Genomic DNA, 68,973 nt, shown 5'->3' on the forward strand with positions numbered 1-68,973 from the left:
CCCCAACATCAGGTGCCACCACCAAAGATTCCTGCGTGTAGCCCATAGAACCCCAAAAGCAACGGGACGAGTTCTGGTCACGTACTCCCTCAAAATGACATCCTGGCCTTCTTCTGGAACTCCCTCCCCTCTCAGACTCTCAAGGTTTCCTCCAGCGTGTCGGTTCCCACAGAGCAGACCTTTGGTCTGAGACCTGACAGTCCAGATGCCACGCATGCTGCCGCGTGGCGGCGGTGTCGCGGCTTGGGACAAGAGGAGGCCCCACGGTGCGGGCTGGGGCGCCAGGCACCGCGCGGGCGCTGAGGGTGGGGGTGACCCCCACCCCGGGCCGCCGCCGCGCTCCCAGAAAGGGGACAGAACAAGAGGCAAAAAAAAAAAAAAAAAAAAAAAAAAAAGCAGCAGCCTGTGGCACCCGGTATTCCCAGGCGGTCTCCCATCCAAGTACTAACCAGGCCCGACCCTGCTTAGCTTCCGAGACCAGACGAGATCGGGGGCGTTCAGGGTGGTGTGGCCCTAGACGGCGGCGGAGGGCGCCCCTGCCCCGCTCAAGAAGCCGAGCCTCTCTGGGCTTCCCCGCCGCCGCCTCCCGCCCCAGGCCCCGCGCCGGGCCGGGCCGGTTGAGTTCTCCGGCCGGCCGGGTCCCGCGGGCTCCCAGGGACGGGGGTGATGGGCGGGGCGGGGCGGGGCGGGGCAGGGCGGGGGGCTGTCTCTCTCTACACACACACACACACACTCACACTCACTCACACTCACACAAGATGCGCCTCCACGGCTGGACTCGCCAAGGTGGAGCCCTCCCAGCCCCCCTCGTCTCCTCGCCCGGCCTCCTTCACCTACCCGCTGCCCACCCCCAGCGCGTGGCTGCCTGCCGCTGACTGCGCACGCGCGGGACGCTGGCCCTTTGACCCCAGCCAGGGGCCCCCCTCCCCCACAACCCCTTTCAGCTGCGCCCCCCTCCTCGCCCTGTGGGTGGGCTGCCGCCTATTCCCCCGGGCCAGGGCTGGGGCACAGCCAGTGTATGGGGCGTCTCTCTCTGGGGATGTGTCCCATGGGTGGGGTGGGGTGGCGTGGTTTGGGGGGCGCTGAAGAAATCAGTCCCCTCCATCTCCTACCTCTGGAAAACGCCCAAGCCCGTGGAGAACTGCCGGCACCGCTTCGTGGGGGCCGGGCCCTCCTCCGTGTCCTCCGGTGGCCCAGTCCAAGGGGCCTGGGCCTGGCCGGGGCTGCATTGGACCCCGACCACCCTGGCGTGTGGACTCGCTAAAAATCGGCCATTAGATATTGGATTCCAGCTTCCTGGAGGTCATTTCACTAATGAGTGCACCGGAAAGAGTTTCCTAATCCATCTGTGAGGGTGGCAACTGAAAGAGAATTTTAAAGCTGACAGAATAGGCGAGGGAAGGCATAGGAGATTTCCACACCCAGCAAGGAAGCCTTTCCCGAAATGGAAGAAAGAAACGAGCAAACAGAGACACCGGTAGCCCGCCCGGAAAAGAGTCTGCCCCTGAGAGAAAGCACCCTGACCAGGTTCACCCGTGGGTGGGTGGCGAGCTAGCGGCATTCAGAAGAGCGAGGCCCGCAGTCTGTGCGGAAGACACCTGCGCTCGGGTGTGTGTGGCGGCGCGATTCACAAGCAGCTCTAGATGTTAAACCAAGGAGAAGCCAGGGAGTTCCCAACGCCCCAGGTGTCCTCAGCCCACGACTGGCTGCTGTGGGAATGCGAAGCCCGGCTCCTTGTCTCAGAGCGGGGTTCCCAGGAGGATCAGGCTGAAGCTGGGACTTGGCCTCAAAGTGTCCCCTCGCATGGCCACCCCCTTCCCCTTCCTGCTCCTCTACTCCTGGTGCCCCTCCATCCAGGGGCCAGACCTTAAAGAGTCACCGCAAGAGAATCCTGGTCCCAAAGGAGCCTTCTGGGGGACCGGTGCTGAGAGAGGTTGTGGGCATGGCCCGCTGGGGCTCTGCCCGACCCAGGGCTGAGAGATGCCACCTCCCAGCTCTGGGTCCCTGCAGGAAGTGTTGGCAAGCACAGGGCCGGTCCTCCAAAGGCCCAGGTGCAGGGAGCCCAGGCCAAGCAGCCTGTGGAAGAAGCCACTTGCCGTGCCACCCCGGGAACAGGACTGCAGGCCCCGGCCCTTCCCACCTCCTCCTCCTCCTCCTCCTCCTCCTCCTCCACCCCCCCGCCCCCCCCCACAGGGCACAGGGCTCAGAGACACCTCAGACTCTTGCTACCCAAAGTGCAAAGGGCATCAGTTGCTCCTCCAACCCCCCTCCCCCCGCCCAGCAGACCACGTTGTCCAGCCAGCCCCCGGGCCTCCCTGGGGTGCCCAGCACAAAAGTGCAGACACCCACCGGACCCTCAATCTCAGTTTTCGGATGTTTTTGCCACTCTAAGGACCCGCAGGCCAGCTGGGCCTTCGGGCAGGACAGAGAGCCCCGGAATCCGACGTGGAGAGCTGCGTGTACGTCCCCATCAGGAGGCGGTCCCCACCTCCGCGGCTCTCCCCTTGCGGGGAGCGGCAGCCCAGCCGGCAGCCGCAGGGCCTCAGGGAAGACACCAGGCTGGGCCCCCGCGGCACAGCGGGGGCACGTCCCCCGCACTCACGCGACTTAGGGACGGCTGCTGGAGACTGCTGCGGCCACCCTGCTGCCGGGTTTCTGGAGGGCTTCCTGGAAGCAGCGTCCACACCAAGCCCTTGGAAGGCCCAGGCGACGGAGGAGCCGGTCAGGCAGGGGCCGAGGACGGTGAGAGGCCGGGCGGGCGGGAAGGAGCATGTCAGGCAGGGGCAGAGGACGGTGACCGGCCGGGCGGGGAGGAGCCGGTCAGGCGGGGGCCCAGGACAGTGACGGGCCTGGCCGGGGAGGAGTGCGTCAGGCAGGGGCAGAGGAGACGGGCTGGGTAAGGGTTAGGGTTACAGTTAGGGCACAATTCACAATCGCAAAGACGTGGAAGCGACCCGAGTGCCCATCCATCCAGGAGTGCATCAATAAAATGTGGCGCGTGGACACCACGGAGTGCCATTCGGCTGTGAGGAGCAGCGGTGAGAGGGCGCCTCTCGTGTTCTCCTGGCCAGAGCTGGAACCCGTTCCAGTAAGCCAAGTATCCCAAGAATGGACACACGAGCACCACGTGAGCGCGCTCACCAGCAAATTGGTACGAACGGATGGACACCTAAGTGGACGGAGAGGAATCACCTTCATCGGGTGGGTGTCGGGCGGGTGGGGGGAGGGGAGGGGCATACACATCCATTAGGCATGGGGTGGGTGCGCACCGACTGGGGGATGGGCGCACTTGAAGCTCTGACCCGAGGGGGGAGGCTTGGAGAGGGCAAGGCACCCGACCTTAACATTGGTACCCCCACAATACGCTGGAACAACATGAGAGGTGTATGAATAAGAACACAGGGGGGGCCGGGCACGGTGGCTCACGCCTGTAATCCTAGCTCTCTGGGAGGCCGAGGCGGGCGGATTGCTCCAGGTCAGGAGTTCGAAACCAGCCTGAGCAAGAGCGAGACCCCGTCTCTACTAAAAATAGAAAGAAATTAATTGGCCAACTAATATATATAGAAAAACACAGCCGGGCGTGGTGGTGCATGCCTGTAGTCCCAACTACTCGGGAGGCTGAGGCAGCAGGATTGCTTGAGCCCGGAGATTGAGGTTGCTGTGAGCTAGGCTGACGCCATGGCACTCACTCTAGCCTGGGCAGCAAAACGAGACTCTGTCTCAAAAAAAAAAAAAAAAAAAAAGAACACAGGGGGGAGGGCGGCACGGGCAACACATGTCACCTGAATACTTGTACTCCCATCATCTGCTTGAAAAGAGAGAGAAAAGAAAATGCAATCATAGAGGTAAGAGACACTTTTTAAAAATAATGAATCCGAAGAGAAAAGTAAAAGGAGGCCTGTGGAGCAGGTCTGGGTGTGACTCCGGATCCCCCAACATCAGGTGCCACCACCAAAGATTCCTGCGTGTAGCCCATAGAACCCCAAAAGCAACGGGACGAGTTCTGGTCACGTACTCCCTCAAAATGACATCCTGGCCTTCTTCTGGAACTCCCTCCCCTCTCAGACTCTCAAGGTTTCCTCCAGCGTGTCGGTTCCCACAGAGCAGACCTTTGGTCTGAGACCTGACAGTCCAGATGCCACGCATGCTGCCGCGTGGCGGCGGTGTCGCGGCTTGGGACAAGAGGAGGCCCCACGGTGCGGGCTGGGGCGCCAGGCACCGCGCGGGCGCTGAGGGTGGGGGTGACCCCCACCCCGGGCCGCCGCCGCGCTCCCAGAAAGGGGACAGAACAAGAGGCAAAAAAAAAAAAAAAAAAAAAAAAAAAAGCAGCAGCCTGTGGCACCCGGTATTCCCAGGCGGTCTCCCATCCAAGTACTAACCAGGCCCGACCCTGCTTAGCTTCCGAGACCAGACGAGATCGGGGGCGTTCAGGGTGGTGTGGCCCTAGACGGCGGCGGAGGGCGCCCCTGCCCCGCTCAAGAAGCCGAGCCTCTCTGGGCTTCCCCGCCGCCGCCTCCCGCCCCAGGCCCCGCGCCGGGCCGGGCCGGTTGAGTTCTCCGGCCGGCCGGGTCCCGCGGGCTCCCAGGGACGGGGGTGATGGGCGGGGCGGGGCGGGGCGGGGCAGGGCGGGGGGCTGTCTCTCTCTACACACACACACACACACTCACACTCACTCACACTCACACAAGATGCGCCTCCACGGCTGGACTCGCCAAGGTGGAGCCCTCCCAGCCCCCCTCGTCTCCTCGCCCGGCCTCCTTCACCTACCCGCTGCCCACCCCCAGCGCGTGGCTGCCTGCCGCTGACTGCGCACGCGCGGGACGCTGGCCCTTTGACCCCAGCCAGGGGCCGCCCTCCCCCACAACCCCTTTCAGCTGCGCCCCCCTCCTCGCCCTGTGGGTGGGCTGCCGCCTATTCCCCCGGGCCAGGGCTGGGGCACAGCCAGTGTATGGGGCGTCTCTCTCTGGGGATGTGTCCCATGGGTGGGGTGGGGTGGCGTGGTTTGGGGGGCGCTGAAGAAATCAGTCCCCTCCATCTCCTACCTCTGGAAAACGCCCAAGCCCGTGGAGAACTGCCGGCACCGCTTCGTGGGGGCCGGGCCCTCCTCCGTGTCCTCCGGTGGCCCAGTCCAAGGGGCCTGGGCCTGGCCGGGGCTGCATTGGACCCCGACCACCCTGGCGTGTGGACTCGCTAAAAATCGGCCATTAGATATTGGATTCCAGCTTCCTGGAGGTCATTTCACTAATGAGTGCACCGGAAAGAGTTTCCTAATCCATCTGTGAGGGTGGCAACTGAAAGAGAATTTTAAAGCTGACAGAATAGGCGAGGGAAGGCATAGGAGATTTCCACACCCAGCAAGGAAGCCTTTCCCGAAATGGAAGAAAGAAACGAGCAAACAGAGACACCGGTAGCCCGCCCGGAAAAGAGTCTGCCCCTGAGAGAAAGCACCCTGACCAGGTTCACCCGTGGGTGGGTGGCGAGCTAGCGGCATTCAGAAGAGCGAGGCCCGCAGTCTGTGCGGAAGACACCTGCGCTCGGGTGTGTGTGGCGGCGCGATTCACAAGCAGCTCTAGATGTTAAACCAAGGAGAAGCCAGGGAGTTCCCAACGCCCCAGGTGTCCTCAGCCCACGACTGGCTGCTGTGGGAATGCGAAGCCCGGCTCCTTGTCTCAGAGCGGGGTTCCCAGGAGGATCAGGCTGAAGCTGGGACTTGGCCTCAAAGTGTCCCCTCGCATGGCCACCCCCTTCCCCTTCCTGCTCCTCTACTCCTGGTGCCCCTCCATCCAGGGGCCAGACCTTAAAGAGTCACCGCAAGAGAATCCTGGTCCCAAAGGAGCCTTCTGGGGGACCGGTGCTGAGAGAGGTTGTGGGCATGGCCCGCTGGGGCTCTGCCCGACCCAGGGCTGAGAGATGCCACCTCCCAGCTCTGGGTCCCTGCAGGAAGTGTTGGCAAGCACAGGGCCGGTCCTCCAAAGGCCCAGGTGCAGGGAGCCCAGGCCAAGCAGCCTGTGGAAGAAGCCACTTGCCGTGCCACCCCGGGAACAGGACTGCAGGCCCCGGCCCTTCCCACCTCCTCCTCCTCCTCCTCCTCCTCCTCCTCCACCCCCCCGCCCCCCCCCACAGGGCACAGGGCTCAGAGACACCTCAGACTCTTGCTACCCAAAGTGCAAAGGGCATCAGTTGCTCCTCCAACCCCCCTCCCCCCGCCCAGCAGACCACGTTGTCCAGCCAGCCCCCGGGCCTCCCTGGGGTGCCCAGCACAAAAGTGCAGACACCCACCGGACCCTCAATCTCAGTTTTCGGATGTTTTTGCCACTCTAAGGACCCGCAGGCCAGCTGGGCCTTCGGGCAGGACAGAGAGCCCCGGAATCCGACGTGGAGAGCTGCGTGTACGTCCCCATCAGGAGGCGGTCCCCACCTCCGCGGCTCTCCCCTTGCGGGGAGCGGCAGCCCAGCCGGCAGCCGCAGGGCCTCAGGGAAGACACCAGGCTGGGCCCCCGCGGCACAGCGGGGGCACGTCCCCCGCACTCACGCGACTTAGGGACGGCTGCTGGAGACTGCTGCGGCCACCCTGCTGCCGGGTTTCTGGAGGGCTTCCTGGAAGCAGCGTCCACACCAAGCCCTTGGAAGGCCCAGGCGACGGAGGAGCCGGTCAGGCAGGGGCCGAGGACGGTGAGAGGCCGGGCGGGCGGGAAGGAGCATGTCAGGCAGGGGCAGAGGACGGTGACCGGCCGGGCGGGGAGGAGCCGGTCAGGCGGGGGCCCAGGACAGTGACGGGCCTGGCCGGGGAGGAGTGCGTCAGGCAGGGGCAGAGGAGACGGGCTGGGTAAGGGTTAGGGTTACAGTTAGGGCACAATTCACAATCGCAAAGACGTGGAAGCGACCCGAGTGCCCATCCATCCAGGAGTGCATCAATAAAATGTGGCGCGTGGACACCACGGAGTGCCATTCGGCTGTGAGGAGCAGCGGTGAGAGGGCGCCTCTCGTGTTCTCCTGGCCAGAGCTGGAACCCGTTCCAGTAGGCCAAGTATCCCAAGAATGGACACACGAGCACCACGTGAGCGCGCTCACCAGCAAATTGGTACGAACGGATGGACACCTAAGTGGACGGAGAGGAATCACCTTCATCGGGTGGGTGTCGGGCGGGTGGGGGGAGGGGAGGGGCATACACATCCATTAGGCATGGGGTGGGTGCGCACCGACTGGGGGATGGGCGCACTTGAAGCTCTGACCCGAGGGGGGAGGCTTGGAGAGGGCAAGGCACCCGACCTTAACATTGGTACCCCCACAATACGCTGGAACAACATGAGAGGTGTATGAATAAGAACACAGGGGGGGCCGGGCGCGGTGGCTCACGCCTGTAATCCTAGCTCTCTGGGAGGCCGAGGCGGGCGGATTGCTCCAGGTCAGGAGTTCGAAACCAGCCTGAGCAAGAGCGAGACCCCGTCTCTACTAAAAATAGAAAGAAATTAATTGGCCAACTAATATATATAGAAAAACACAGCCGGGCGTGGTGGTGCATGCCTGTAGTCCCAACTACTCGGGAGGCTGAGGCAGCAGGATTGCTTGAGCCCGGAGATTGAGGTTGCTGTGAGCTAGGCTGACGCCATGGCACTCACTCTAGCCTGGGCAGCAAAACGAGACTCTGTCTCAAAAAAAAAAAAAAAAAAAAAGAACACAGGGGGGAGGGCGGCACGGGCAACACATGTCACCTGAATACTTGTACTCCCATCATCTGCTTGAAAAGAGAGAGAAAAGAAAATGCAATCATAGAGGTAAGAGACACTTTTTAAAAATAATGAATCCGAAGAGAAAAGTAAAAGGAGGCCTGTGGAGCAGGTCTGGGTGTGACTCCGGATCCCCCAACATCAGGTGCCACCACCAAAGATTCCTGCGTGTAGCCCATAGAACCCCAAAAGCAACGGGACGAGTTCTGGTCACGTACTCCCTCAAAATGACATCCTGGCCTTCTTCTGGAACTCCCTCCCCTCTCAGACTCTCAAGGTTTCCTCCAGCGTGTCGGTTCCCACAGAGCAGACCTTTGGTCTGAGACCTGACAGTCCAGATGCCACGCATGCTGCCGCGTGGCGGCGGTGTCGCGGCTTGGGACAAGAGGAGGCCCCACGGTGCGGGCTGGGGCGCCAGGCACCGCGCGGGCGCTGAGGGTGGGGGTGACCCCCACCCCGGGCCGCCGCCGCGCTCCCAGAAAGGGGACAGAACAAGAGGCAAAAAAAAAAAAAAAAAAAAAAAAAAAAAGCAGCAGCCTGTGGCACCCGGTATTCCCAGGCGGTCTCCCATCCAAGTACTAACCAGGCCCGACCCTGCTTAGCTTCCGAGACCAGACGAGATCGGGGGCGTTCAGGGTGGTGTGGCCCTAGACGGCGGCGGAGGGCGCCCCTGCCCCGCTCAAGAAGCCGAGCCTCTCTGGGCTTCCCCGCCGCCGCCTCCCGCCCCAGGCCCCGCGCCGGGCCGGGCCGGTTGAGTTCTCCGGCCGGCCGGGTCCCGCGGGCTCCCAGGGACGGGGGTGATGGGCGGGGCGGGGCGGGGCGGGGCAGGGCGGGGGGCTGTCTCTCTCTACACACACACACACACACTCACACTCACTCACACTCACACAAGATGCGCCTCCACGGCTGGACTCGCCAAGGTGGAGCCCTCCCAGCCCCCCTCGTCTCCTCGCCCGGCCTCCTTCACCTACCCGCTGCCCACCCCCAGCGCGTGGCTGCCTGCCGCTGACTGCGCACGCGCGGGACGCTGGCCCTTTGACCCCAGCCAGGGGCCGCCCTCCCCCACAACCCCTTTCAGCTGCGCCCCCCTCCTCGCCCTGTGGGTGGGCTGCCGCCTATTCCCCCGGGCCAGGGCTGGGGCACAGCCAGTGTATGGGGCGTCTCTCTCTGGGGATGTGTCCCATGGGTGGGGTGGGGTGGCGTGGTTTGGGGGGCGCTGAAGAAATCAGTCCCCTCCATCTCCTACCTCTGGAAAACGCCCAAGCCCGTGGAGAACTGCCGGCACCGCTTCGTGGGGGCCGGGCCCTCCTCCGTGTCCTCCGGTGGCCCAGTCCAAGGGGCCTGGGCCTGGCCGGGGCTGCATTGGACCCCGACCACCCTGGCGTGTGGACTCGCTAAAAATCGGCCATTAGATATTGGATTCCAGCTTCCTGGAGGTCATTTCACTAATGAGTGCACCGGAAAGAGTTTCCTAATCCATCTGTGAGGGTGGCAACTGAAAGAGAATTTTAAAGCTGACAGAATAGGCGAGGGAAGGCATAGGAGATTTCCACACCCAGCAAGGAAGCCTTTCCCGAAATGGAAGAAAGAAACGAGCAAACAGAGACACCGGTAGCCCGCCCGGAAAAGAGTCTGCCCCTTAGAGAAAGCACCCTGACCAGGTTCACCCGTGGGTGGGTGGCGAGCTAGCGGCATTCAGAAGAGCGAGGCCCGCAGTCTGTGCGGAAGACACCTGCGCTCGGGTGTGTGTGGCGGCGCGATTCACAAGCAGCTCTAGATGTTAAACCAAGGAGAAGCCAGGGAGTTCCCAACGCCCCAGGTGTCCTCAGCCCACGACTGGCTGCTGTGGGAATGCGAAGCCCGGCTCCTTGTCTCAGAGCGGGGTTCCCAGGAGGATCAGGCTGAAGCTGGGACTTGGCCTCAAAGTGTCCCCTCGCATGGCCACCCCCTTCCCCTTCCTGCTCCTCTACTCCTGGTGCCCCTCCATCCAGGGGCCAGACCTTAAAGAGTCACCGCAAGAGAATCCTGGTCCCAAAGGAGCCTTCTGGGGGACCGGTGCTGAGAGAGGTTGTGGGCATGGCCCGCTGGGGCTCTGCCCGACCCAGGGCTGAGAGATGCCACCTCCCAGCTCTGGGTCCCTGCAGGAAGTGTTGGCAAGCACAGGGCCGGTCCTCCAAAGGCCCAGGTGCAGGGAGCCCAGGCCAAGCAGCCTGTGGAAGAAGCCACTTGCCGTGCCACCCCGGGAACAGGACTGCAGGCCCCGGCCCTTCCCACCTCCTCCTCCTCCTCCTCCTCCTCCTCCTCCACCCCCCCGCCCCCCCCCACAGGGCACAGGGCTCAGAGACACCTCAGACTCTTGCTACCCAAAGTGCAAAGGGCATCAGTTGCTCCTCCAACCCCCCTCCCCCCGCCCAGCAGACCACGTTGTCCAGCCAGCCCCCGGGCCTCCCTGGGGTGCCCAGCACAAAAGTGCAGACACCCACCGGACCCTCAATCTCAGTTTTCGGATGTTTTTGCCACTCTAAGGACCCGCAGGCCAGCTGGGCCTTCGGGCAGGACAGAGAGCCCCGGAATCCGACGTGGAGAGCTGCGTGTACGTCCCCATCAGGAGGCGGTCCCCACCTCCGCGGCTCTCCCCTTGCGGGGAGCGGCAGCCCAGCCGGCAGCCGCAGGGCCTCAGGGAAGACACCAGGCTGGGCCCCCGCGGCACAGCGGGGGCACGTCCCCCGCACTCACGCGACTTAGGGACGGCTGCTGGAGACTGCTGCGGCCACCCTGCTGCCGGGTTTCTGGAGGGCTTCCTGGAAGCAGCGTCCACACCAAGCCCTTGGAAGGCCCAGGCGACGGAGGAGCCGGTCAGGCAGGGGCCGAGGACGGTGAGAGGCCGGGCGGGCGGGAAGGAGCATGTCAGGCAGGGGCAGAGGACGGTGACCGGCCGGGCGGGGAGGAGCCGGTCAGGCGGGGGCCCAGGACAGTGACGGGCCTGGCCGGGGAGGAGTGCGTCAGGCAGGGGCAGAGGAGACGGGCTGGGTAAGGGTTAGGGTTACAGTTAGGGCACAATTCACAATCGCAAAGACGTGGAAGCGACCCGAGTGCCCATCCATCCAGGAGTGCATCAATAAAATGTGGCGCGTGGACACCACGGAGTGCCATTCGGCTGTGAGGAGCAGCGGTGAGAGGGCGCCTCTCGTGTTCTCCTGGCCAGAGCTGGAACCCGTTCCAGTAAGCCAAGTATCCCAAGAATGGACACACGAGCACCACGTGAGCGCGCTCACCAGCAAATTGGTACGAACGGATGGACACCTAAGTGGACGGAGAGGAATCACCTTCATCGGGTGGGTGTCGGGCGGGTGGGGGGAGGGGAGGGGCATACACATCCATTAGGCATGGGGTGGGTGCGCACCGACTGGGGGATGGGCGCACTTGAAGCTCTGACCCGAGGGGGGAGGCTTGGAGAGGGCAAGGCACCCGACCTTAACATTGGTACCCCCACAATACGCTGGAACAACATGAGAGGTGTATGAATAAGAACACAGGGGGGGCCGGGCGCGGTGGCTCACGCCTGTAATCCTAGCTCTCTGGGAGGCCGAGGCGGGCGGATTGCTCCAGGTCAGGAGTTCGAAACCAGCCTGAGCAAGAGCGAGACCCCGTCTCTACTAAAAATAGAAAGAAATTAATTGGCCAACTAATATATATAGAAAAACACAGCCGGGCGTGGTGGTGCATGCCTGTAGTCCCAACTACTCGGGAGGCTGAGGCAGCAGGATTGCTTGAGCCCGGAGATTGAGGTTGCTGTGAGCTAGGCTGACGCCATGGCACTCACTCTAGCCTGGGCAGCAAAACGAGACTCTGTCTCAAAAAAAAAAAAAAAAAAAAAAGAACACAGGGGGGAGGGCGGCACGGGCAACACATGTCACCTGAATACTTGTACTCCCATCATCTGCTTGAAAAGAGAGAGAAAAGAAAATGCAATCATAGAGGTAAGAGACACTTTTTAAAAATAATGAATCCGAAGAGAAAAGTAAAAGGAGGCCTGTGGAGCAGGTCTGGGTGTGACTCCGGATCCCCCAACATCAGGTGCCACCACCAAAGATTCCTGCGTGTAGCCCATAGAACCCCAAAAGCAACGGGACGAGTTCTGGTCACGTACTCCCTCAAAATGACATCCTGGCCTTCTTCTGGAACTCCCTCCCCTCTCAGACTCTCAAGGTTTCCTCCAGCGTGTCGGTTCCCACAGAGCAGACCTTTGGTCTGAGACCTGACAGTCCAGATGCCACGCATGCTGCCGCGTGGCGGCGGTGTCGCGGCTTGGGACAAGAGGAGGCCCCACGGTGCGGGCTGGGGCGCCAGGCACCGCGCGGGCGCTGAGGGTGGGGGTGACCCCCACCCCGGGCCGCCGCCGCGCTCCCAGAAAGGGGACAGAACAAGAGGCAAAAAAAAAAAAAAAAAAAAAAAAAAAAGCAGCAGCCTGTGGCACCCGGTATTCCCAGGCGGTCTCCCATCCAAGTACTAACCAGGCCCGACCCTGCTTAGCTTCCGAGACCAGACGAGATCGGGGGCGTTCAGGGTGGTGTGGCCCTAGACGGCGGCGGAGGGCGCCCCTGCCCCGCTCAAGAAGCCGAGCCTCTCTGGGCTTCCCCGCCGCCGCCTCCCGCCCCAGGCCCCGCGCCGGGCCGGGCCGGTTGAGTTCTCCGGCCGGCCGGGTCCCGCGGGCTCCCAGGGACGGGGGTGATGGGCGGGGCGGGGCGGGGCGGGGCAGGGCGGGGGGCTGTCTCTCTCTACACACACACACACACACTCACACTCACTCACACTCACACAAGATGCGCCTCCACGGCTGGACTCGCCAAGGTGGAGCCCTCCCAGCCCCCCTCGTCTCCTCGCCCGGCCTCCTTCACCTACCCGCTGCCCACCCCCAGCGCGTGGCTGCCTGCCGCTGACTGCGCACGCGCGGGACGCTGGCCCTTTGACCCCAGCCAGGGGCCGCCCTCCCCCACAACCCCTTTCAGCTGCGCCCCCCTCCTCGCCCTGTGGGTGGGCTGCCGCCTATTCCCCCGGGCCAGGGCTGGGGCACAGCCAGTGTATGGGGCGTCTCTCTCTGGGGATGTGTCCCATGGGTGGGGTGGGGTGGCGTGGTTTGGGGGGCGCTGAAGAAATCAGTCCCCTCCATCTCCTACCTCTGGAAAACGCCCAAGCCCGTGGAGAACTGCCGGCACCGCTTCGTGGGGGCCGGGCCCTCCTCCGTGTCCTCCGGTGGCCCAGTCCAAGGGGCCTGGGCCTGGCCGGGGCTGCATTGGACCCCGACCACCCTGGCGTGTGGACTCGCTAAAAATCGGCCATTAGATATTGGATTCCAGCTTCCTGGAGGTCATTTCACTAATGAGTGCACCGGAAAGAGTTTCCTAATCCATCTGTGAGGGTGGCAACTGAAAGAGAATTTTAAAGCTGACAGAATAGGCGAGGGAAGGCATAGGAGATTTCCACACCCAGCAAGGAAGCCTTTCCCGAAATGGAAGAAAGAAACGAGCAAACAGAGACACCGGTAGCCCGCCCGGAAAAGAGTCTGCCCCTTAGAGAAAGCACCCTGACCAGGTTCACCCGTGGGTGGGTGGCGAGCTAGCGGCATTCAGAAGAGCGAGGCCCGCAGTCTGTGCGGAAGACACCTGCGCTCGGGTGTGTGTGGCGGCGCGATTCACAAGCAGCTCTAGATGTTAAACCAAGGAGAAGCCAGGGAGTTCCCAACGCCCCAGGTGTCCTCAGCCCACGACTGGCTGCTGTGGGAATGCGAAGCCCGGCTCCTTGTCTCAGAGCGGGGTTCCCAGGAGGATCAGGCTGAAGCTGGGACTTGGCCTCAAAGTGTCCCCTCGCATGGCCACCCCCTTCCCCTTCCTGCTCCTCTACTCCTGGTGCCCCTCCATCCAGGGGCCAGACCTTAAAGAGTCACCGCAAGAGAATCCTGGTCCCAAAGGAGCCTTCTGGGGGACCGGTGCTGAGAGAGGTTGTGGGCATGGCCCGCTGGGGCTCTGCCCGACCCAGGGCTGAGAGATGCCACCTCCCAGCTCTGGGTCCCTGCAGGAAGTGTTGGCAAGCACAGGGCCGGTCCTCCAAAGGCCCAGGTGCAGGGAGCCCAGGCCAAGCAGCCTGTGGAAGAAGCCACTTGCCGTGCCACCCCGGGAACAGGACTGCAGGCCCCGGCCCTTCCCACCTCCTCCTCCTCCTCCTCCTCCTCCTCCTCCACCCCCCCGCCCCCCCCCACAGGGCACAGGGCTCAGAGACACCTCAGACTCTTGCTACCCAAAGTGCAAAGGGCATCAGTTGCTCCTCCAACCCCCCTCCCCCCGCCCAGCAGACCACGTTGTCCAGCCAGCCCCCGGGCCTCCCTGGGGTGCCCAGCACAAAAGTGCAGACACCCACCGGACCCTCAATCTCAGTTTTCGGATGTTTTTGCCACTCTAAGGACCCGCAGGCCAGCTGGGCCTTCGGGCAGGACAGAGAGCCCCGGAATCCGACGTGGAGAGCTGCGTGTACGTCCCCATCAGGAGGCGGTCCCCACCTCCGCGGCTCTCCCCTTGCGGGGAGCGGCAGCCCAGCCGGCAGCCGCAGGGCCTCAGGGAAGACACCAGGCTGGGCCCCCGCGGCACAGCGGGGGCACGTCCCCCGCACTCACGCGACTTAGGGACGGCTGCTGGAGACTGCTGCGGCCACCCTGCTGCCGGGTTTCTGGAGGGCTTCCTGGAAGCAGCGTCCACACCAAGCCCTTGGAAGGCCCAGGCGACGGAGGAGCCGGTCAGGCAGGGGCCGAGGACGGTGAGAGGCCGGGCGGGCGGGAAGGAGCATGTCAGGCAGGGGCAGAGGACGGTGACCGGCCGGGCGGGGAGGAGCCGGTCAGGCGGGGGCCCAGGACAGTGACGGGCCTGGCCGGGGAGGAGTGCGTCAGGCAGGGGCAGAGGAGACGGGCTGGGTAAGGGTTAGGGTTACAGTTAGGGCACAATTCACAATCGCAAAGACGTGGAAGCGACCCGAGTGCCCATCCATCCAGGAGTGCATCAATAAAATGTGGCGCGTGGACACCACGGAGTGCCATTCGGCTGTGAGGAGCAGCGGTGAGAGGGCGCCTCTCGTGTTCTCCTGGCCAGAGCTGGAACCCGTTCCAGTAGGCCAAGTATCCCAAGAATGGACACACGAGCACCACGTGAGCGCGCTCACCAGCAAATTGGTACGAACGGATGGACACCTAAGTGGACGGAGAGGAATCACCTTCATCGGGTGGGTGTCGGGCGGGTGGGGGGAGGGGAGGGGCATACACATCCATTAGGCATGGGGTGGGTGCGCACCGACTGGGGGATGGGCGCACTTGAAGCTCTGACCCGAGGGGGGAGGCTTGGAGAGGGCAAGGCACCCGACCTTAACATTGGTACCCCCACAATACGCTGGAACAACATGAGAGGTGTATGAATAAGAACACAGGGGGGGCCGGGCGCGGTGGCTCACGCCTGTAATCCTAGCTCTCTGGGAGGCCGAGGCGGGCGGATTGCTCCAGGTCAGGAGTTCGAAACCAGCCTGAGCAAGAGCGAGACCCCGTCTCTACTAAAAATAGAAAGAAATTAATTGGCCAACTAATATATATAGAAAAACACAGCCGGGCGTGGTGGTGCATGCCTGTAGTCCCAACTACTCGGGAGGCTGAGGCAGCAGGATTGCTTGAGCCCGGAGATTGAGGTTGCTGTGAGCTAGGCTGACGCCATGGCACTCACTCTAGCCTGGGCAGCAAAACGAGACTCTGTCTCAAAAAAAAAAAAAAAAAAAAGAACACAGGGGGGAGGGCGGCACGGGCAACACATGTCACCTGAATACTTGTACTCCCATCATCTGCTTGAAAAGAGAGAGAAAAGAAAATGCAATCATAGAGGTAAGAGACACTTTTTAAAAATAATGAATCCGAAGAGAAAAGTAAAAGGAGGCCTGTGGAGCAGGTCTGGGTGTGACTCCGGATCCCCCAACATCAGGTGCCACCACCAAAGATTCCTGCGTGTAGCCCATAGAACCCCAAAAGCAACGGGACGAGTTCTGGTCACGTACTCCCTCAAAATGACATCCTGGCCTTCTTCTGGAACTCCCTCCCCTCTCAGACTCTCAAGGTTTCCTCCAGCGTGTCGGTTCCCACAGAGCAGACCTTTGGTCTGAGACCTGACAGTCCAGATGCCACGCATGCTGCCGCGTGGCGGCGGTGTCGCGGCTTGGGACAAGAGGAGGCCCCACGGTGCGGGCTGGGGCGCCAGGCACCGCGCGGGCGCTGAGGGTGGGGGTGACCCCCACCCCGGGCCGCCGCCGCGCTCCCAGAAAGGGGACAGAACAAGAGGCAAAAAAAAAAAAAAAAAAAAAAAAAAAAGCAGCAGCCTGTGGCACCCGGTATTCCCAGGCGGTCTCCCATCCAAGTACTAACCAGGCCCGACCCTGCTTAGCTTCCGAGACCAGACGAGATCGGGGGCGTTCAGGGTGGTGTGGCCCTAGACGGCGGCGGAGGGCGCCCCTGCCCCGCTCAAGAAGCCGAGCCTCTCTGGGCTTCCCCGCCGCCGCCTCCCGCCCCAGGCCCCGCGCCGGGCCGGGCCGGTTGAGTTCTCCGGCCGGCCGGGTCCCGCGGGCTCCCAGGGACGGGGGTGATGGGCGGGGCGGGGCGGGGCGGGGCAGGGCGGGGGGCTGTCTCTCTCTACACACACACACACACACTCACACTCACTCACACTCACACAAGATGCGCCTCCACGGCTGGACTCGCCAAGGTGGAGCCCTCCCAGCCCCCCTCGTCTCCTCGCCCGGCCTCCTTCACCTACCCGCTGCCCACCCCCAGCGCGTGGCTGCCTGCCGCTGACTGCGCACGCGCGGGACGCTGGCCCTTTGACCCCAGCCAGGGGCCGCCCTCCCCCACAACCCCTTTCAGCTGCGCCCCCCTCCTCGCCCTGTGGGTGGGCTGCCGCCTATTCCCCCGGGCCAGGGCTGGGGCACAGCCAGTGTATGGGGCGTCTCTCTCTGGGGATGTGTCCCATGGGTGGGGTGGGGTGGCGTGGTTTGGGGGGCGCTGAAGAAATCAGTCCCCTCCATCTCCTACCTCTGGAAAACGCCCAAGCCCGTGGAGAACTGCCGGCACCGCTTCGTGGGGGCCGGGCCCTCCTCCGTGTCCTCCGGTGGCCCAGTCCAAGGGGCCTGGGCCTGGCCGGGGCTGCATTGGACCCCGACCACCCTGGCGTGTGGACTCGCTAAAAATCGGCCATTAGATATTGGATTCCAGCTTCCTGGAGGTCATTTCACTAATGAGTGCACCGGAAAGAGTTTCCTAATCCATCTGTGAGGGTGGCAACTGAAAGAGAATTTTAAAGCTGACAGAATAGGCGAGGGAAGGCATAGGAGATTTCCACACCCAGCAAGGAAGCCTTTCCCGAAATGGAAGAAAGAAACGAGCAAACAGAGACACCGGTAGCCCGCCCGGAAAAGAGTCTGCCCCTTAGAGAAAGCACCCTGACCAGGTTCACCCGTGGGTGGGTGGCGAGCTAGCGGCATTCAGAAGAGCGAGGCCCGCAGTCTGTGCGGAAGACACCTGCGCTCGGGTGTGTGTGGCGGCGCGATTCACAAGCAGCTCTAGATGTTAAACCAAGGAGAAGCCAGGGAGTTCCCAACGCCCCAGGTGTCCTCAGCCCACGACTGGCTGCTGTGGGAATGCGAAGCCCGGCTCCTTGTCTCAGAGCGGGGTTCCCAGGAGGATCAGGCTGAAGCTGGGACTTGGCCTCAAAGTGTCCCCTCGCATGGCCACCCCCTTCCCCTTCCTGCTCCTCTACTCCTGGTGCCCCTCCATCCAGGGGCCAGACCTTAAAGAGTCACCGCAAGAGAATCCTGGTCCCAAAGGAGCCTTCTGGGGGACCGGTGCTGAGAGAGGTTGTGGGCATGGCCCGCTGGGGCTCTGCCCGACCCAGGGCTGAGAGATGCCACCTCCCAGCTCTGGGTCCCTGCAGGAAGTGTTGGCAAGCACAGGGCCGGTCCTCCAAAGGCCCAGGTGCAGGGAGCCCAGGCCAAGCAGCCTGTGGAAGAAGCCACTTGCCGTGCCACCCCGGGAACAGGACTGCAGGCCCCGGCCCTTCCCACCTCCTCCTCCTCCTCCTCCTCCTCCTCCTCCACCCCCCCGCCCCCCCCCACAGGGCACAGGGCTCAGAGACACCTCAGACTCTTGCTACCCAAAGTGCAAAGGGCATCAGTTGCTCCTCCAACCCCCCTCCCCCCGCCCAGCAGACCACGTTGTCCAGCCAGCCCCCGGGCCTCCCTGGGGTGCCCAGCACAAAAGTGCAGACACCCACCGGACCCTCAATCTCAGTTTTCGGATGTTTTTGCCACTCTAAGGACCCGCAGGCCAGCTGGGCCTTCGGGCAGGACAGAGAGCCCCGGAATCCGACGTGGAGAGCTGCGTGTACGTCCCCATCAGGAGGCGGTCCCCACCTCCGCGGCTCTCCCCTTGCGGGGAGCGGCAGCCCAGCCGGCAGCCGCAGGGCCTCAGGGAAGACACCAGGCTGGGCCCCCGCGGCACAGCGGGGGCACGTCCCCCGCACTCACGCGACTTAGGGACGGCTGCTGGAGACTGCTGCGGCCACCCTGCTGCCGGGTTTCTGGAGGGCTTCCTGGAAGCAGCGTCCACACCAAGCCCTTGGAAGGCCCAGGCGACGGAGGAGCCGGTCAGGCAGGGGCCGAGGACGGTGAGAGGCCGGGCGGGCGGGAAGGAGCATGTCAGGCAGGGGCAGAGGACGGTGACCGGCCGGGCGGGGAGGAGCCGGTCAGGCGGGGGCCCAGGACAGTGACGGGCCTGGCCGGGGAGGAGTGCGTCAGGCAGGGGCAGAGGAGACGGGCTGGGTAAGGGTTAGGGTTACAGTTAGGGCACAATTCACAATCGCAAAGACGTGGAAGCGACCCGAGTGCCCATCCATCCAGGAGTGCATCAATAAAATGTGGCGCGTGGACACCACGGAGTGCCATTCGGCTGTGAGGAGCAGCGGTGAGAGGGCGCCTCTCGTGTTCTCCTGGCCAGAGCTGGAACCCGTTCCAGTAGGCCAAGTATCCCAAGAATGGACACACGAGCACCACGTGAGCGCGCTCACCAGCAAATTGGTACGAACGGATGGACACCTAAGTGGACGGAGAGGAATCACCTTCATCGGGTGGGTGTCGGGCGGGTGGGGGGAGGGGAGGGGCATACACATCCATTAGGCATGGGGTGGGTGCGCACCGACTGGGGGATGGGCGCACTTGAAGCTCTGACCCGAGGGGGGAGGCTTGGAGAGGGCAAGGCACCCGACCTTAACATTGGTACCCCCACAATACGCTGGAACAACATGAGAGGTGTATGAATAAGAACACAGGGGGGGCCGGGCGCGGTGGCTCACGCCTGTAATCCTAGCTCTCTGGGAGGCCGAGGCGGGCGGATTGCTCCAGGTCAGGAGTTCGAAACCAGCCTGAGCAAGAGCGAGACCCCGTCTCTACTAAAAATAGAAAGAAATTAATTGGCCAACTAATATATATAGAAAAACACAGCCGGGCGTGGTGGTGCATGCCTGTAGTCCCAACTACTCGGGAGGCTGAGGCAGCAGGATTGCTTGAGCCCGGAGATTGAGGTTGCTGTGAGCTAGGCTGACGCCATGGCACTCACTCTAGCCTGGGCAGCAAAACGAGACTCTGTCTCAAAAAAAAAAAAAAAAAAAAAGAACACAGGGGGGAGGGCGGCACGGGCAACACATGTCACCTGAATACTTGTACTCCCATCATCTGCTTGAAAAGAGAGAGAAAAGAAAATGCAATCATAGAGGTAAGAGACACTTTTTAAAAATAATGAATCCGAAGAGAAAAGTAAAAGGAGGCCTGTGGAGCAGGTCTGGGTGTGACTCCGGATCCCCCAACATCAGGTGCCACCACCAAAGATTCCTGCGTGTAGCCCATAGAACCCCAAAAGCAACGGGACGAGTTCTGGTCACGTACTCCCTCAAAATGACATCCTGGCCTTCTTCTGGAACTCCCTCCCCTCTCAGACTCTCAAGGTTTCCTCCAGCGTGTCGGTTCCCACAGAGCAGACCTTTGGTCTGAGACCTGACAGTCCAGATGCCACGCATGCTGCCGCGTGGCGGCGGTGTCGCGGCTTGGGACAAGAGGAGGCCCCACGGTGCGGGCTGGGGCGCCAGGCACCGCGCGGGCGCTGAGGGTGGGGGTGACCCCCACCCCGGGCCGCCGCCGCGCTCCCAGAAAGGGGACAGAACAAGAGGCAAAAAAAAAAAAAAAAAAAAAAAAAAAGCAGCAGCCTGTGGCACCCGGTATTCCCAGGCGGTCTCCCATCCAAGTACTAACCAGGCCCGACCCTGCTTAGCTTCCGAGACCAGACGAGATCGGGGGCGTTCAGGGTGGTGTGGCCCTAGACGGCGGCGGAGGGCGCCCCTGCCCCGCTCAAGAAGCCGAGCCTCTCTGGGCTTCCCCGCCGCCGCCTCCCGCCCCAGGCCCCGCGCCGGGCCGGGCCGGTTGAGTTCTCCGGCCGGCCGGGTCCCGCGGGCTCCCAGGGACGGGGGTGATGGGCGGGGCGGGGCGGGGCGGGGCAGGGCGGGGGGCTGTCTCTCTCTACACACACACACACACACTCACACTCACTCACACTCACACAAGATGCGCCTCCACGGCTGGACTCGCCAAGGTGGAGCCCTCCCAGCCCCCCTCGTCTCCTCGCCCGGCCTCCTTCACCTACCCGCTGCCCACCCCCAGCGCGTGGCTGCCTGCCGCTGACTGCGCACGCGCGGGACGCTGGCCCTTTGACCCCAGCCAGGGGCCGCCCTCCCCCACAACCCCTTTCAGCTGCGCCCCCCTCCTCGCCCTGTGGGTGGGCTGCCGCCTATTCCCCCGGGCCAGGGCTGGGGCACAGCCAGTGTATGGGGCGTCTCTCTCTGGGGATGTGTCCCATGGGTGGGGTGGGGTGGCGTGGTTTGGGGGGCGCTGAAGAAATCAGTCCCCTCCATCTCCTACCTCTGGAAAACGCCCAAGCCCGTGGAGAACTGCCGGCACCGCTTCGTGGGGGCCGGGCCCTCCTCCGTGTCCTCCGGTGGCCCAGTCCAAGGGGCCTGGGCCTGGCCGGGGCTGCATTGGACCCCGACCACCCTGGCGTGTGGACTCGCTAAAAATCGGCCATTAGATATTGGATTCCAGCTTCCTGGAGGTCATTTCACTAATGAGTGCACCGGAAAGAGTTTCCTAATCCATCTGTGAGGGTGGCAACTGAAAGAGAATTTTAAAGCTGACAGAATAGGCGAGGGAAGGCATAGGAGATTTCCACACCCAGCAAGGAAGCCTTTCCCGAAATGGAAGAAAGAAACGAGCAAACAGAGACACCGGTAGCCCGCCCGGAAAAGAGTCTGCCCCTTAGAGAAAGCACCCTGACCAGGTTCACCCGTGGGTGGGTGGCGAGCTAGCGGCATTCAGAAGAGCGAGGCCCGCAGTCTGTGCGGAAGACACCTGCGCTCGGGTGTGTGTGGCGGCGCGATTCACAAGCAGCTCTAGATGTTAAACCAAGGAGAAGCCAGGGAGTTCCCAACGCCCCAGGTGTCCTCAGCCCACGACTGGCTGCTGTGGGAATGCGAAGCCCGGCTCCTTGTCTCAGAGCGGGGTTCCCAGGAGGATCAGGCTGAAGCTGGGACTTGGCCTCAAAGTGTCCCCTCGCATGGCCACCCCCTTCCCCTTCCTGCTCCTCTACTCCTGGTGCCCCTCCATCCAGGGGCCAGACCTTAAAGAGTCACCGCAAGAGAATCCTGGTCCCAAAGGAGCCTTCTGGGGGACCGGTGCTGAGAGAGGTTGTGGGCATGGCCCGCTGGGGCTCTGCCCGACCCAGGGCTGAGAGATGCCACCTCCCAGCTCTGGGTCCCTGCAGGAAGTGTTGGCAAGCACAGGGCCGGTCCTCCAAAGGCCCAGGTGCAGGGAGCCCAGGCCAAGCAGCCTGTGGAAGAAGCCACTTGCCGTGCCACCCCGGGAACAGGACTGCAGGCCCCGGCCCTTCCCACCTCCTCCTCCTCCTCCTCCTCCTCCTCCTCCACCCCCCCGCCCCCCCCCACAGGGCACAGGGCTCAGAGACACCTCAGACTCTTGCTACCCAAAGTGCAAAGGGCATCAGTTGCTCCTCCAACCCCCCTCCCCCCGCCCAGCAGACCACGTTGTCCAGCCAGCCCCCGGGCCTCCCTGGGGTGCCCAGCACAAAAGTGCAGACACCCACCGGACCCTCAATCTCAGTTTTCGGATGTTTTTGCCACTCTAAGGACCCGCAGGCCAGCTGGGCCTTCGGGCAGGACAGAGAGCCCCGGAATCCGACGTGGAGAGCTGCGTGTACGTCCCCATCAGGAGGCGGTCCCCACCTCCGCGGCTCTCCCCTTGCGGGGAGCGGCAGCCCAGCCGGCAGCCGCAGGGCCTCAGGGAAGACACCAGGCTGGGCCCCCGCGGCACAGCGGGGGCACGTCCCCCGCACTCACGCGACTTAGGGACGGCTGCTGGAGACTGCTGCGGCCACCCTGCTGCCGGGTTTCTGGAGGGCTTCCTGGAAGCAGCGTCCACACCAAGCCCTTGGAAGGCCCAGGCGACGGAGGAGCCGGTCAGGCAGGGGCCGAGGACGGTGAGAGGCCGGGCGGGCGGGAAGGAGCATGTCAGGCAGGGGCAGAGGACGGTGACCGGCCGGGCGGGGAGGAGCCGGTCAGGCGGGGGCCCAGGACAGTGACGGGCCTGGCCGGGGAGGAGTGCGTCAGGCAGGGGCAGAGGAGACGGGCTGGGTAAGGGTTAGGGTTACAGTTAGGGCACAATTCACAATCGCAAAGACGTGGAAGCGACCCGAGTGCCCATCCATCCAGGAGTGCATCAATAAAATGTGGCGCGTGGACACCACGGAGTGCCATTCGGCTGTGAGGAGCAGCGGTGAGAGGGCGCCTCTCGTGTTCTCCTGGCCAGAGCTGGAACCCGTTCCAGTAGGCCAAGTATCCCAAGAATGGACACACGAGCACCACGTGAGCGCGCTCACCAGCAAATTGGTACGAACGGATGGACACCTAAGTGGACGGAGAGGAATCACCTTCATCGGGTGGGTGTCGGGCGGGTGGGGGGAGGGGAGGGGCATACACATCCATTAGGCATGGGGTGGGTGCGCACCGACTGGGGGATGGGCGCACTTGAAGCTCTGACCCGAGGGGGGAGGCTTGGAGAGGGCAAGGCACCCGACCTTAACATTGGTACCCCCACAATACGCTGGAACAACATGAGAGGTGTATGAATAAGAACACAGGGGGGGCCGGGCGCGGTGGCTCACGCCTGTAATCCTAGCTCTCTGGGAGGCCGAGGCGGGCGGATTGCTCCAGGTCAGGAGTTCGAAACCAGCCTGAGCAAGAGCGAGACCCCGTCTCTACTAAAAATAGAAAGAAATTAATTGGCCAACTAATATATATAGAAAAACACAGCCGGGCGTGGTGGTGCATGCCTGTAGTCCCAACTACTCGGGAGGCTGAGGCAGCAGGATTGCTTGAGCCCGGAGATTGAGGTTGCTGTGAGCTAGGCTGATGCCATGGCACTCACTCTAGCCTGGGCAGCAAAACGAGACTCTGTCTCAAAAAAAAAAAAAAAAAAAAAGAACACAGGGGGGAGGGCGGCACGGGCAACACATGTCACCTGAATACTTGTACTCCCATCATCTGCTTGAAAAGAGAGAGAAAAGAAAATGCAATCATAGAGGTAAGAGACACTTTTTAAAAATAATGAATCCGAAGAGAAAAGTAAAAGGAGGCCTGTGGAGCAGGTCTGGGTGTGACTCCGGATCCCCCAACATCAGGTGCCACCACCAAAGATTCCTGCGTGTAGCCCATAGAACCCCAAAAGCAACGGGACGAGTTCTGGTCACGTACTCCCTCAAAATGACATCCTGGCCTTCTTCTGGAACTCCCTCCCCTCTCAGACTCTCAAGGTTTCCTCCAGCGTGTCGGTTCCCACAGAGCAGACCTTTGGTCTGAGACCTGACAGTCCAGATGCCACGCATGCTGCCGCGTGGCGGCGGTGTCGCGGCTTGGGACAAGAGGAGGCCCCACGGTGCGGGCTGGGGCGCCAGGCACCGCGCGGGCGCTGAGGGTGGGGGTGACCCCCACCCCGGGCCGCCGCCGCGCTCCCAGAAAGGGGACAGAACAAGAGGCAAAAAAAAAAAAAAAAAAAAAAAAAAGCAGCAGCCTGTGGCACCCGGTATTCCCAGGCGGTCTCCCATCCAAGTACTAACCAGGCCCGACCCTGCTTAGCTTCCGAGACCAGACGAGATCGGGGGCGTTCAGGGTGGTGTGGCCCTAGACGGCGGCGGAGGGCGCCCCTGCCCCGCTCAAGAAGCCGAGCCTCTCTGGGCTTCCCCGCCGCCGCCTCCCGCCCCAGGCCCCGCGCCGGGCCGGGCCGGTTGAGTTCTCCGGCCGGCCGGGTCCCGCGGGCTCCCAGGGACGGGGGTGATGGGCGGGGCGGGGCGGGGCGGGGCGGGGTGGGGGGCTGTCTCTCTATACACACACACACACACACTCACACTCACTCACACTCACACAAGATGCGCCTCCACGGCTGGACTCGCCAAGGTGGAGCCCTCCCAGCCCCCCTCGTCTCCTCGCCCGGCCTCCTTCACCTACCCGCTGCCCACCCCCAGCGCGTGGCTGCCTGCCGCTGACTGCGCACGCGCGGGACGCTGGCCCTTTGACCCCAGCCAGGGGCCGCCCTCCCCCACAACCCCTTTCAGCTGCGCCCCCCTCCTCGCCCTGTGGGTGGGCTGCCGCCTATTCCCCCGGGCCAGGGCTGGGGCACAGCCAGTGTATGGGGCGTCTCTCTCTGGGGATGTGTCCCATGGGTGGGGTGGGGTGGCGTGGTTTGGGGGGCGCTGAAGAAATCAGTCCCCTCCATCTCCTACCTCTGGAAAACGCCCAAGCCCGTGGAGAACTGCCGGCACCGCTTCGTGGGGGCCGGGCCCTCCTCCGTGTCCTCCGGTGGCCCAGTCCAAGGGGCCTGGGCCTGGCCGGGGCTGCATTGGACCCCGACCACCCTGGCGTGTGGACTCGCTAAAAATCGGCCATTAGATATTGGATTCCAGCTTCCTGGAGGTCATTTCACTAATGAGTGCACCGGAAAGAGTTTCCTAATCCATCTGTGAGGGTGGCAACTGAAAGAGAATTTTAAAGCTGACAGAATAGGCGAGGGAAGGCATAGGAGATTTCCACACCCAGCAAGGAAGCCTTTCCCGAAATGGAAGAAAGAAACGAGCAAACAGAGACACCGGTAGCCCGCCCGGAAAAGAGTCTGCCCCTTAGAGAAAGCACCCTGACCAGGTTCACCCGTGGGTGGGTGGCGAGCTAGCGGCATTCAGAAGAGCGAGGCCCGCAGTCTGTGCGGAAGACACCTGCGCTCGGGTGTGTGTGGCGGCGCGATTCACAAGCAGCTCTAGATGTTAAACCAAGGAGAAGCCAGGGAGTTCCCAACGCCCCAGGTGTCCTCAGCCCACGACTGGCTGCTGTGGGAATGCGAAGCCCGGCTCCTTGTCTCAGAGCGGGGTTCCCAGGAGGATCAGGCTGAAGCTGGGACTTGGCCTCAAAGTGTCCCCTCGCATGGCCACCCCCTTCCCCTTCCTGCTCCTCTACTCCTGGTGCCCCTCCATCCAGGGGCCAGACCTTAAAGAGTCACCGCAAGAGAATCCTGGTCCCAAAGGAGCCTTCTGGGGGACCGGTGCTGAGAGAGGTTGTGGGCATGGCCCGCTGGGGCTCTGCCCGACCCAGGGCTGAGAGATGCCACCTCCCAGCTCTGGGTCCCTGCAGGAAGTGTTGGCAAGCACAGGGCCGGTCCTCCAAAGGCCCAGGTGCAGGGAGCCCAGGCCAAGCAGCCTGTGGAAGAAGCCACTTGCCGTGCCACCCCGGGAACAGGACTGCAGGCCCCGGCCCTTCCCACCTCCTCCTCCTCCTCCTCCTCCTCCTCCTCCTCCACCCCCCCGCCCCCCCCCCACAGGGCACAGGGCTCAGAGACACCTCAGACTCTTGCTACCCAAAGTGCAAAGGGCATCAGTTGCTCCTCCAACCCCCCTCCCCCCGCCCAGCAGACCACGTTGTCCAGCCAGCCCCCGGGCCTCCCTGGGGTGCCCAGCACAAAAGTGCAGACACCCACCGGACCCTCAATCTCAGTTTTCGGATGTTTTTGCCACTCTAAGGACCCGCAGGCCAGCTGGGCCTTCGGGCAGGACAGAGAGCCCCGGAATCCGACGTGGAGAGCTGCGTGTACGTCCCCATCAGGAGGCGGTCCCCACCTCCGCGGCTCTCCCCTTGCGGGGAGCGGCAGCCCAGCCGGCAGCCGCAGGGCCTCAGGGAAGACACCAGGCTGGGCCCCCGCGGCACAGCGGGGGCACGTCCCCCGCACTCACGCGACTTAGGGACGGCTGCTGGAGACTGCTGCGGCCACCCTGCTGCCGGGTTTCTGGAGGGCTTCCTGGAAGCAGCGTCCACACCAAGCCCTTGGAAGGCCCAGGCGACGGAGGAGCCGGTCAGGCAGGGGCCGAGGACGGTGAGAGGCCGGGCGGGCGGGAAGGAGCATGTCAGGCAGGGGCAGAGGACGGTGACCGGCCGGGCGGGGAGGAGCCGGTCAGGCGGGGGCCCAGGACAGTGACGGGCCTGGCCGGGGAGGAGTGCGTCAGGCAGGGGCAGAGGAGACGGGCTGGGTAAGGGTTAGGGTTACAGTTAGGGCACAATTCACAATCGCAAAGACGTGGAAGCGACCCGAGTGCCCATCCATCCAGGAGTGCATCAATAAAATGTGGCGCGTGGACACCACGGAGTGCCATTCGGCTGTGAGGAGCAGCGGTGAGAGGGCGCCTCTCGTGTTCTCCTGGCCAGAGCTGGAACCCGTTCCAGTAAGCCAGGTATCCCAAGAATGGACACACGAGCACCACGTGAGCGCGCTCACCAGCAAATTGGTACGAACGGATGGACACCTAAGTGGACGGAGAGGAATCACCTTCATCGGGTGGGTGTCGGGCGGGTGGGGGGAGGGGAGGGGCATACACATCCATTAGGCATGGGGTGGGTGCGCACCGACTGGGGGATGGGCGCACTTGAAGCTCTGACCCGAGGGGGGAGGCTTGGAGAGGGCAAGGCACCCGACCTTAACATTGGTACCCCCACAATACGCTGGAACAACATGAGAGGTGTATGAATAAGAACACAGGGGGGGCCGGGCGCGGTGGCTCACGCCTGTAATCCTAGCTCTCTGGGAGGCCGAGGCGGGCGGATTGCTCCAGGTCAGGAGTTCGAAACCAGCCTGAGCAAGAGCGAGACCCCGTCTCTACTAAAAATAGAAAGAAATTAATTGGCCAACTAATATATATAGAAAAACACAGCCGGGCGTGGTGGTGCATGCCTGTAGTCCCAACTACTCGGGAGGCTGAGGCAGCAGGATTGCTTGAGCCCGGAGATTGAGGTTGCTGTGAGCTAGGCTGACGCCATGGCACTCACTCTAGCCTGGGCAGCAAAACGAGACTCTGTCTCAAAAAAAAAAAAAAAAAAAAAAAAAAGAACACAGGGGGGAGGGCGGCACGGGCAACACATGTCACCTGAATACTTGTACTCCCATCATCTGCTTGAAAAGAGAGAGAAAAGAAAATGCAATCATAGAGGTAAGAGACACTTTTTAAAAATAATGAATCCGAAGAGAAAAGTAAAAGGAGGCCTGTGGAGCAGGTCTGGGTGTGACTCCGGATCCCCCAACATCAGGTGCCACCACCAAAGATTCCTGCGTGTAGCCCATAGAACCCCAAAAGCAACGGGACGAGTTCTGGTCACGTACTCCCTCAAAATGACATCCTGGCCTTCTTCTGGAACTCCCTCCCCTCTCAGACTCTCAAGGTTTCCTCCAGCGTGTCGGTTCCCACAGAGCAGACCTTTGGTCTGAGACCTGACAGTCCAGATGCCACGCATGCTGCCGCGTGGCGGCGGTGTCGCGGCTTGGGACAAGAGGAGGCCCCACGGTGCGGGCTGGGGCGCCAGGCACCGCGCGGGCGCTGAGGGTGGGGGTGACCCCCACCCCGGGCCGCCGCCGCGCTCCCAGAAAGGGGACAGAACAAGAGGCAAAAAAAAAAAAAAAAAAAAAAAAAAAGCAGCAGCCTGTGGCACCCGGTATTCCCAGGCGGTCTCCCATCCAAGTACTAACCGGGCCCGACCCTGATTAGCTTCCGAGACCAGACGAGATCGGGGGCGTTCAGGGTGGTGTGGCCCTAGACGGCGGCGGAGGGCGCCCCTGCCCCGCTCAAGAAGCCGAGCCTCTCTGGGCTTCCCCGCCGCCGCCTCCCGCCCCAGGCCCCGCGCCGGGCCGGGCCGGTTGAGTTCTCCGGCCGGCCGGGTCCCGCGGGCTCCCAGGGACGGGGGTGATGGGCGGGGCGGGGCGGGGCGGGGCAGGGCGGGGGGCTGTCTCTCTCTACACACACACACACACACTCACACTCACACTCACACAAGATGCGCCTCCACGGCTGGACTCGCCAAGGTGGAGCCCTCCCAGCCCCCCTCGTCTCCTCGCCCGGCCTCCTTCACCTACCCGCTGCCCACCCCCAGCGCGTGGCTGCCTGCCGCTGACTGCGCACGCGCGGGACGCTGGCCCTTTGACCCCAGCCAGGGGCCGCCCTCCCCCACAACCCCTTTCAGCTGCGCCCCCCTCCTCGCCCTGTGGGTGGGCTGCCGCCTATTCCCCCGGGCCAGGGCTGGGGCACAGCCAGTGTATGGGGCGTCTCTCTCTGGGGATGTGTCCCATGGGTGGGGTGGGGTGGCGTGGTTTGGGGGGCGCTGAAGAAATCAGTCCCCTCCATCTCCTACCTCTGGAAAACGCCCAAGCCCGTGGAGAACTGCCGGCACCGCTTCGTGGGGGCCGGGCCCTCCTCCGTGTCCTCCGGTGGCCCAGTCCAAGGGGCCTGGGCCTGGCCGGGGCTGCATTGGACCCCGACCACCCTGGCGTGTGGACTCGCTAAAAATCGGCCATTAGATATTGGATTCCAGCTTCCTGGAGGTCATTTCACTAATGAGTGCACCGGAAAGAGTTTCCTAATCCATCTGTGAGGGTGGCAACTGAAAGAGAATTTTAAAGCTGACAGAATAGGCGAGGGAAGGCATAGGAGATTTCCACACCCAGCAAGGAAGCCTTTCCCGAAATGGAAGAAAGAAACGAGCAAACAGAGACACCGGTAGCCCGCCCGGAAAAGAGTCTGCCCCTGAGAGAAAGCACCCTGACCAGGTTCACCCGTGGGTGGGTGGCGAGCTAGCGGCATTCAGAAGAGCGAGGCCCGCAGTCTGTGCGGAAGACACCTGCGCTCGGGTGTGTGTGGCGGCGCGATTCACAAGCAGCTCTAGATGTTAAACCAAGGAGAAGCCAGGGAGTTCCCAACGCCCCAGGTGTCCTCAGCCCACGACTGGCTGCTGTGGGAATGCGAAGCCCGGCTCCTTGTCTCAGAGCGGGGTTCCCAGGAGGATCAGGCTGAAGCTGGGACTTGGCCTCAAAGTGTCCCCTCGCATGGCCACCCCCTTCCCCTTCCTGCTCCTCTACTCCTGGTGCCCCTCCATCCAGGGGCCAGACCTTAAAGAGTCACCGCAAGAGAATCCTGGTCCCAAAGGAGCCTTCTGGGGGACCGGTGCTGAGAGAGGTTGTGGGCATGGCCCGCTGGGGCTCTGCCCGACCCAGGGCTGAGAGATGCCACCTCCCAGCTCTGGGTCCCTGCAGGAAGTGTTGGCAAGCACAGGGCCGGTCCTCCAAAGGCCCAGGTGCAGGGAGCCCAGGCCAAGCAGCCTGTGGAAGAAGCCACTTGCCGTGCCACCCCGGGAACAGGACTGCAGGCCCCGGCCCTTCCCACCTCCTCCTCCTCCTCCTCCTCCTCCTCCTCCTCCTCCTCCCCCCCGCCCCCCCCCACAGGGCACAGGGCTCAGAGACACCTCAGACTCTTGCTACCCAAAGTGCAAAGGGCATCAGTTGCTCCTCCAACCCCCCTCCCCCCGCCCAGCAGACCACGTTGTCCAGCCAGCCCCCGGGCCTCCCTGGGGTGCCCAGCACAAAAGTGCAGACACCCACCGGACCCTCAATCTCAGTTTTCGGATGTTTTTGCCACTCTAAGGACCCGCAGGCCAGCTGGGCCTTCGGGCAGGACAGAGAGCCCCGGAATCCGACGTGGAGAGCTGCGTGTACGTCCCCATCAGGAGGCGGTCCCCACCTCCGCGGCTCTCCCCTTGCGGGGAGCGGCAGCCCAGCCGGCAGCCGCAGGGCCTCAGGGAAGACACCAGGCTGGGCCCCCGCGGCACAGCGGGGGCACGTCCCCCGCACTCACGCGACTTAGGGACGGCTGCTGGAGACTGCTGCGGCCACCCTGCTGCCGGGTTTCTGGAGGGCTTCCTGGAAGCAGCGTCCACACCAAGCCCTTGGAAGGCCCAGGCGACGGAGGAGCCGGTCAGGCAGGGGCCGAGGACGGTGAGAGGCCGGGCGGGCGGGAAGGAGCATGTCAGGCAGGGGCAGAGGACGGTGACCGGCCGGGCGGGGAGGAGCCGGTCAGGCGGGGGCCCAGGACAGTGACGGGCCTGGCCGGGGAGGAGTGCGTCAGGCAGGGGCAGAGGAGACGGGCTGGGTAAGGGTTAGGGTTACAGTTAGGGCACAATTCACAATCGCAAAGACGTGGAAGCGACCCGAGTGCCCATCCATCCAGGAGTGCATCAATAAAATGTGGCGCGTGGACACCACGGAGTGCCATTCGGCTGTGAGGAGCAGCGGTGAGAGGGCGCCTCTCGTGTTCTCCTGGCCAGAGCTGGAACCCGTTCCAGTAAGCCAAGTATCCCAAGAATGGACACACGAGCACCACGTGAGCGCGCTCACCAGCAAATTGGTACGAACGGATGGACACCTAAGTGGACGGAGAGGAATCACCTTCATCGGGTGGGTGTCGGGCGGGTGGGGGGAGGGGAGGGGCATACACATCCATTAGGCATGGGGTGGGTGCGCACCGACTGGGGGATGGGCGCACTTGAAGCTCTGACCCGAGGGGGGAGGCTTGGAGAGGGCAAGGCACCCGACCTTAACATTGGTACCCCCACAATACGCTGGAACAACATGAGAGGTGTATGAATAAGAACACAGGGGGGGCCGGGCGCGGTGGCTCACGCCTGTAATCCTAGCTCTCTGGGAGGCCGAGGCGGGCGGATTGCTCCAGGTCAGGAGTTCGAAACCAGCCTGAGCAAGAGCGAGACCCCGTCTCTACTAAAAATAGAAAGAAATTAATTGGCCAACTAATATATATAGAAAAACACAGCCGGGCGTGGTGGTGCATGCCTGTAGTCCCAACTACTCGGGAGGCTGAGGCAGCAGGATTGCTTGAGCCCGGAGATTGAGGTTGCTGTGAGCTAGGCTGACGCCATGGCACTCACTCTAGCCTGGGCAGCAAAACGAGACTCTGTCTCAAAAAAAAAAAAAAAAAAAAAAAAAAGAACACAGGGGGGAGGGCGGCACGGGCAACACATGTCACCTGAATACTTGTACTCCCATCATCTGCTTGAAAAGAGAGAGAAAAGAAAATGCAATCATAGAGGTAAGAGACACTTTTTAAAAATAATGAATCCGAAGAGAAAAGTAAAAGGAGGCCTGTGGAGCAGGTCTGGGTGTGACTCCGGATCCCCCAACATCAGGTGCCACCACCAAAGATTCCTGCGTGTAGCCCATAGAACCCCAAAAGCAACGGGACGAGTTCTGGTCACGTACTCCCTCAAAATGACATCCTGGCCTTCTTCTGGAACTCCCTCCCCTCTCAGACTCTCAAGGTTTCCTCCAGCGTGTCGGTTCCCACAGAGCAGACCTTTGGTCTGAGACCTGACAGTCCAGATGCCACGCATGCTGCCGCGTGGCGGCGGTGTCGCGGCTTGGGACAAGAGGAGGCCCCACGGTGCGGGCTGGGGCGCCAGGCACCGCGCGGGCGCTGAGGGTGGGGGTGACCCCCACCCCGGGCCGCCGCCGCGCTCCCAGAAAGGGGACAGAACAAGAGGCAAAAAAAAAAAAAAAAAAAAAAAAAAAGCAGCAGCCTGTGGCACCCGGTATTCCCAGGCGGTCTCCCATCCAAGTACTAACCGGGCCCGACCCTGATTAGCTTCCGAGACCAGACGAGATCGGGGGCGTTCAGGGTGGTGTGGCCCTAGACGGCGGCGGAGGGCGCCCCTGCCCCGCTCAAGAAGCCGAGCCTCTCTGGGCTTCCCCGCCGCCGCCTCCCGCCCCAGGCCCCGCGCCGGGCCGGGCCGGTTGAGTTCTCCGGCCGGCCGGGTCCCGCGGGCTCCCAGGGACGGGGGTGATGGGCGGGGCGGGGCGGGGCGGGGCAGGGCGGGGGGCTGTCTCTCTCTACACACACACACACACACTCACACTCACACTCACACAAGATGCGCCTCCACGGCTGGACTCGCCAAGGTGGAGCCCTCCCAGCCCCCCTCGTCTCCTCGCCCGGCCTCCTTCACCTACCCGCTGCCCACCCCCAGCGCGTGGCTGCCTGCCGCTGACTGCGCACGCGCGGGACGCTGGCCCTTTGACCCCAGCCAGGGGCCGCCCTCCCCCACAACCCCTTTCAGCTGCGCCCCCCTCCTCGCCCTGTGGGTGGGCTGCCGCCTATTCCCCCGGGCCAGGGCTGGGGCACAGCCAGTGTATGGGGCGTCTCTCTCTGGGGATGTGTCCCATGGGTGGGGTGGGGTGGCGTGGTTTGGGGGGCGCTGAAGAAATCAGTCCCCTCCATCTCCTACCTCTGGAAAACGCCCAAGCCCGTGGAGAACTGCCGGCACCGCTTCGTGGGGGCCGGGCCCTCCTCCGTGTCCTCCGGTGGCCCAGTCCAAGGGGCCTGGGCCTGGCCGGGGCTGCATTGGACCCCGACCACCCTGGCGTGTGGACTCGCTAAAAATCGGCCATTAGATATTGGATTCCAGCTTCCTGGAGGTCATTTCACTAATGAGTGCACCGGAAAGAGTTTCCTAATCCATCTGTGAGGGTGGCAACTGAAAGAGAATTTTAAAGCTGACAGAATAGGCGAGGGAAGGCATAGGAGATTTCCACACCCAGCAAGGAAGCCTTTCCCGAAATGGAAGAAAGAAACGAGCAAACAGAGACACCGGTAGCCCGCCCGGAAAAGAGTCTGCCCCTGAGAGAAAGCACCCTGACCAGGTTCACCCGTGGGTGGGTGGCGAGCTAGCGGCATTCAGAAGAGCGAGGCCCGCAGTCTGTGCGGAAGACACCTGCGCTCGGGTGTGTGTGGCGGCGCGATTCACAAGCAGCTCTAGATGTTAAACCAAGGAGAAGCCAGGGAGTTCCCAACGCCCCAGGTGTCCTCAGCCCACGACTGGCTGCTGTGGGAATGCGAAGCCCGGCTCCTTGTCTCAGAGCGGGGTTCCCAGGAGGATCAGGCTGAAGCTGGGACTTGGCCTCAAAGTGTCCCCTCGCATGGCCACCCCCTTCCCCTTCCTGCTCCTCTACTCCTGGTGCCCCTCCATCCAGGGGCCAGACCTTAAAGAGTCACCGCAAGAGAATCCTGGTCCCAAAGGAGCCTTCTGGGGGACCGGTGCTGAGAGAGGTTGTGGGCATGGCCCGCTGGGGCTCTGCCCGACCCAGGGCTGAGAGATGCCACCTCCCAGCTCTGGGTCCCTGCAGGAAGTGTTGGCAAGCACAGGGCCGGTCCTCCAAAGGCCCAGGTGCAGGGAGCCCAGGCCAAGCAGCCTGTGGAAGAAGCCACTTGCCGTGCCACCCCGGGAACAAGACTGCAGGCCCCGGCCCTTCCCACCTCCTCCTCCTCCTCCTCCTCCTCCTCCTCCCCCCCGCCCCGCCCCCACAGGGCACAGGGCTCAGAGACACCTCAGACTCTTGCTACCCAAAGTGCAAAGGGCATCAGTTGCTCCTCCAACCCCCCCCCCCGCCCAGCAGACCACGTTGTCCAGCCAGCCCCCTGGCCTCCCTGGGGTGCCCAGCAGAAAAGTGCAGACACCCACCGGACCCTCAGTCTCAGTTTTCGGAGGTTTTTGCCACTCTAAGGACCCGCAGGCCAGCTGGGCCTTCGGGCAGGACAGAGAGCCCCGGAATCCGACGTGGAGAGCTGCGTGTACGTCCCCATCAGGAGGCGGTCCCCACCTCCGCGGCTCTCCCCTTGCGGGGAGCGGCAGAACAGCCGGCAGCCGCAGGGCCTCAGGGAAGACACCAGGCTGGGCCCCCGCGGCACAGCGGGGGCACGTCCCCCGCACTCACGCGACTTAGGGACGGCTGCTGGAGACTGCTGCGGCCACCCTGCTGCCGGGTTTCTGGAGGGCTTCCTGGAAGCAGCGTCCACACCAAGCCCTTGGAAGGCCCAGGCGACGGAGGAGCCGGTCAGGCAGGGGCCGAGGACGGTGAGAGGCCGGGCGGGAAGGAGCGTGTCAGGCAGGGGCAGAGGACGGTGACCGGCCGGGCGGGGAGGAGCCGGTCAGGCGGGGGCCCAGGACAGTGACGGGCCTGGCCGGGGAGGAGTGCGTCAGGCAGGGGCAGAGGAGACGGGCTGGGTAAGGGTTAGGGTTACAGTTAGGGCACAATTCACAATCCCAAAGACGTGGAAGCGACCCGAGTGCCCATCCATCCAGGAGTGCATCAATAAAACGTGGCGCGTGGACACCACGGAGTGCCATTCGGCTGTGAGGAGCAGCGGTGAGAGGGCGCCTCTCGTGTTCTCCTGGCCAGAGCTGGAACCCGTTCCAGTAAGCCAGGTATCCCAAGAATGGACACACGAGCACCACGTGAGCGCGCTCACCAGCAAATTGGTACGAACGGATGGACGCCTAAGTGGACAGAGAGGAATCACCTTCATCGGGTGGGTGTCGGGCGGGCGGGTGGGGGGAGGGGAGGGGCATACACATCCATTAGGCATGGGGTGGGTGCGCACCGACTGGGGGATGGGCGCACTTGAAGCTCTGACCCGAGGGGGGAGGCTTGGAGAGGGCAAGGCACCCGACCTTAACATTGGTACCCCCACAATACGCTGGAACAACATGAGAGGTGTATGAATAAGAACACAGGGGGGGCCGGGCGCGGTGGCTCACGCCTGTAATCCTAGCTCTCTGGGAGGCCGAGGCGGGCGGATTGCTCCAGGTCAGGAGTTCGAAACCAGCCTGAGCAAGAGCGAGACCCCGTCTCTACTAAAAATAGAAAGAAATTAATTGGCCAACTAATATATATAGAAAAACACAGCCGGGCGTGGTGGTGCATGCCTGTAGTCCCAACTACTCGGGAGGCTGAGGCAGCAGGATTGCTTGAGCCCGGAGATTGAGGTTGCTGTGAGCTAGGCTGACGCCATGGCACTCACTCTAGCCTGGGCAGCAAAACGAGACTCTGTCTCAAAAAAAAAAAAAAAAAAAAAGAACACAGGGGGGAGGGGGGCACGGGCAACACATGTCACCTGAATACTTGTACTCCCATCATCTGCTTGAAAAGAGAGAGAAAAGAAAATGCAATCCTAGAGGTAAGAGACACTTTTTAAAAATAATGAATCCGAAGAGAAAAGTAAAAGGAGGCCTGTGGAGCAGGTCTGGGTGTGACTCCGGATCCCCCAACATCAGGTGCCACCACCAAAGATTCCTGCGTGTAGCCCATAGAACCCCAAAAGCAACGGGACGAGTTCTGGTCACATACTCCCTCAAAATGACATCCTGGCCTTCTTCTGGAACTCCCTCCCCTCTCAGACTCTCAAGGTTTCCTCCAGCGTGTCGGTTCCCACAGAGCAGACCTTTGGTCTGAGACCTGACAGTCCAGATGCCACGCATGCTGCCGCGTGGCGGCGGTGTCGCGGCTTGGGACAAGAGGAGGCCCCACGGTGCGGGCTGGGGCGCCAGGCACCGCGCGGGCGCTGAGGGTGGGGGTGACCCCCACCCCGGGCCGCCGCCGCGCTCCCAGAAAGGGGACAGAACAAGAGGCAAAAAAAAAAAAAAAGCAGCAGCCTGTGGCACCCGGTATTCCCAGGCGGTCTCCCATCCAAGTACTAACCAGGCCCGACCCTGCTTAGCTTCCGAGACCAGACGAGATCGGGGGCGTTCAGGGTGGTGTGGCCCTAGACGGCAGCGGAGGGCGCCCCTGCCCCGCTCGAGAAGCCGAGCCTCTCTGGGCTTCCCCGCCGCCGCCTCCCGCCCCAGGCCCCGCGCCGGGCCGGGCCGGGCCGGCCGGGTCCCGCGGGCTCCCAGGGTCGGGTGTGATGGGCGGGGCGGGGCGGGGCGGGGCGGGGCGGGGTGGGGGGCTGTCTCTCTCTACACACACACACACACTCACACTCACTCACACTCACACAAGATGCGCCTCCACGGCTGGACTCGCCAAGGTGGAGCCCTCCCAGCCCCCCTCGTCTCCTCGCCCGGCCTCCTTCACCTACCCGCTGCCCACCCCCAGCGAGTCGCTGCCGCTGACTGCGCACGCGCGGGACGCTCGCCCTTTGACCCCAGCCAGGGGCCGCCCTCCCCCACAACCCCTTTCAGCTGCGCCCCCCCCCTCGCCCTGTGTGTGGGCTGCCGCCTATTCCCCCGGGCCAGGGCTGGGGCACAGCCAGTGTATGGGGCGTCTCTCTCTGGGGATGTGTCCCATGGGTGGGGTGGGGTGGCGTGGTTTGGGGGGCGCTGAAGAAATCAGTCCCCTCCATCTCCTACCTCTGGAAAACGCCCAAGCCCGTGGAGAACTGCCGGCACCGCTTCGTGGGGGCCGGGCCCTCCTCCGTGTCCTCCTGTGGCCCAGTCCAAGGGGCCTGGGCCTGGCCGGGGCTGCATTGGACCCCGACCACCCTGGCGTGTGGACTCGCTAAAAATCGGCCATTAGATATTGGATTCCAGCTTCCTGGAGGTCATTTCACTAATGAGTGCACCGGAAAGAGTTTCCTAATCCATCTGTGAGGGTGGCAACTGAAAGAGAATTTTAAAGCTGACAGAATAGGCGAGGGAAGGCATAGGAGATTTCCACACCCAGCAAGGAAGACTTTCCCGAAATGGAAGAAAGAAACGAGCAAACAGAGACACCGGTAGCCCGCCCGGAAAAGAGTCTGCCCCTGAGAGAAAGCACCCTGACCAGGTTCACCCGTGGGTGGGTGGCGAGCTAGCGGCATTCAGAAGAGCGAGGCCCGCAGTCTGTGCGGAAGACACCTGCGCTCGGGTGTGTGTGGCGGCGCGATTCACAAGCAGCTCTAGACGTTAAACCAAGGAGAAGCCAGGGAGTTCCCAACGCCCCAGGTGTCCTCAGCCCACGACTGGCTGCTGTGGGAATGCGAAGCCCGGCTCCTTGTCTCAGAGCGGGGTTCCCAGGAGGATCAGGCTGAAGCTGGGACTTGGCCTCAAAGTGTCCCCTCGCATGGCCACCCCCTTCCCCTTCCTGCTCCTCTACTCCTGGTGCCCCTCCATCCAGGGGCCAGACCTTAAAGAGTCACCGCAAGAGAATCCTGGTCCCAAAGGAGCCTTCTGGGGGACCGGTGCTGAGAGAGGTTGTGGGCATGGCCCGCTGGGGCTCTGCCCGACCCAGGGCTGAGAGATGCCACCTCCCAGCTCTGGGTCCCTGCAGGAAGTGTTGGCAAGCACAGGGCCGGTCCTCCAAAGGCCCAGGTGCAGGGAGCCCAGGCCAAGCAGCCTGTGGAAGAAGCCACCCCGGGAACACGACTGCAGGCCACGGCCCTTCCCAACTCCTCCTCCTCCTGCTCCTCCACCCCCCCAGCCTCCCACCCGCCCCCCGACATGGCGCAGGGCTCAGAGACACCTCAGACACTTGCTACCCAAAGTGCAAAGGGCATCAGTTGCTCCTCCAAACCCCCCACCCAGCCCAGCAGACCGCGTTGTCCAGCCAGCCCCCGGGCCTCCCTGGGGTGCCCAGCACAAAAGTGCAGACACCCAAGGGACCCTCAATCTCAGTTTTCGGATGTTTTTGCCACTCTAAGGACCCGCAGGCCAGCTGGGCCTTCTGGCAGGACAGAGAGCCCCGGAATCTGACGTGGAGAGCTGGGTGTACGTCCCCAGGAGGAGGCGGTCCCCACCTCCACGGCTCTCCCCATGCGGGGGGGAAAAGCAGCCACGGGGCCTCAGAGAAGACACCAGGCTGGGCGCCCGCGGCACAGTGGGGGCACGTCCCCCGCAGGCCACTTAGCAATGGCCGCCGGCCGGCGGAAGGTTGGGTGGCGCGAGACGCTGCGGCCGCCCTGCTACCGGGTTCCTGGGATGGCGTCCTGGAACCAGCGTCCACACCAACCCTTGGAAGGCCCAGGCGACGGAGGAGCCCCGTCAGGCAGGGGCCGAGGACGGTGACGGCCCGGGCTGGGAGGAGCGTGTCAGGCAGGGGCCGAGGTGACTGGGCCGGGCGGGGAGGAGCGTGTCAGGCAGGGGCAGAGGACGGTGACAGGTGACAGGCCGGGCGGGAAGGAGTCAGTCAGGCAGGGGCCGAGGAGGAGATGGGCTGGGTAAGGGTTAGGGTTAGAGTCAGGGCACAAGTCACAATCGCAAAGACCTGGAAGCGACCCGAGTGCCCACCGACCCACGAGTGCGTAAATGAAATGTGGCGCGTGGACACCACGGAGTGCTATTCAGCTAGGAGGAGCCGCGGTGAGAGGGCACCTCTCGTGGTTCTCCTGGCCAGAGCTGGAACCCGTTCCAGTAAGCCAGGTAGCCCAAGAATAGACACACGAGTACCACGTGCTCGCGCTCACCAGCAAATGGGTACGAACCGATGGCCACCTAAGTGGACACAGAGGAATCACCTTCATCGGGTGGGCGTCGGGTGGGTGGAGGGAGGGGATGGGCATACACATCCATTAGGAATGGGGTGGGTGCGCACCGACTGGGGGATGGGCGCACTCGATGCTCTGACCCGAGGGGGGAGGCTGGGAGAGGGCAATGTACCCGACCTTAACATTGGTACCCCCACAAGACGCTGGAACAACATCAGAGGTAAATGAATAAGAACACAGGGGGGAGGGGGGCACGGGCAACACATGTCAACTTAATACTTGGACCCCCATCATCTGCTTGAAAAGAGAGAGAAAAGAAAATGCAATCATAGAGATAAGAGACACTTTTTAAAAATAATGAATCCGAAGAGAAAAGTAAAAGGAGGCCTGTGGAGCAGGTCTGGGTGTGACTCCAGATCCCCCAACATCAGGTGCCACCACCAAAGATTCCTACGTGTAGCCCATAGAACCCCAAAAGCAACGGGACGAGTTCTGGTCACATACTCCCTCAAAATGACATCCTGGCCTTCTTCTGGAACTCCCTCCCCTCTCAGACTCTCAAGGTTTCCTCCAGCGTGTCGGTTCCCACAGAGCAGACCTTTGGTCTGAGACCTGACAGTCCAGAAGCCACGCATGCTGCCGCGTGATGGCGGTGTCGCGGCTTGGGACAAGAGGAGGCCCCACGGTGCGGGCTGGGGCGCCAGGCACCGCAGCGGGCGCTGAGGGTGGGGGTGACCCCCACCCCGGGCCGCCGACTCGCTCCCAGAAAGGGGACAGAACAAGAGGCAAAACAAAACAAAAAAAAAGCAGCAGCCTGTGGCACCCGGTATTCCCAGGCGGTCTCCCATCCAAGTACTAACCAGGCCCGACCCTGCTTAGCTTCCGAGACCAGACGAGATCGGGCGCGTTCAGGGTGGTGTGGCCCTAGACGGCGGAGGGCGCCCCTGCCCCGCTCAAGAAGCCGAGCCTCTCTGCGCTTTCCCCCCCGCCGCCGCCGCCCCAGGCCCCGCGCCGGGCCTGCCGGGCCTGTTGAGTTCACCGGCCGGGTCTGGCGGGCTCCGAGGGACGGGGGTGACAGGCGGGGCGGGCAGGGAGCGGCGGGCCGGGGTGGGGGGCTGTCTCTCTATACACACACACACACACACACACACACACTCACACTCACTCACTCACACTCACGCAAGATGCGCCTCCACGGCTGGACTCGCCAAGGTGGAGACCTTCCAGCCCCCTTCCTCTCCTCGCCCGGCCTCCTTCACCTACCCGCCCCCCACCCCCAGCTTGCTGCTGCTGCCGCCGATTGCGCACGCGCGGGTCGCCCGCCCTTTGACCCCAGGCAGGGGCCGCCCTCCCCCACAACCCCTTTCAGCTGGGCCCCCCACCCTGTGGGTGGGCTGCCGCCTATTCCCCCGGGCCCGGGCTGGGGCACAGCGCATGGGGGAGGGGAGCGAGTGTATGGGGCATCTCTCACTCTCTCTCGGGATGTGTCCCATGGGTGGGGTGGGGTGGCGTGGTTTGTGGGGCGCTGAAGAAATCAGTCCACTCCATCTCCTACCTCTGTGGCCCAGTCCATGGAGATGGGCAGGCAGGTCGCTGTTTTGAACTGTCTGTGTGCACTCACACATGGGAGACGGGCAGAGCGGGCGCTGTGTTGAACTGGCAGAGTCCACTCACCCACGAGAGACGGGCAGGCAGCTCACTGTGTTTACCTGGCTGTGTCCACTCACGCACGGGACACGGGCAGTCAGGGCGCGGTGTGGAACTGGCAATGTCCACTCAAAGACGGTTGACGGGCAGGTTGGGCGCTGTGTGCAACTGGCTGTGTCTCCTGACCCACGGGTGACAGGTAGGTAGGGCGCTGTGTGGAACTGGCAGTGTCCACTCACCGATGGTTGACGGGCAGGTAGGGCGCTGTGTGGAACTGGCAGTGTCCACTCACCCACTGCTGACGGGCAGGTAGGGAACTGTGTGGAACTGGCTGTGTCCACTGACCCACGGGTGATTGGCAGGTAGGGTGCTGTGTGGAACTGGCAGTGTCCACTCACCCACGGTTGACGGGCAGGTAGGGCGCTGTGTTTAACTGGCTGTGTCCACTGACCCACGGGTGACGGGCAGGTAGGGCGCTGTGTGTAACTGGCTGTGTCCACTCACACACGGGAGACGGGCAGGCAGGGCGCAGTGTGGAACTGTCGCTGTCCACTCACCCATGGTAGAGAGGCAGGTAGGGCGCTCTGTGGTATGGGCAGTGTCCACTGACCCATGGGTGACAGGAAGGTAGGGCGCTGTGTGGAACTGGCAGTGTCCACTCACCCACGGGAGACGGTCAGGCAGGGCTCGGTGTGGAACTGGCGCTGTCCACTCACCCATGGTAGAGAGGCAGGTTGGGCGCTGTCTGGAACTGGCTGTGTCCCCTGAACAACGGGTGACAGGCAGGTAGGGCGCTGTGTGGAACTGGCAGTGTCCACTCACACACGGTTGACGGGCAGGTAGGGCGCTGTGTGAAACTGGCTGTGTCCACTGACTCACGGGTGACGGGCAGGTAGTGCGCTGTGTGCAACTGGCAGTGGTCACTCACCAACAGGAGACGGGCAGGCAGGGCACGGTATATATCTGGCGCTGTCCACTCACCCATAGTAGAGACAATGGTAGGGCGCACTGTGGGACGGGCTGTGTCCACTGACTCACGGGTGACGGGTAGGTAAGGCACTGTGTCCAACTGTCTTTGTACACACACCAACGGGGGACCAGCCATCAGGGTGCTGTTTTGTACTGGCAGTGTCCACTCACCCACAGGACACGGTCAGGCAGGTTGTGGTGTGGAACTGGCAGTGTCCACTCACCCACGGCTGACGGGGAGGTAGGGCACTGTGTGGAACTGGCTGTGTCCACTGACCCACGGGTGACTGGCAGGTAGGGCGCTGTGTAGAACTGGCAGTGTCCACTCACCCACGGTTGACGGGCAATTAGGGCGCTGTGTGGAACTGGCTGTGTCCACTGACCCACGGGTGACGGGAGGTAGGGCGCTGTCTTGAACTGGCTGTGTCCACTCACCCTCGGGAGATGGGCAGACAGGCGCGGTGTGGAACTGGCACTGTCCACTCACCCATTGTAGAGAGGCAGGTAAGGTGCTCTGTGGGACGGGCTGTGTCCATTGACCCACGGGTGACGGGTAGGTAAGGCACTGTGTGGAACTGGCTTTGTCCACTCACCCACGGGATACGGGCAGGCAGGGCGCTGTTTTGTACTGGCAGTGTCCACTCACCCACGGGACACAAGCAGGCAGGGCGTTGTGTGGAACTGGCAGTGTCCACTCACCCACGGGTGACGGGCAGGTAGGGTGCTGTGTGGAACTGGCAGTGTCCACTCACACACGGGACACGGGCAGGCAGGGCACGGTGTGGAACTGGCAGTGTCCACTCACCCACGGCTGACGGGCAGGTAGGGCGCTGTGTTTAACTGGCTGTGTCCACTGACCCACGGGTGACGGGCAGGTAGGGCGCTGTGTGGCACTGCAGTGTCCACTCACCCATGGGAGACGGGCAGACAGGTTGCTGTGTTGAACTGGCAGTGTCCACTCACCCACGGGGGACGGGCAGGCAGGGCTCTGTGTTGAACTGGCATTGTCCACTCACCCAGGAGAGACGGGCAGGCAGGTCACTGTGTTGACCTGGCTGTGTCTACTCACCCACGGGACACGAGCAGTCAGGGCACGGTGTGGAACTGGCAGTGTCCACTCACCGACGGTTGACGGGCAGGTAGGGCGCTGTGTGGAACTGGCTGTGTCCACAGACCCATGGGTGACGGGCAGGTAGGGCGCTGTGTGGAAATGGCAGTGTCCACTCACCCACGGGAGATGGGCAGGCAGGGCACTGTGTGGATCTGGCGCTGTCCACTCACCCATGGTAGAGAGGCAGGTAGGGCGCTCTGTGGGACGGGCTGTGTCCACTGACCCACGGGTGACGGGTAGGTAAGGCACTGTGTGGAAGTGGCTTTGTCCACACACCCACAGAGAACGGGCAGGCAGGGCGCTGTTTTGTACTGGCAGTGTCCACTCACCCACGGGACACGGGCAGGCAGGGCGTGGTGTGGAACTGGATGTGTCCACTCACCCACGGCTGACGGGCAGGTAGGGCACTGTGTGGAACTGGCTCTGTCCAATGACCCACGGGTAACTGGCAGATAGGGGGCTGTGTGGAACTGGCTGTGTCCACTGACCCACGGGTAACGGGTAGGCAAGGTGCTGTCTGGAACTGGCAGTGTCCACTCACCTATGGGAGACGGGCAGGCAGGTCACTGTATAGACCTGGCTGTGTCCACTCAAGCACGGGACACGGGCAGGCAGGGTGCGGTGTGGAACTGGCAGTGTCCACTCACCCACTGTTGACGGGCAGGTAGGGCACTGTGTGGAACTCGCTGTGTCCACTGACCCACGGGTGACGGGCAAGTAGGGTGCTGTGTGGTACTGGCAGTGTCCACTGAGCCACGGGAGACGGGCAGGCAGGGCACGGTGTGGAACTGGCGCTGTCCACTCACCCATGGTAGAGAGGAAGGTAGGTAGCTCTGTGGGACTGGCTGTGTCCACTGACCCACGGGTGACGGGTAGATAAGGCACTGTGTGGAACTGGCTTTTTCCACTCACCCACGGGGGACGGACAGGCAGGGCGCTGTTTTGTACTGGCAGTGTCCACTCACCCATGGGACACGGGCAGGCAGGGTGTGGTGTGGAACTGGAGTGTCCACTGACACACGGTTGACGGGAGGGTAAGGCGCAGTGTGGAACTGGCTATGTCCACTGACCCACGGTTGACAGGCAGGTAGGGCGCTGTGTGGAACTGGCAGTGTCCACTCACCCACGGGACATGGTCAGGCAGGGTGTGGTGTGGAGCTGGTAGTGTCCACTCACCCACGAGGGACGGGCAGGCAGGGCGCTGTTTTGCACTGGCAGTGTCCACTCACCCACGGGACACGGGCAGGCAGGGCGTGGTGTGGAACTGGCAGTGTCCACTCACCCACGGCTGACGGGCAGGTAGGGCGCTGTGTGGAAATCCTGTGTCCACTGACCCACGGGTGACAGGCAGGTAGGGCGCTGTGTGGAACTGGCAGTGTCCACTCACCCACGGTTGACAGGCATGTAGGGCGCTGTGTGGAACTGTCTGTGTACAATGACCCACAGGTGACGGGCATGTAGGGCACTGTGTGGAACTGGCAGTGTCCTCTCACCCACGGGGGATGGGCAGGCAGGGCGCGGTGTTGAACTGGCAGTGTCCACTCACCGACGGCTGATGGGCAGGTAGGGAACTGTGTGGTACTGGCTGTGTCCACTGACCCAAGTGTGACTGGCAGGTAGGGCGCTGTGTGGAACTCCTGTGTCCACTGACCCACGGGTGACAGGCAGGTAGGGCGCTATGTGGAACTGGCAGTGTCCACTCATTCACGGTTGTCGGGCAGGTAGGGCGCTGTGTGGAACTGGCTGTGTCCACTGTCCCACTGGTGACGGGCAGGTAGGGCGCTGTTTGGAACTGGCTGTGTCCACTCACACACGGGAGACGGGCAGGCAGGGCACTGTTTTGAACTGGCTGAGTCCACTCACACACGGGAGATGGGCAGGCAGGGCGCTGTGTGGAACTGGCTGTGTCCACTGACCCACGGGTGACAGGCAGGTAGGGCGCTGTGTGGAACTGGCAGTGTCCACTCACCCACGGTTGTCGGGCAAGTAGGGCGCTGTGTGGAACTGTCTGTGTCCACTGTCCCACGGGTGACGGGCAGGTAGGGCGCTGTTTGGAACTGGCTGTGTCCAGTCACACACGGAAGACGGGCAGGCAGGGCGCTGTGTTGAACTGGCTGAGTCCACTCACACATGGGAGATGGGCAGGCAGGGCGCTGTTTTGAAGTGGCAGTGTCCACTCACCCAAGGAAGACGGGCAGGCAGGTCACTGTGTTGACCTGGCTGTGTCCACTGACCCACGGGAGACGGGCAGATAGGGCTCTGTGTGGAACTGGCAGTGTCCACTCAACCACGGGAACCGGGCAGGCAGGTCACTGTGTTGACCTGGCTGTGTCCACTCACGCACGGTACACGGGCAGGCAGGGCGCAGTGTGGAACTGGCAGTGTCCACTCACACACGAGGGACGGGCAGGCAGTGCGCTGTTTTGTACTGGCAGTGTCCACTCACCCACGGGACACGGGAAGGCAGGGTGTGGTGTGGAAATGGCAGTGTCCACTCACTGACGGTTGACGGGCAGGTAGGGTGCTGTGTGGAACTGGCAGTGTCTACTCACCCACCAGAGACGGGCAGGCAGGGCACGGTGTGGAACTGGCTCTGTCCACTCACCCATGGTAGAGAGGCAGGTAGGGCGCTCTGTGGGATGGGCTGTGTCCACTGACCCACGGGTGACGGGTAGGTAAGGCACTGTGTGGAACTGGCTGTGTCCACTCACCCACGGGGGACGAGAAGGCAGGGCGCTGTTTTGTACTGGCAGTGTCCACTCACCAACGGGACACGGGCAGGTAGGGCGTGGTGTGGAACTGGCAGAGTCCACTCACCCACGGCTGACGGGCAGGTAGGGCGCTGTGTGGAACTGGCTGTGTCCACTGACCCACGGGTGACAGGCAGGTATGGCGCTGTGTGGAAGTGGCAGTGTCTACTCACCCACTGTTGACGGGCAGGTGGGGTGCTGTGTGGAACTGGCTCTGTTCACTGACCCACGGGTGACGGGAATGTAGGGCGCCGTGTGGAACTGGCAGTGTCCACTCACACACGGGAGACGGCACGCAGGGCGCAGTGTGGATCTGGCTGTCTCCAAACACCCAAGGGATACGGTAAGGCAGGGCGCTGTGGGGATTAGGCTGTGGCCACTCACTCACGGTAGACGGGCAGGCAGGACGCTCTGTGGATCTGGCTTGTCCACTCACCCACAGGAGAGGGGCAGGCAGGGCGCAGTATGGAACTGGCTGTGTCCACTCACCCATGGGAGACGGGCAACAGGGCTCTGTGTGGAACTGGCTGTGTCCACAGCCCATGGGAGACGGTCAGGCAGGGCGCTGTGTGGATCTAGCTGTGTCCACACCCACACACCCACGAGAGACGGGCAGGTAGGGCGCTGTGTGAAACTTGCTGTGTCCACACACCCACCAGAGACGAGCAGGCAGGGCGCAGTGTGGATCTTGCCGTGTCCACACACCCATGAGAGCCGGGCAGGCAGGGCGCTGTGTGGATTTGCTCTGTCCACACACCCACGGGAGATGGGCAGGCAGGGTACAGTGTGGATGTGGCCGTGTCCACTCACCCATGGGTGATGGGCAGGCAGGGCGCAGTGTGGAAATGGCTGTGTCCACACACCCACCGGAGATGGGCAGGCTGGGCGCCGTGAGGATCTGGTTGTGTCCACACACCCCCGGGAGACGGTCAGGCAGGGCGCAGTGTGGATCTGGCTGTGTACACTGACCCATGGGTGACGAGCAGGCAGGGCGCAGTGTGGAACTGGCAGTGTCCTCACACCCACAAGAGACGTGCAGGAAGGGCTCTGTGTGGATGTGGCTGTCCTCAGTCACCCATGGAACATGGGCAGGCAGGGCGCAGTGTGGATCTGGCTGTGTCCACACACCCACGGGAGACGGGCAGGTAGGGCGCTGTGTGGAACTTGCTGTGTCCACACAACCACCGGAGACGGGCAGGCAGGGCGCATTGTGGATCTGGCTGTGTCCACTCACCCATGGGAGATGGGCTGGCAGGGCGCAGTGTGGATCCTGCCATGTCCACACACCCACGGGAGACAGGAAGGCAAGGCACAGTGTGGATCTGGCTGTGTCCGCAAACCCCCGGGAGATGGGCAGGCAGGGCGCATTGTGGATCTGGCTGTGTCCACTCACCCATGGGTGATGGGCTGGCAGGGCGCAGTTTTGAACTGGCTGAGTCCACACACCCACTGGAGACGGGCAGGCAGGGCTCTGTGTGGAAGTGGCTGTCTCCACACACCCACGGAAGATGGGTAGGCAGGGCGCAGTGTGGAACTCGCTGTGTCTACTCACCCACGGGAGATGCGCAGGCAGGGCGCTGTGTGTATCTGTCTGATTCCACACACCCTTGGGAGACGGTCATGCAGGGTGCTGTGTGGATGTGGCTGTGTCCACTCACCAATGGGAGACGGGCAGGTAGGGTGCAGTGTTGAACTGGCCGTGTCCAAACATCCCCGGGAGATGGGCAGGCAGGGCGCTGTGTGGATGTGGCTGTGCCCACTCACCCACGGGAGACTGGCAGGCAGGGCACAGTGTGGATCTTGCCGTGTCCACACACACGGGTGATGAGCAGGCTGGGCGCGGTGTGGATCTGGCTATTCCACTCACTCATGGGAGACGGGCAGGCTGGGTGCCATGTGGATCTGGCTGTGTCCACACACCCCCGGGAGACGGGCAGGCAGGGAGCAGTGTGGATCTGGCTGTGTCCACTCACAAATGGGTGACGGGCAGGCAGGGCGCAGTTTGGAACTGGCTGTGTCCACACACCCACCAGAGACGGGCAGGGAGGGCTCTGTGTGGATGTGGCTGTCTCCACTCACCAACGGAAGATGGGCAGGCAGGGCGCGGTATGGAACTGGCAGTGTCTACTCACCCACGGGAGACGGGCAGGCAGGGCGCTGTGTGGATCTGCCTGTTTCCACACACCCATGGGATACGGTCAGGCAGGGCGCTGTGTGGATCTGGCTGTGTCCACACACCCACGGGAGATGGGCAGGAAGGGCGCTGTGTGGAACTGGCTGTGTCAACACACCCATGGGAGACTGTCAGGCAGGTTGCTGTGTGGATGTGGCTGTGTCCACTAACCCACCGGAGATTGGCAGGCTGGGCACCATGTCGATCTGGCTGTGTCCACTCACCCATGGAAGACGGGCAAGCAGGGTGCTGTGGGGATCTGGCTGTGTCCACTCATACACGGGAGACGGGCAGGCAGGGCGCAGTGTGGAACTGGCTGTGTCCACACACCCATGAGAGAGGGTCAGGCAGGGTGCTGTGTGGATCTGGCTGTGTCCACACACCCACGGGAGAGGGCTGGCAGGGCGCAGTGTGGATCTTGCCGTGCCACACACCCACGGGAGACGGGCAGGGAGGGCGCAGTGCGGATCTGGCTGTGTCCACTCACCCACGGCAGACGGTCAGGCAGGATGCTGTGTGAATGTGGCTGTGTCCACTCACCCACGGGAGACTGGCAGGCTGGGCGCCGTGTGGATCTGGTTGTGTTGACACACTCATGGGAGACCGGCAGGCAGGGTGCTGTGTGGATCTGGCTGTGTCCACACACCCATGGGAGACGGGCAGGCAGGGCGCTGTGTGGATCAGGCTGTGTCCACACACCCACGGGAGACGGTGAGGCAGGGCGCAGTGTGGATCTGGCTGTGTCTACTCACCCACGGGCGACGGGCAGGTAGGGCGCAATGTGGATCTTGCCGTGCCCATACACCGACGGGAGACGGGCAGGCAGGGCGCAGTGTGGAACTTCCTATGTCCCCTCACCCATGGGTGACGGGCAGACAGGGCGCAGTATGGAAGCTGCTGTGTCCACACACCCACCGGAGATGAGCAGGCAGGGCGCAGTGTGGATCTGGCTGTGTCCACTCACCCACGGGAGACTGGCTAGCAGGGCGCATTATGGATCTTGCCGTGTCCACACACCCTCGGGTGTCGCACAGGCAGGGCGCAGTGTGGATCTGGCTGTGTCCAGTCACCCATGGGTGACGAGCAGGCAGGGCGCTGTGTGGATCTGGCTGTGTCCGCACACCCTCGGGAGATGGGCAGGCAGGGGGCTGTGTGGAATTGGCTGTGTCCACACACCCACCAGAGACGGGCAGGAAAGGCTCTTTGTGAATGTGGCTGACTCCACTCACCCACAGAACATGGGCAGGCAGGGCGCAGTGTGGAACTGGCTGTTTCCACACACCCATGGGATACGGTCAGGCCGGGCGCTGTTTGGATCTGGCTGTGACCACACACCCAAGGGGACGGGCAGGAAGGGCGCTGTGTGGAACTTGCTGTGTCCACAAACCCACCGGAAATGGGCAGAGAGGGCATAGTGTGGAACTGGCTGTATCCACACGCCCATGGGAGACTATTAGGCAGCGTGCTGTGTGGATGTGGCTGTATCCACTTAACACCGGAGATGGGCAGGATGGGCACCGTGTTGATCTGGCTGTGTACATTCACAAATGGGATACGGTCAGGCAGGGCGCTGTGGGGATCTGGCTGTGTCCACTCACCCACGGGAGATGGGCAGGCAGGGTGCAGTGTGGAACTGTCTGTGTCCACTCACCCACGGGAGACGTACAGGAAGGTCGCAGTGTGGATGTGGCTCTGTCAACTCACCCACGGGAGACGGATAGGCAGGGTGCAGTGTGGATATGGCTGTGTCCACTCACGCACGGGAGACGGGCAGGAAGGGCACAGTGTTGAACTGGCTGTGTCCACTCACCCGTGGGAGACAGGCAGGAAGGGCTCTGTGTGGAACTGGCTGTGTCCACTCACCCACGGGAGACAGACAGGCAGGGTGCAGAGTGGATCTTGCTGTGTCCACACACCCATGGGAGACGGGCAGGAACGGCGCAGTGTGAATGTGGCTGTGTCCACACACCCACGGGAGACGGGCAGGCAGGGCGCTGTGTGGATCTGGCTGTGTCCACTCACCCACGGGAGATGGGCAGAGAGGGTGCTGTGTGGATCTGGCTATGTCCACTGACCCACAGCAGACGGGCAGGCAGGGCGCAGTGGGGATCTGGCTGTGTCCACTCACCCACGGGAGATGGGCAGAGAGGGTGCTGTGTGGATCTGGCTATGTCCACTGACCCACAGCAGACGGGCAGGCAGGGCGCAGTGCGGATCTGGCTGTGTCCACTCACCCACGGGAGACGGGCAGGCAGGGCGTAGTGCGGATCTGGCTGTGTCCACTCACCCACGGCAGACGGGCAGGCAGGGCGTAGTGCGGATCTGGCTGTGTCCACTCACCCACGGGAGATGGGCAGGCAAGGCGCAGTGTGGATCTGGCTGTGTCCACTCACCCACGGGAGACAGGCAGAGAGCGTGCTGTGTGGATCTGGCTATGTCCACTGACCCACGGCAGATGGGCAGGCAAGGCACAGTGCGGACCTGGCTGTGTCCACTCATCCACGGGAGACGGGCAGGCAGGGCGTAGTGCGGATCTGGCTGTGTCCACTCACCCACGGGAGATGGGCAGGCAAGGCGCAGTGTGGATCTGGCTGTGTCCACTCACCCACGGGAGACGGGCAGAGAGCGTGCTGTGTGGATCTGGCTATCTCCACTGACCCACGGCAGACGGGCAGGCAGGGCGCAGTGCGGATCTGGCTGTGTCCACTCACCCACGGCAGACGGGCAGGCAGGGCGCAGTGTGGATCTGGCTGTGTCCACTCACCCACGGGAGACAGGCAGGCAGGGCGCAGTGTGGATCTGGGTGTGTCCACTCACCCACGGGAAACGGGCAGAGAGGGTGCTGTGTGGATCTGGCTATGTCCACTGACCCACGGCAGACTGGCAGGCAGGGCGCAGTGTGGATCTGGCTGTGTCCACTGACCCACGGGAGACGGGCAGAGAGGGTGCTGTGTGGATCTGGCTATGTACACTGACCCACGGGAGACGGGCAGAGAGGGTGCTGTGTGGATCTGGCTGTGTCCACTCACCCACGGGAGACGGGCAGTGAGGGCGCTGTGTGGATCTGTCTGTGTCCACTCACCCACGGGAGACGGGCAGTGAGGGCTCAGTGTGGATCTGGCTGTGTACACTCACTCACGGGAGACGAGCAGTGAAAGCACAGTGTGGCTCTGGCTGTGTCCACTCACTCACTGGAGACGGGCAGTGAGGGCTCAGTGTGGATCTGGCTGTGTCCACTCACTCACGGGAGACGGGCAGTGAGTGCGCAGTGTGGAACTGGCTGTGTCCACTAATCCACGGGTGACGGGCAGGCAGGGCACAGTGTGGAATTGGCTGTGTCCACACTCCCACGGGAGACTGGCAGTAGGTGCGTATTGTGGATCTGGCTTGTCCACTCACCCACGGAGATGGGCAGGCAGGGCACAGTGTGGATCTGGCTGTGTCCACTCACTCAAGGGAGAAGGGCAGTGAGGGCACAGTGTGGATCTGGCTGTGTCCACTCACCCGAGGGAGACGGACAGTGATGGCACCGTGTGGATCTGGCTGTGTCCACTCACCCACGGGAGATGGGCAGTGAGGGCGCAGTGTGGATCTGGCTGTGTCCACTCACCCACGGAAGTTGGGCAGAGAGGGTGCTGTGTGGATCTGGCTATGTCCACTGACCGACGGGAGACGGGCAGGCAGGGCGCAGTGCGGATATGGCTGTGTCCACTCACCCACGGGAGACGGGCAGAGAGGGTGCTGTGTGCTTCTGGCTATGTCCACTGACCCACGGCAGATGGGCAGGCAGGGCGCAGTGCGGATCTGGCTGTGTCCACTCACCCACACCAGACGGAGAGGCAGGGCGCATTGCGGATCTGGCTGTGTCCATTCACCCACAGGAGACGGGCAGAGAGGGTGCTGTGTGGATCTGGCTATGTCCACTGACCAACGGCAGACGGGCAGGCAGGGCGCAGTGCGGATCTGGCTGTGTCCACTCACCCACGGGAGACGGGCAGAGAGGGTGCTGTGTGCTTCTGGCTATGTCCACTGACCCACGGCAGACGAGCAGGCAGGGCGCAGTGCGGATCTGGCTGTGTCCACTCACCCACGGGAGACGGGCAGGCAAGGCGCAGTGTGGATCTGGCTGTGTGCACTCACCCACGGGAGACGGGCAGAGAGTGTGCTGTGTGGATCTGGCTATGTCCACTGACCCACGGAGGACGGGCAGGCAGGGCGCAGTGCGGATCTGGCTTTGTCCACTCACCCACGGCAGACGGGCAGGCAGGGCGCAGTGCCCATCTGGCTGTGTCCACTCACCCACGCGAGATGGGCAGGCAGGGCGCAGTGCGGATCTGGCTGTGTCCACTAACCCACGGGAGAAGGGCAGGCAAGGCGCAGTGTGGATCTGGCTGTGTCCAATCACCCACGGGAGACGGTCAGAGAGGGTGCTGTGTGGATCTGGCTATGTCCACTGACACACAGCAGACGGGCAGGCAGGGCGCAGTGCGGATCTGGCTGTGTCCTATCACCCACGGCAGATGGGCAGGCAGTTCACAGTGCGGATCTGGCTGTGTCCACTCACCCACGGGAGACGGGCAGGCAAGGCGCAGTGTGGATCTGGCTGTGTCCACTCACCCATGGGAGACGGGCAGAGAGGGTGCTGTGTGGATCTGGCTATGTCCACTGACCCACGGCAGACGGGCAGGCAGGGCTCAGTGCGGATCTGGCTGTGTCCACTCACCCACGGCAGACGGTCAGGCAGGGCGCAGTGTGGATCTGGCTGTGAACACTCACCCACGGGAGAAGGGCAGAGAGGGTGCTGTGTGGATCTGGCTATGTCTACTGACCCACGGCACACGGGCAGGCAGGGCGCAGTGCGGATCTGGCTGTGTCCACGCACCCACGGCAGACGGGCAGGCAGGGCGCAGTGCAGATCTGGCTGTGTCTACTCACCCATGGGAGACGGGCAGAGAGGGTGCTGTGTGGATCTGGCTATATCCACTGACCCACGGCAGACGGGCAGAGAGGGTGCTGTGTGGATCTGGCTATGTCCACTGACCCACTGCAGAGGGGCAGGCAGGGCGCAGTTCGGATCTGGCTGTGTCCACTCACCCACGGCAGAGGGGTAGGCAGGGCGCAGTGCGGATCTGGCTGTGTCCAATCACCCACGGGAGACGGGCAGGCAAGGCGCAGTGTGGATCTGGCTCTGTCCACTCACCCACGGGAGACGAACAGAGAGTGTGCTGTGTGGATCTGGCTATGTCCACTGACAGACGGCAGACGGGCAGGCAGTTCTCAGTGCGGATCTGTCTGTGTCCAATCACCCACGGCAGACGGGCAGGCAGGGAGCAGTGCGGATCTGGCTGTATCCACTCACCCACAGGGGACGGGCAGACAGGGCGCAGTGCGGATCTGGCTGTGTCCACTCACCAACGGGAGACGGGCAGGCAAGGCGCAGTGTGGATCTGGCTGTGTCCACTCACCCAGGGGAGACGGGCAGGCAAGGCGCAGTGTGGATCTGGCTGTGTCCACTCACCCACGGCAGACAGGCAGGAGGGGCGCAGTGCGGATCTGGTTGTGTCCACTACCCACGGGAGTCGGTCAGGCAGGGCGCAGTGTGGATCTGGCTGTGTCCACTCACCCACGGGAGACGGGCAGGCAGGGCGCAGTGCGGATCTGGCTGTGTCCACTCACCAACGGGAGACGGGCAGGCAGGGCGCAGTGCGGATCTGGCTGTGTCCACTCACCCACGGGAGACGGGCATACAAGGCGCAGTGTGGATCTGGCTGTGTCCACACATCCACGGGAGACGGGCAGGCAGGGCGCAGTGCGGATCTGGCTGTGTCCACTCACCCACGGGAGACGGGCAGAGAGGGTGCCCTGTGTATCTGGCTATGTCCACTGACCCACGGCAGACGGGCAGGCAAGGCGCAGTGCGGATCTGGTTGTGTCCACTCACCCTCGACAGACAGGCAGGCAGGGCACAGTGCGGATCTGGCTGTGTCCACTCACCAACGGGTGACAGGCAGGCAAAGCGCAGTGTGGATTTGGCTGTGTCCACACACCCACGGGAGACGGGCAGAGAGGGTGCTGTGTGGATCTGGCTATGTCCACTGACCCACGGCACACGCGCAGGCAGGGCGCAATGCGGATCTGGCTGTGTCCACTCACGCATGGCAGACGGGCAGGCAGGGCGTATTGCGGATCTGGCTGTGTCCACTCACCAATGGGTGACCAGCAGGCAAGGAGCAGTGTGGATTTGGCTGTGTCCACTCACCCACGGGAGCAGGGCAGAGAGGGTGCTGTGAGGATCTGGCTATGTCCACTGACCCACGCCAGACGGGCAGGCAGGCCGCATTGCGGATCTGGCTGTGTCCACTCACCCACACCAGATGGGCAGGCAGGGCACAGTGCGGATCTGGCTGTGTCCACTCACCCACGGGAGACGGGCAGAGAGGGTGTTGTGTGGATCTGGCTATGTCCACTGACCCACGGCAGACGGGAAGGCAGGCGCAGTGCGGATATGGCTGTGTCCACTCACCCACGGCAGACGGGCAGGCAGGGCGCAGTGCGGGTCTGGCTTTGTCAACTCACCCACGAGAGACTGGCAGGAAAGGCGCAGTGTGGATCTGGCTGTGTCCACTCACACACGGGAGACGGGCAGAGAGGGTGCTGTGTGGATCTGGCTATGTCCACTGACCCACGGCAGACCGGCAGGCAGGGCGCAGTGCGGATCTGTCTGTGTCCACTCACCCACGGCACACGGGCCGATAGGGCGCAGTGCGGATATGCCTGTGTCCACTCACCCACGGGAGACGGGCAGGCAGGGCGCAGTGCGGATCTGGCTGTGTCGACTCACCCACGGGAGACGGGCAGGCAAGGCGCAGTGTGGATATGGCTGTGTCCACTCACCCACGGGAGACGGGCAGAGAGGGTGCTGTGTGGATCTGGCTGTGTCCACTGACCCACGTCAGACGGGCAGGCAGGGCGCAGTGCGGATCTGGCTGTGTCCACTCACCCACGGCATCCGGGCAGGCAGGGCGCAGTGCGGATCTGGCTGTGTCCACTCACCCACGGGAGACGGGCATACAAGGCGCAGTGTGGGTCTGGCTGTGTCCACACATCCACGGGAGACGGGCAGGCAGGGCGCAGTGCGGATCTGGCTGTGTCCACTCACCCACGGCAGACGGGCAGGCAGGGCGCAGTGCGGATCTTGCTGTGTCCACTGACCCATGGGAGACCGGCAGACAAGGCGCAGTGTGGATCTGGCTGTGTCCACTCACCCACGGGAGATGGTCAGAGAGGGTGCTGTGTGTATCTGGTTGTGTCCACTCACCCTCGACAGACGGGCAGGCAGGGCACAGTGCGGATCTGGCTGTGTCCACTCACCAACGGGTGACAGGCAGGCAAAGCGCAGTGTGGATTTGGCTGTGTCCACACACCCACGGGAGACAGGCAGAGAGGGTGCTGTGTGGATCTGGCTATGTCCACTGACCCACGGCACACGCGCAGGCAGGGCGCAATGCGGATCTGGCTGTGTCCACTCACGCATGGCAGACGGGCAGGCAGGGCGTATTGCGGATCTGGCTGTGTCCACTCACCAACGGGTGACCAGCAGGCAAGGAGCAGTGTGGATTTGGCTGTGTCCACTCACCCACGGGAGCAGGGCAGAGAGGGTGCTGTGTGGATCTGGCTATGTCCACTGACCCACGGCAGACGGGCAGGCAGGCGCAGTGTGGATATGGCTGTGTCCACTCACCCACGGCAGACGGGCAGGCAGGGCGCAGTGCGGGTCTGGCTTTGTCAACTCACCCACGAGAGACGGGCAGGAAAGGCGCAGTGTGGATCTGGCTGTGTCCACTCACACACGGGAGACGGGCAGAGAGGGTGCTGTGTGGATCTGGCTATGTCCACTGACCCACGGCAGACCGGCAGGCAGGGCGCAGTGCGGATCTGTGTGTGTCCACTCACCCACGGCAGACGGGCAGATAGGGCGCAGTGCGGATATGCCTGTGTCCACTCACCCACGGGAGACGGGCAGTAGGGCGCAGTGCGGATCTGGCTGTGTCGACTCACCCACGGGAGACGGGCAGGCAAGGCGCAGTGTGGATCTGGCTGTGTCCACTCACCCACGGGAGACGGGCAGAGAGGGTGCTGTGTGGATCTGGCTGTGTCCACTGACCCACGTCAGACAGGCAGGCAGGGCGCAGTGCGGATCTGGCTGTGTCCACTCACCCACAGCAGACGGGCAGGCAGGGCGCATAGCGGATCTGGCTGTGTCCACTCACCCACGGCAGACGGGCAGGCAGGGCGCAGTGCGGATCTGTCTGTCTCCACTCACCCACGACAGACGGGCAGGCAGGGCGCATTGCCGATCTGGCTCTGTTCACTCACCCACGGGAGACAGGCAGGCAGGGCGCAGTGTGGATCTGGCTGTGTCCACTCACCCACGGGAGACGGGCAGAGAGGGTGCTGTGTGGATCTGGCTATGTCCACTGACCCACGGTAGACGGGTAGGCAGGGCGCAGTGCGGATCTGGCTGTGTCCACTCACCCACGGCAGACGGGCAGGCAGGGCGCAGTGCGGATCTGGCTGTTCCACTCAACCACGGGAGACGGGCAGGCAAGGCGCAGTGTGGATCTGGCTGTGTCCACTCACCCACGGGAGCCGGTCAGAGAGGGTGCTGTTTGTATCTGGCTGTGTCCACTGACCCACGGCAGACGAGCAGGCAAGGCGCCGTGCGGATCTGGCTGTGTCCACTCACCCTCGGGAGACGGGCAGAGGGGGTGCTGTGTGTATCTGGCTATGTCCACTGACCCACGGCAGACGGGCCGGCAGGGCGCAGTGCGGATCTGGCTGTGTCCACTCACCCACGGGAGACGGGCAGGCAAGGCGCAGTGTGGATCTTGCTGTGTCCACTCACCCACGGGAGACGTGCAGAGAGGGTGCTGTGTGGATCTGGCTATGTCCACTGACCCACGGCAGACGTGCAGGCAGAGTGCAGTGCGGATCTGGCTGTGTCCACTCACCCACGGCAGACGGGCAGGCAGGGCGCAGTGCGGATCTGGCTCTGTCCACTCACCCACGGCAGACGGGCAGAGAGGGTGCTGTATGCATCTGGCTATGTCCACTGACCCACGGCAGATGGGCAGGCAGGGCGCAGTGCGGATCTGGCTGTGTCCACTCACCCTCGACAGACGGGCAGGCAGGGCGCAGTGCGGATCTGGCTGTGTCCACTCACCCACGGGAGACGGGCAGGCAAGGCGCAGTGTGGATCTGGCTGTGTCCACTCACCCACGGGAGACGGGCAGAGAGGATTCTGTGTGGATCTGGCTATGTCCACTGACCCACGGCAGACGGGCAGGCAGGGCGCAGTGCGGATCTGGCTGTGTCCACTCACCCACGGCAGACGGGCGGGCAGGGCCTGTGCGGATCTGGCTGTGTCAACTACCCACGGGAAACGGGCAGGCAGGGCGCAGTGCGGATTTGCTGTGTCCACTCACCCACGGGAGACGGGCAGGCAAGGCGCCGTGTGGATCTGGCTGTGTCCACTCACCCACGGGAGAAGGGCAGAGAGGGTGCTGTATGCATCTGGCTATGTCCACTGACCCACGGCAGATGGGCAGGCAGGGCGCAGTGCGGATCTGGCTCTGTCCACTCACCCACGGGAGACGGGCAGGCAGCTCACTGTGTTGACCTGGCTGTGTCCACTCACCCACGGTACACGGGAAAGGCAGGGCACGGTGTGGAACTGGCAGTGTCCACTCACCCACAGTTTACGGGCAGGTAGGGCTCTGTGTCGAACTGGCTGTGTCCACTGACCCACGGGTATCGGTCAGGAAGGCCACTGTGTGTCACTGGCAGTGTGCACTCACCATTGGGAGACAGGCAGGCAGGTCACTGTGTTGTCCTGGCAGTATCCACTCAACCACGGGAGACAGGCAGGCAGGGCGCTGTTTTGTACTGGTAGTGTCCACTCACCCACAATACTCGGGCAGGCAGCGCGTGATGTGGAACTGGCAGTGTACACTCACTCACGGCTGTTGGCAGGTAGGGCGCTGTTTGGAATTGGGTTTTTTCCACTGACCCACGGGTGACAGGCAGGTAGGGCGCTGTGTGGAACTGGCAATGTCCACTCACCCACAGTTGACGGGCAGGTAGGGAGCTGTGTGGAACTGGCTGTGTCAACTGACCCACAGGTGACGGGCAGGTAGGGCGCTGTTTGGAACTGGCAGTGTCCACTCACCCACGGGAGAAGGGAAGGCAAGTCACGGTGTGGAACTGGCGCTGTCCACTCAGCCCTGGTAGACGGGCAGGTATGGCGCTGTGTGGAACTGGCTATGTCCACCCACCCATGGGAGACGGCAGGCAGTGGGCTGTGTGGAACGGGCTCAGTCCACTCAGCCACTGGAGATGGGCAGGTAGGGCGCTGTTTGGAACTGGCTGTGTCCACTAACCCACGGGTGACGGTCAGGTAGGGCGCTGTGTGGAACTGGCAGTGTCCACTCACCTACCGGAGACGGGCAGGCAGGGCGCGATGTGGAACTGGTTGTGTCCCCTCACACACGGTAGATGGGCATGAAGGGTGGTGTGTGGAACGAGCTGTGTCCACTGACCCACGGGTAATGGGCAGGAAGGGCCCGGTGTGGAACTGGCAGTTTCCACTCATCTAGAGGGGTTGGGCAGGCAGGGCGCGTTGTGGAACTGGCTGTGTCCACTCACCTAGGAAAGACGGGCAGGCAGGGCACTGTGTTGGACTGGCAGTGTCCACTCACCCATGGGACACGGGCAGGCATGGCGCGGTGTGGAACTGGCAGTGTCCACTCAACCACGGTAGACGGGCAGGTAGGGCGCTGTGTGGAACTGGCTGTGTCCACTGACCCACAAGTGGCAGGCAGGTAGGGCGCTGTGTGGAACTGTCAGTGTCCACTCACCCACGGGAGACGGGCAGGCAGGTCGCTGTGTTGAACTGGCTGTGTCCACTCACACACGGGAGACGGGCAGGCAGGGCGCTGTGTTGAACTGGCAGTGTCTACTCACCCACGGGAGATGGCAGGCAGGTCACTGTGTTGACCTGGCTGTGTCCACTCACCCACCGGACACGGGCAGGCAGGGCGCACTGTGGAACTGGCAGTGTCCACTCACCCACGGTTGACCGGCAGGTAGGGCGCTGTGTGGAACTGGCTGTGTCCACTTACCCACGGGTGATGGGCATGTAGGGTGCTGTGGGGATCTGGCTGTGTCCACTCATACACGGGAGACTGGCAGGCAGGGCGCAGTGTGAATGTGGCTGTGTCCACTCACCCACGGCAGATGGGCAGGCAGCGCGCAGTGTGGATCCTGCTGTTTCCACTCACCCACGGGAGACGGGCAGGCAGGGCGCAGTGTCGATCTGACTGTGTCCACTCACCCATGGGTGATGGGCAGGCAGAGCTCTGTGTGGATCTGGCTTTGTCCACACACCCACCGGAGACGGGAAGGCAGGGCGCTGTTTGGATCTGGGTGTGTCCACTTACCCATGGGATACGGTCAGGCAGGGTGCTGTGTGGAACTGGCTGTGTCCACTCACCCACAGGAGACAGGGAGGCAGAGCGCAATGTCGATCTTGCCGTGTCCACACACCCACGGGAGACGGGGAGGCAGGGCGCAGTGTGGATCTTGCCGTGTCCACACACCCACGGGAGACGGGATGGCAGGGTGCAGTGTGGATGTGGCTGTGTCCACTCACCCACGGGAGACGGGAAGGCAGGGCGCAGTGTAGATCTGGCTGTTTCCACTGACCCACAGTAGACGGGCAGGCAGGGCGCTGTGTGGATGTGGCTGTGTCCACTCACGCACGGGAGACGGGCAGGCTGGGCGCCGTGTGGATGTTGCCGTGTACACACACTCACGGGAGACGGGCAGGGAGGGCGCTATGTGGATCTGGCTGTGTCCACTCACCCACGGCAGACGGGCAGGCAGGGCGCTGTGTGGAACATGCTGTGTCCACACATCCATGGGAGATGGTCAGAAAGGGTGCTGTGTGGATGTGGCTGTGTCCACTCACCCACGGGAGCCGGGCAGGCAGGGCGCTGTGTGGAACTGGCTGTGTCCACACACCCATGTGAGACGGTCAGCCAGGGTGCTGTGCGGATGTGGCTGTGTCCACTCACCCACGGGATTCGGGCAGGCTGGGCGCCGTGTGGATCTGGTTGTGTCGACACACTCATGGGAGATGGGCAGGCAGGGCGCTGTGTGGATCTGGCTGTGTCCACACACCCACCGGAGACGGGCATGCAGGGCGCTGTTTGGATCTGTCTGTGTCCACTCACCCATGGGAGACGGGCAGGCAGGGCGCTGTGTGGATATGGCTGTGTCCACACACCCACCGGAGACGGGCAGGCAGGGTGCTGTGTGGATCTGGCTGTGTCCACTCACACATGGTTGACGGGCAAGCAGGGTGCAGTGTGGAAATGGCTGTGTACACACACCCACAAGAGACGGGCAGGCAGGGCGCTGTGTGGATGTGGCTATCTCCACTCACCCACAGGAGACTGGCAGGCAGGGCGCAGTGTGGAACTGGCTGTGTCCACTCACCCACGGGAGATGGGCAGTCTGGGTGCAGTGTGGAACTGGCTGTGTCCACTCAACCACGGGAGACGGACAGGCAGGGTGCAGTGTGGATCTGGCTTGTCCAATCTCCAATGGGTGACGGGCAGGCAGGGCGCAGTGTGGAACTGGCTGTGTCCACTCACCCACGGAAGACGGGCAGGCAGGGTGCAGTGTGGATCTGGCTGTGATCACTCACCCATGGGTGACGGGCAAGCAGGACGCAGTGTGGAAATGGCTGTGTCCACACACCCACCAGAGACGGGCAGGCAGGGCATGTGTGGATGTGGCTGTCTCCACTCACCCACGGGAGACGGGCAGGCAGGGCGCAGTGTGGAACTGGCTGTGTCTACTCTCCCATGGGAGACGGTCAGGCAGGGTGCTGTGTGGATGTGGCTGTGTCAACACACCCACGGGAGACGGGCAGGCTGGGAGCCGTGTGGATCTGGCTGTGTCCACACACAAACGGGAGACGGGCATGCAGGATGCAGTGTGCATCTGGCTGTGTCCACTCACGCATGGGTGATGAGAAGGCAGAGCGCAGTGTGGAACTGGCTATGTCCACACACCTACGGGAGACGGTCAGGCAGTGCTCTGTGTGGAACTGACTGTGTCCACACAAGCACGGGAGATGAGCAGGCCGGGCGCAGTGTGGATCTAGCTGTGTCCACTCACCCATGGGTGACGGGCAGGCTAGGTGCAGTGTGGAACTGGCTGTGTCCACTCACCCATGGGAGACGGGCATGCAGGGCGCAGTACGGATGTGGAGGTGTCCACTCACCAAAGGGAGATGGGCTGGCAGGGCTCTGTGTGGAACTGGCTGTGTCCACACAAGCACGGGAGATGAGCAGGCCGGGCGCAGTGTGGAACTGGCTGTGTCCACTCACCCATGGGAGACGGGCATGCAGGGCGCAGTACGGATGTGGAGGTGTCCACTCACCAAAGGGAGATGGGCAGGCAGGGCTCTGTGTGGAACTGGCTGTGTCCACTTACTCACGGGAGACGGGCAGGCAGGGCATCGTGTGGATGTGGCTGTGTCCAAAAACCCAAGGGAGACGGTCAGGCAGGGCGCAGTGTGGATGTGGCTGTGTCCACTCAACAATGGGATATGGGCAGGCTGTTCGCCGTGTGGATCTGGCTGTGTCCACTCACCCACGGGAGACGGGCAGGCAGGGCACAGTGTGGATCTGGCTGTGTCCACTCACCCATGGGTGATGAACAGGCAGGGCACAGTGTGGAACTGGCTGTGTCAACACACGCACCGGAGACGTGCAGGTAGGACTCTGTGTGGAACTGGCTGTGTCCACACACCCATGGGAGACGGGCAGGCAGGGCGCAGTGTGGATGTGGCTGTGTCCACTCACCCATGGGAGACGGGCAGGCAGGGCGCAGTGTGGATCTGGCTGTGTCCACTCACCCACGGGAGACGGGCAGGCAGGTCGCAGTGTGGATGTGGCTGTGTCCAATCACCCATGGGAGATGGGCAGGCAGGGCGCAGTGTGGATCTTGCCGTGTCCACACACCAACGGGAGAAGGGCAGGCTGGGCGCCGTGTGGATCTGGCTGTGTCCTCACACACACGGGAGACTTGCAGGCAGGGCGCAGTGTACATCTGGCTGTGTCCACTCACCCATGCGTGATGGGCAGGCAGGGCCCAGTGTGGAACTGGCTGTGTACACACCCCCACCGGAGACGGGCAGGCAGGGCGCTGTGTGGATGTGGATGTCCCCACTCACCCATGGAAGATGGGCAGGCAGGGCGCAGTGTGGAACTAGCTGTGTCTACTTACCCACGGGAGACGGGCAGGCAGGGCGCTGTGTGGATCTGGCTGTGTCCACTCACCCACGTGAGACTGGGAGGAAGGGTGCTGTGTGGATGTGGCTGTGTCCACTCACCCACACGAGATGGGCAGGCTGGGCACCGTGACGATCTGGCTGTGTCCACTCACCCACGGGAGACAGGCAGGCAGGGTGCAGTGTGGATCTGGCTGTGATCACTCACCCATGGGTGACGGGCAAGCAGGACGCAGTGTAGAAATGGCTGTGTCCACACACCCACCAGAGACGGGCAGGCAGGGCATGTGTGGATGTGGCTGTCTCCACTCACCCACGGGAGACGGGCAGGCATGGCGCAGTGTGGAACTGGCTGTGTCTACTCTCCCACGGGAGACGGTCAGGCAGGGTGCTGGGTGGATGTGGCTGTGTCAACACACCCACGGGAGACGGGCAGGCTGGGAGCCGTGTGGATCTGGCTGTGTCCAAACACAAACGGGAGACGGGCATGCAGGGTGCAGTGTGCATCTGGCTGTGTCCACTCACGCATGGGTGACGAGAAGGCAGAGCGCAGTGTGGAACTGACTGTGTCCACACACCTACGGGAGACGGTCAGGCAGTGCTCTGTGTGGAACTGACTGTGTCCACACAAGCACGGGAGACGAGCAGGCCGGGCGCAGTGTGGATCTAGCTGTGTCCACTCACCCATGGGTGACGGGCAGGCTAGGCGCAGTGTAGAACTGGCTGTGTCCACTCACCCATGGGAGACGGGCATGCAGGACGCAGTACGGATGTGGAGGTGTCCACTCACCAAAGGGAGATGGGCAGGCAGGGCTCTGTGTGGAACTGGCTGTGTCCACTTACTCACGGGAGACGGGCAGGCAGGGCGTCGTGTGGATGTGGCTGTGTCCAAAAACCCAAGGGAGACGGTCAGGCAGGGCACAGTGTGGATGTGGCTGTGTCCACTCAACCATGGGAGACGGGCAGGCTGTTCGCCGTGTGGATCTGGCTGTGTCCACTCACCCACGGGAGACGGGCAGGCAGGGCACAGTGTGGATCTGGCTGTGTCCACTCACCCATGGGTGATGAACAGGCAGGGCACAGTGTGGAACTGGCTGTGTCAACACACACACCAGAGACGTGCAGGTAGGACTCTGTGTGGAACTGGCTGTGTCCACACACCCATGGGAGACGGGCAGGCAGGGCGCAGTTTGGATCTTGCCGTGTCCACACACCCACGGGAGACGGGCAGGCAGGGCGCAGTGTGGATGTGGCTGTGTCCACTCACCCATGGGATACGGGCAGGAGGTCGCAGTGTGGATCTGGCTGTGTCCACTCACCCATGGGAGACGGGCAGGCAGGGCGTAGTGTGGATGTGGCTGTGTCCAATCACCCATGGGAGAAGGGCAGGCTGGGCGCCGTGTGGATCTGGCTGTGTCCTCACACACACGGGAGACTTGGAAGCAGGGCGCAGTGTACATCTGGCTGTGTCCACTCACCCATGCGTGACGGGCAGGCAGGGCCCAGTGTGGAACTTGCTGTGTACACACACCCACCGGAGACGGGCAGGCAGGGTGCTGTGTGGATGTGGCTGTGTCAACACACCCACGGGAGATGGGCAGGCTGGGAGCCGTGTGGATCTGGCTGTGTCCACACTCCCATGGGAGACGGGCAGGCAGGGCCCAGTGTGGATGTGCCTGTCTCCACTCACCCACGGAAGGTGGGCAGGCAGGGCACAGTGTGGAACTAGCTTTGTCTACTCAACCACGGGTGACGGGCAGACAGGGCGCTGTGTGGATCTGGCTGTGTCAACACACCCACGGGAGACGGGCAGGCTGGGAGCCGTGTGGATCTGGCTGTGTCACTCACACTCACACAAGATGCGCCTCCAGGGCTGGACTCGCCAAGGTGGAGACCTTCCAGCCCCCTTCCTCTCCTCACCTGGCCTCCTTCACCTCCCCGCCCCCCACCCCCAGCTCCTGATACCCACCGCCACCGCCGCCACCGCCACCACGGCCGCCGCCGCCTCCGCGGCCGATTGCACACGCGCGGGTCGCCCGCCCTTTGACCCCAGGCAGGGGCCGCCCTCCGCCACAACCGCTTTCAGCTGGGCCCCCCACCCTGTGGGTGGGCTGCCGCCTATTCCCCTGGGCCAGGGATGGGGCACAGCGCATGGGGGAGGGGAGCGAGTGTATGGGACGTCTCTCTCTCTCTCTAGGGATGTGTCCCATGGGTGGGGTGGCGTGGTTTCTGGGGCACTGAAGAAATCAGTCCCCTCCATCTCCTACCTCTGGAAAACGCCCAAGCCCCTGGAGAACTGCCGGCAACGCGACCGTGGGGGCCGGGACCCTCCTCTGTGTCCTCCTGTGGCCCAGTCCAAGGGGCCTGGGCCTGGCCGGGGCTGCATTGGACCCCGACCACCCTGGCGTGTGGACTCGCTAAAAATCGGTGATTAGATATTGGATTCCAGCTTCATTGAGGTCATTTCACTAATGAGTGCACCGGAAAGAGTTTCCTAATCCATCTGTGAGGGTGGCAACTGAAAGAGAATTTTAAAGCTGACAGAATAGGCGAGGGAAGACATAGGAGATTTCCACACCCAGCAAGGAAGACTTTCCCGAAATGGAAGAAAGAAACGAGCAAACAGAGACACCGGTAGCCCACCCAGAAAAGAGTCTGCCCCTGAGAGAAAGCACCCTGACCAGGTTCACCCGTGGGTGGGTGGCGAGCTAGCGGCATTCAGAAGAGCGAGGCCCGCAGTCTGTGCGGAAGACACCTGCACTCGGGTGTGTGTGGCGGCACGATTCACAAGCAGCTCCAGATGTTAAGCCAAGGAGAAGCCAGGGAGTTCCCAACGCCCCAGGTGTCCTCAGCCCACGACTGGCTGCTGTGGGAATGCGAAGCCCGGCCCCCTGACTCAGAGCGGGGTTCCCAGGAGGATCAGGCTGAAGCTGGGACTTGGCCCCAAAGTGTCCCCTCGCATGGCCACCCCCTTCCCCTTCCTGCTCCTCTACTCCTGGTGCCCCTCCATCCAGGGGCCAGACCTTAAAGAGTCACTGCAAGAGAATCCTGGTCCCAAAGGAGCCTTCTGGGGGACCGGTGCTGAGAGAGGTTGTGGGCATGGCCCGCTGGGGCTCTGCCCGACCCAGGCTGAGAGATGCCACCTCCCAGCTCTGGGTCCCTACAGGAAGTGTTGGCAAGCACAGGGCCAGTCCTCCAAAGGCCCAGGTGCAGGGAGCCCAGGCCAAGCAGCCTGTGGAAGAAGCCACTTGCCGTGCCACCCCGGGAACAGGACTGCAGGCCCCGGCCCTTCCCACCTCCTCCTCCTCCTCCTCCTCCTCCACCCCCCCGCCCCCCCCGACATGGCACAGGGCTCAGAGACACCTCAGACTCTTGCTACCCAAAGTGCAAAGGGCATCAGTTGCTCCTCCAACCCCCCCCCCCGCCCAGCAGACCACGTTGTCCAGCCAGCCCCCGGGCCTCCCTGGGGTGCCCAGCACAAAAGTGCAGACACCCACCGGACCCTCAATCTCAGCTTTCGGATGTTTTTGCCACTCTAAGGACCCGCAGGCCAGCTGGGCCTTCGGGCAGGACAGAGAGCCCCGGAATCCGACGTGGAGGGCTGCGTGTACGTCCCCATCAGGAGGCGGTCCCCACCTCCGCGGCTCTCCCCTTGCGGGGAGCGGCAGCCCAGCCGGCAGCCGCAGGGCCTCAGGGAAGACACCAGGCTGGGCCCCCGCGGCACAGCGGGGGCACGTCCCCCGCACTCACGCGACTTAGGGACGGCTGCTGGAGACTGCTGCGGCCACCCTGCTGCCGGGTTTCTGGAGGGCTTCCTGGAAGCAGCATCCACACCAAGCCCTTGGAAGGCCCAGGCGACGGAGGAGCCGGTCAGGCAGGGGCCGAGGACGGTGAGAGGCCGGGCGGGAAGGAGCGTGTCAGGCAGGGGCAGAGGACGGTGACAGGCCGGGCGGGGAGGAGCCAGTCAGGCGGGGGCCCAGGACAGTGACGGGCCTGGCCGGGGAGGAGTGCGTCAGGCAGGGGCAGAGGAGACGGGGGCTGGGTAAGGGTTAGGGTTACAGTTAGGGCACAATTCACAATCGCAAAGACGTGGAAGCGACCGGAGTGCCCATCCATCCAGGAGTGCATTAATAAAATGTGGCGCGTGGACACCACGGAGTGCCATTCGGCTGTGAGGAGCAGCGGTGAGAGGGCGCCTCTCGTGTTCTCCTGGCCAGAGCTGGAACCCGTTCCAGTAGGCCAGGTGTCCCAAGAACGGACACACGAGCACCATGTGAGCGCGCTCACCAGCAAACTGGTACGAACGGATGGACACCTAAGTGGACAGAGAGGAATCACCTTCATCAGGTGGGTGTCGGGTGGGTGGGGGGAGGGGAGGGGCATACACATCCATTAGGCATGGGGTGGGTGCGCACCGACTGGGGGATGGGCGCACTTGAAGCTCTGACCCGAGGGGGGAGGCTTGGAGAGGGCAAGGCACCCGACCTTAACATTGGTGCCCCCACAATACGCTGGAACAACATGAGAGGTATATGAATAAGAACACAGGGGGGAGGGGGGCGCGGGCAACACATGTCACCTGAATACTTGTACTCCCATCATCTGCTTGAAAAGAGAGAGAAAAGAAAATGCAATCATAGAGGTAAGAGACACTTTTTAAAAATAATGAATCCGAAGAGAAAAGTAAAAGGAGGCCTGTGGAGCAGGTCTGGGTGTGACTCCGGATCCCCCAACATCAGGTGCCACCACCAAAGATTCCTGCGTGTAGCCCATAGAACCCCAAAAGCAACGGGACGAGTTCTGGTCACATACTCCCTCAAAATGACATCCTGGCCTTCTTCTGGAACTCCCTCCCCTCTCAGACTCTCAAGGTTTCCTCCAGCGTGTCGGTTCCCACAGAGCAGACCTTTGGTCTGAGACCTGACAGTCCAGATGCCACGCATGCTGCCGCGTGGCGGCGGTGTCGCGGATTGGGACAAGAGGAGGCCCCACGGTGCGGGCTGGGGCGCCAGGCACTGCGGCGGGCGCTGAGGGTTGGGGTCACCCCCACCCCGGGCCGCCGCCTTGCTCCCAGAAAGGGGACAGAACAAGAGGGAAAAAAAAAAAGCAGCAGCCTGTGGCACCCGGTATTCCCAGGCGGTCTCCCATCCAAGTACTAACGAGGCCCGACCCTGCTTAGCTTCCGAGACCAGACGAGATCGGGCGCGTTCAGGGTGGTGTGGCCCTAGACAGCGGCGGAGGGCGCCCCTGCCCCGCTCAAGAAGCCGAGCCTCTCTGCGCTTCCCCGCCGCCTCCTCCCGCCCCAGGCCCCGCGCCGGGCCGGGCCGGTTGAGTTCGCCGGCCGGGTCCCGCGGGCTCCAAGGGACGGGGGTGATGGGCGGGGCGGGGCGGGGTGGGGGGCTGTCTCTCTCTACACACACACACACACACACTCACACTCACTCACACTCACACAAGATGCGCCTCCACGGCTGGACTCGCCAAGGTGGAGCCCTCCCAGCCCCCCTCGTCTCCTCGCCCGGCCTCCTTCACCTACCCGCTGCCCACCCCCAGCGCGTGGCCGATGCTGATGCAGACTGCGCACGCGCGCGCGCCTGCTGGGCGCTCGCCCTTTGACCCCAGCCAGGGGCCGCCCTCCCCCACAACCCCTTTCAGCTGCGCCCCCCCCTCGCCCTGTGGGTGGGCTGCCGCCTATTCCCCCGGGCCAGGGCTGGGGCACAGCCAGTGTATGGGGCGTCTCTCTCTGGGGATGTGTCCTATGGGTGGGGTGGGGTGGCGTGGTTTGGGGGGCGCTGAAGAAATCAGTCCCCTCCATCTCCTACCTCGGGAAAACGCCCAAGCCCGTGGAGAACTGCCGGCACCGCTTCGTGGGGGCCGGGACCCTCCTCCGTGTCCTCCTGTGGGCCAGTCCAAGGGGCCTGGGCCTGGCCGGGGCTGCATTGGACCCCGACCACCCTGGCGTGTGGACTCGCTAAAAATCGGCCATTAGATATTGGATTCCAGCTTCCTGGAGGTCATTTCACTAATGAGTGCACCGGAAAGAGTTTCCTAATCCATCTGTGAGGGTGGCAACTGAAAGAGAATTTTAAAGCTGACAGAATAGGCGAGGGAAGGCACAGGAGATTTCCACACCCAGCAAGGAAGACTTTCCCGAAATGGAAGAAAGAAACGAGCAAACAGAGACACCGGTAGCCCGCCCGGAAAAGAGTCTGCTCCTTAGAGAAAGCACCCTGACCAGGTTCACCCGTGGGTGGGTGGCGAGCTAGCGGCATTCAGAAGAGCGAGGCCCGCAGTCTGTGCGGAAGACACCTGCACTCGGGTGTGTGTGGCGGCGCGATTCACAAGCAGCTCCAGATGTTAAACCAAGGAGAAGCCAGGGAGTTCCCAACGCCCCAGGTGTCCTCAGCCCACGACTGGCTGCTGTGGGAATGCGAAGCCCGGCTCCTTGTCTCAGAGCGGGGTTCCCAGGAGGATCAGGCTGAAGCTGGGACTTGGCCTGAAAATGTCCCCTTGCATGGGCACCCCATTCCGCTTCCGGCTCCTCTACTCCTGGTGCCCCTCCATCCAGGGGCCAGACTTTAAGAAGTCACCCGCATGAGAATCCTAGTCCCAAAGGAGCCTTCTGGGGGACCCGTGCTGAGAGAGGTTGTGGGCATGGCCTGCTGGGGCTCTGCCCGACCCAGGGCTGGGAGATGCAACCTCCAAGCTCCGGGTCCCTGCACGAAGCCTTGGCAAGAACAGGGCAGTCCTCCAAAGGCCCAGGTGCAGGGAGCCCAGGCCAAGCAGCCTGTGGAAGAAGCCACTTGCCGGGCCACCCCGGGAACACGACTGCAGGTCACGGCCCCTCCCACCTCCTCCCCGACATGGCGCAGGGCTCAGAGACACCTCGGACGCTGCTACCAAAGTCCAAAGGGCATCGGTTGCTCCTCCAAAGCCCCTGAGCAGACCAGGTTGTCCAGCCAGCCCCTGGGCCTCCCTGGGGTGCCCAGCACAAAAGTGCAGACAACCACCGGACTCGCAATCTCAGTTTGAGGATGTTTCTGCCACTCTAAGGACCCGCAGGCCAGCTGGGCCTTCAGGCAGGACAGAGAGCCCCGGAATCCGACGTGGAGAGCTGCGTGGACGTCCCCATCAGGAGGCGGTCCCGACCTCCGAGGCTCTCCCCTTGCGTGTAGCGGCAGCCCCAGGGCCTCAGGGAAGACACCAGGCTGGGCCCCCGCGGCACAGCGGGGCACGTCTCCGGCAGGCGACTTAGCGATGCCTGGGCCAGACTGCTGCGGCCGCCCTGTTGCCGGGTTCCTGGAGGGCTTCCTGTAAGCAGTGTCCACACCAAGCCCCTGGAAGGCCCAGGCGATGGAGGAGCCGGTCAGGCAGGGGCCGAGGACGGTGACAGGCCGGGCGGGAAGGAGGTGGTCCGGCAGGGGCCCAGGAGAGCGACGGGCCTGGCCGG

The 68,973-nt window shown here is 63.1% G+C and overlaps 9 non-coding genes and 3 pseudogenes across 9 annotated transcripts; all 12 read right to left on the reverse strand.

The window, feature by feature from the left end:
- Positions 1–400: 400 nt before the first annotated feature.
- Positions 401–519, reverse strand: LOC142867445 (5S ribosomal RNA). The gene has a single exon (XR_012916980.1). It is a non-coding gene; the product is annotated as a 5S ribosomal RNA (ribosomal RNA).
- A 3,811-nt stretch (positions 520–4,330) lies between these two features.
- On the reverse strand, positions 4,331–4,449 carry LOC142867338 (5S ribosomal RNA). Its single transcript, XR_012916970.1, has one exon. It is a non-coding gene; the product is annotated as a 5S ribosomal RNA (ribosomal RNA).
- A 3,812-nt stretch (positions 4,450–8,261) lies between these two features.
- Positions 8,262–8,380, reverse strand: LOC142867349 (5S ribosomal RNA). Its single transcript, XR_012916971.1, has one exon. It is a non-coding gene; the product is annotated as a 5S ribosomal RNA (ribosomal RNA).
- A 3,812-nt stretch (positions 8,381–12,192) lies between these two features.
- On the reverse strand, positions 12,193–12,311 carry LOC142867360 (5S ribosomal RNA). The gene has a single exon (XR_012916972.1). It is a non-coding gene; the product is annotated as a 5S ribosomal RNA (ribosomal RNA).
- A 3,810-nt stretch (positions 12,312–16,121) lies between these two features.
- Positions 16,122–16,240, reverse strand: LOC142867371 (5S ribosomal RNA). The gene has a single exon (XR_012916973.1). It is a non-coding gene; the product is annotated as a 5S ribosomal RNA (ribosomal RNA).
- Positions 16,241–20,050: 3,810 nt separating this feature from the next.
- On the reverse strand, positions 20,051–20,169 carry LOC142867382 (5S ribosomal RNA). Its single transcript, XR_012916974.1, has one exon. It is a non-coding gene; the product is annotated as a 5S ribosomal RNA (ribosomal RNA).
- Positions 20,170–23,978: 3,809 nt separating this feature from the next.
- On the reverse strand, positions 23,979–24,097 carry LOC142867393 (5S ribosomal RNA). The gene has a single exon (XR_012916975.1). It is a non-coding gene; the product is annotated as a 5S ribosomal RNA (ribosomal RNA).
- Positions 24,098–27,916: 3,819 nt separating this feature from the next.
- LOC142867409 (uncharacterized) lies at positions 27,917–28,035 on the reverse strand (annotated as a pseudogene).
- A 3,817-nt stretch (positions 28,036–31,852) lies between these two features.
- LOC142867410 (uncharacterized) lies at positions 31,853–31,971 on the reverse strand (annotated as a pseudogene).
- Positions 31,972–35,761: 3,790 nt separating this feature from the next.
- On the reverse strand, positions 35,762–35,880 carry LOC142867404 (5S ribosomal RNA). The gene has a single exon (XR_012916976.1). It is a non-coding gene; the product is annotated as a 5S ribosomal RNA (ribosomal RNA).
- Positions 35,881–39,322: 3,442 nt separating this feature from the next.
- Positions 39,323–39,441, reverse strand: LOC142867332 (5S ribosomal RNA). Its single transcript, XR_012916969.1, has one exon. It is a non-coding gene; the product is annotated as a 5S ribosomal RNA (ribosomal RNA).
- Positions 39,442–66,634: 27,193 nt separating this feature from the next.
- LOC142867411 (uncharacterized) lies at positions 66,635–66,753 on the reverse strand (annotated as a pseudogene).
- Between the last annotated feature and the right edge of the window lie 2,220 nt (positions 66,754–68,973).

The sequence above is a fragment of the Microcebus murinus genome, unplaced genomic scaffold (genome assembly GCF_040939455.1).
Source record: "Microcebus murinus isolate Inina unplaced genomic scaffold, M.murinus_Inina_mat1.0 scaf015_hap2_Mmur4.0, whole genome shotgun sequence".
Classification (NCBI taxonomy): domain Eukaryota; kingdom Metazoa; phylum Chordata; class Mammalia; order Primates; family Cheirogaleidae; genus Microcebus; species Microcebus murinus.